General features: G+C 37.2%; 1 long non-coding RNA gene across 1 annotated transcript; it reads right to left on the reverse strand.

Annotated features, from left to right (window-relative positions):
• Positions 1–1502: 1502 nt before the first annotated feature.
• On the reverse strand, positions 1503–41525 carry LOC310901646. The gene is made up of 8 exons (XR_014585973.1): positions 40110–41525; positions 39275–39494; positions 33392–33676; positions 23565–23719; positions 20056–22774; positions 13462–13561; positions 11997–12079; positions 1503–2103 (listed from the first exon to the last, which is right to left on the reverse strand). It is a non-coding gene; the product is annotated as an uncharacterized lncRNA (long non-coding RNA).
• Between the last annotated feature and the right edge of the window lie 30564 nt (positions 41526–72089).

A 72089-nucleotide genomic window follows, 5' to 3' on the forward strand; every position in this document is an offset into this window, starting at 1 on the left:
AGGTCTCTTCCAACCTAGAAATCTGTGATACTGTGATACTGTGATACTGTGATATTTCAGCTCCCTTCTTCCTTTCACCTTGAGCAGGACTTTTATCAAGATTCTTTACTGCTGGATTTGACAGATTCCTATAGGTAGTCAAGTATATGTGTTTCAATACATTTTAAAGGAAGAACATAGGTTTCTTGCTTTACTGTGGCAAATAAAAGAAACTAGCTATGTTTTGCCAAAACAGGTATTTATGCTTTTAGAATATTTCTTCCTCTTTCGTACAGTCTACAACAATTTTGTACCTAACCAAGGCATTCAATGTGCGTCAAATATCCAAGCTGAATTTATATATCCCCTTAAACTTGCAGAAACTTATTCTTTCTCCCCCCACACTTAAAAAGTTCTACTTTTTTGCAGTCTAGTCCTTGGTTGAATACAACATAGCTTAAAATATTACATTTTGAGGGTAGAGAAAGAGAATATAATCAAGAGGCACTGCTGAACAACTAAACTCTTGGTGGCATTGGGACTTTATGAATGAACACTGAGATTAGATTAGAGATTAAAGTATTAATGCTTACTTATTGTATTCTGCCAGCATGATCTTTCCATTCCAAATCTTTACATTTACTAGTTTTACAGTAGTTTAGAGAAAATCAGTACTAACAGAAATATTTTACTTCGTGCCTGTGAGATGTATTTGGATATCCACATAAGGTATCTGTCTCTTCATCCTGATTCACCTTTTCCTTGTTCTAGCACAATTACACTCTATTTTACTCAAGGTGATGTATTTTCCTCCCTATTCATGGCAGAACTTTATTCTATAGCTAATTTTAATACTGACTAGATGATCATAGCAGACACTTTAACAAGCGTTCTAATACACAATGAAAAGCCAAAAATTTCCTTTTAGACAACTTTATTTGGCTGAATGCCCACTTCCATTCTCATCTACATTCTATCACTGCTAACTTTGATGATGTAATTGATTTGGCCCTAGTTTGGGAAGGACTAAGGCTTTTATGTATGAATATAGAAACTGTGCGAACAGAAAAGCAAATATGTGAACCGTTCGCATTAAAAACAGGATGAAAATTATATTAAGGCTTCTAGCTATTAGTATCATGAATCTCTAGAACAAAAATTTTCTTTATGGTAAGTTATACCATAGCAGGAAAAAAAAATCTACCGGGAGTTTCAGGTTAAACTTGTTACAGTTAAGAATCATGATGTGCTTGCCTGTCATAGCACAAGACTCAACACACTGGCTCAAAAATTCAATTTTACAACCCCACCCATCTTTGCTATTGTAGAATAAAGGACTGGTGAATTTGTTTTCCTATATATCTATGGGTTTCCTTTGCATTCAAAATTTTGACAATTCTGCATCTTCAGATATGCTCTCTATTGCATGCACTGTGTCTCACATGGGAAAATTCTCTGTCAGTTCCTGATCTTATGCAGTTTATAAGTATATATAATATAGAAAAACAATAAAGGACACTGTGCAGTGGATGCTTTTAATTATGCAAGAGAATAGCCACCATATTTCAGCACTTCTACTATAAAATATATAATAGTTTTTTAAAGGAACATACATGGCCTATACAAGACATTTTATATAAGGCTCAAGAACTATTAAATGTTATTTCCTCTGTTAAAAAATGCAGTTCAGTTAGATTGCAAGGGTGATTTCAATTAGATCACAAGCGTGAGCTCATGTGTAGATCTTGAGTCCACAAAAAATCAATAAATATTTTCAATACATACTACTCAGCACAGCATATTGTAGGATTACATTATGATTGTACCACAATATTACATAATGCTAGGATAAAACACTTTCACTGAAATTAAAAATCATTTCATGTGAAAAACGTCACTGGGCAATGTAGTACAAATAGAAAACTACTCTTACAAACTGTTAAGAAATTGTCATCTGGTATTTATCAGTAAAGATGCAGCTTTACAATCACTCCTAATCATGTAGCCATCTTTCTTCCTCGTGAACTTGATCCATACTGAATGTTGTAGAGTTATGGTCTCTCAGAACTTTCACTGATTGCCATTACCATGAGCATTAATGTTCATTCTTGTTAACAATATAAGCTAAAAACAGGAAGAAAATCAAGAATGAAGATTAATCTGAGGGAAGTCAGCAGACATCAGTTTGCAGAGCTGTACAGTTCCTAGACACCAAGGTACTTAGGTACCTTTAAACATGTAAGTACTCAGCATGCCTAAAACTAATGACATGATTAAATACATTACTAAACTGTGATTTTCAAATTTATCGTAATCAAATAATTAAGTTTTCAATTCAGTTATTTTTTGAAGACTAGGAAACATCATTTTCATTTATGTCTTAGTAATTCACATTTGGTTTTGCTCTAATAATAGGAGTGATATTTTAATCCACTTCAATATACAATAAGATCTGTTATTAAAAATTAAAATGTATGTGAACATGAGACTGAACACTTAGAATTAAAAAGTAAGTATGTAAGGAACTATGCATAAAAAAAGGCAGAAAAAAATCTTATTTAAATAAAAATTGTTCTTTTGTAATTATTTCTTTTAATTGGATATTTCATATTCATTGAACATCATCATACACTTTTGTTTCATCTCTCACACAGATTGACTCAATAATTATTTTTAGTTGTCCTAAGCCTTATTTATGAACCATCACCTCTTTATTACAGATGCTTTACAATTACAGAACAAAAAGACAGCATTTAGGGGCAGTCAAAATCTAAATAATTAAAATTAATTTCAAGAGGTTGAAAGGATAATTAGGTAATACTATTGTTTTGCATGGGTTGTTAGGGTAGATTCTTCTCCAGTTTCCACCAACATGAAATTATAATGAGTTTACCTATTTCAGAGCTAATATGCACTAATACAAGTAGGAACAGAATCTGTGTGACGATGTTATATATTTCTGTAATTGCCATATTAAATTTTGCTTTTCCTAACAACTTCATCCCAATTTGTTTCTTTTTTGTTGTTGTTAAAAGCTTTCATAACATTTGCACTGATAATTCCTTTTAGCCCATATCCACAACACAGAAATTCATTCAGAAGCAGACAGAGACTAATTCACTTTATACCTGCAGAACCATTTAGTGTGTGACACTCCTTTATGTACAGCTACACTAGAAACTGAAAGTGTTAGAAATTTAATTCAGTACACTTTATTTCCTTTTCAGTACATATAAGCTTTTTGAAAATTACTACATATCTATATAGTAGTAAGTATGCACACTATAGCTATTTTTAAAACCCTATTACCACATTGGTTACCACAAACTAAATGTTCCCTGTTGCAACATCAAACAGAACTTTTTTCTTGGAAGCCATCTGCAGTGATTTTAAATTTGCTCTCAAGGCAGCAGATATTAATGCCAGGCAGTATCCTATAAATAAATGGTCCTATTTTTATTTGTGGAGCCCATTTAGGTAGCTCCACAAATATAACTTATATTAGATCATGTTTCCCCTAACTTAGCACTCCCAGCTTCAACCAATAGAAAATAATTATGGCTTCGGTATTTTAAAATCCTCATTGAGTTAAAAATAGCCCAATAATAAACATCTAACTGAAGTCTATATAGGCAGCAATCTGAATTTAGCAAAAGTATTGTCCACAACACAAATCAGAGTGTCAACCTACTCCAAAACCATCATTCCTATGACACTATCACTGCAAGTTTGGGGATTTGTTTTCCATTACATCCATCAGAAATTAAAATTAGCTCCATTGCTTAATCTCATCATAAAATAGGGGGTTTTGATATGTAGGTTGTAAAGGGTTTCATATTAAACTTAAACTCTATCCCACCACACCACAGGGAGAAGTAGAATTTCATTTAAGGAGGTAAAAAATTTCATTATAGTCATGTCAAGTATGACATTGTTAAGTGTTCAACTTTGGTGAGCAGGTTGGAGTTTTTGTTTGTTACATGCTCAACTGATAACTCCAAGAGATACAAGATGCCCAAAAGTCATCGGCAAATTAACTGTCCTCTGGAAAAAGATTTTAAAACAATGTCTTCATCAAGTATCAAGTTTAGAACTTACACAAAACCCTTCAAAGGGAATCCAGATCTAAATAGGTAGAAAATGAGAATGTAACAAGAACCTTACCCTTGATGAGTATCTATTTCAGAGAAGGGAAGTGTGAGTTCAATGTTTAAGAAAGGACTAGTTGCCAGCTGACACACTTGTCAAAGCATCCTGTCAGCTTTTTAATTGAGTGAAACAGTCAAAAAGTCATCTGGTGCTATTAAAAATAGTTATCATGCATAGATGTCATATATCTCAATCTGAATGCAGCATTAAAAATGATTTCAGGGATAGCTGCCTCAAGTCACAATCACTGCATTCTCAAGAGAGGCCAGTCCTGAGGGTGCTCAGCTACTTATGCAGGCCCCAGCACCCCAGTGTGAGGTGTTCAGAGTGTGAGTAGCTAGTGATCTGCAAGGGCTGCTCTGGGAGCTGGTATTGCAGGAAATGGTTTGGAAAACATCCACTCCTGCCTAGGGGATGACATATAATAGGATAGTAAGAACAGTGCCTGATCTCCAGGAATTCAAATTATAATTACTTTATACTTTCTTACTATCACAGAATTTCATTTACTCAATAGTGCAAAACATTTTGCTGCTTGATGCTTATTGCCATATCTCCGTTACCCATAAAACAAGGGACTGAAAGAGGACAGCTGCAGTCATTTATGTGTTTTTCTACACATGCTTGATCCAGCAGTAAATGCAAACTCATTTGTTAATGGTCACCCTCTCCAACATGTTTTGCTCTGCAGTGTGGTGGCAAGCATTTCTGAGACCAGCAGGACTTCTCAGAACATGCTCCATTACCTTACATTCTGTGCTGCCTCACTGATGAGGCTAAACAAGTAAAGATCAAACAATACCACATTTTGTGTTTATTTTTACAGTACAACATTCTATGCTTATTTTTACTTTTACTGATAACAAAGTACATGGCTGCAGTAAAAATAAGGGGCAGGAGGAGGAGAGGAGGAGGGTCAGGAAGAGACACAGAGAAGAAAAAATATTTTGATATATCAGCATAAATGAGCTCCAGTCCTGAAAGCTCTTAACTGCATCCAGATTCATTCAATGTGACAGTTCATGCATACTAAGGGATTGTAGAAAATAAAGTAATACTTAAATGGAGGCCCTTGTTCCAACCATTACCTTTCTATCCAAATGTATAAAGAGCAACATAGCCTTTCAAGGGGTAAATAAGCTATTAACCAACCGTGAAGAATATTTGCCCTGATTTTCTTTCTTGACCTTAGAAATGATCAGCTGGAAAATAAGACATCTTCAGAGTGCTTCAACCTATTTTGTTACAATTCACTTTTGGTCAAGCCAGCTGCCTCTTGGAAAATCTTCAAGGCTATATGGTTTGCTGGATAGGTCTCATATAGTTTAGAAGTAACTTTTGCGCTCTGTAATGATCCATTTCTTTCTGCTACTTAATTTTAAAGTGTATATGAATATCTTACTCTTGCAACTAGACTTCACCATCACAGAGCTCTAACAATTTCAGTTCATTTAGAAGATGAATTTATGTAACATAGACTCATAATGCAAGCAGCTGGTGTTTTCTCAATTGTTCATCAGTTTTCTTTAAACAATGCTGTGGAAAGTAGAAATGCATGCTATACATATTAGCAAATGTTAAGAGCCAGTAAAGCAATGGTAGTTTTAGATTACATGAAGCTGTTCAAGCAAGGAATGAAAGACAGAGACAAACTGACTAGTTAAATTTAGTATCAACTTGTCTTCACAACCACTATAAACATTTAGTTAATATGCATGAATTACATGTTGAAATATAAATGTTACTTTAAAAAATAAAGCCATGGTTCCCAGCATCTTCTCCCCATAACCTCTATCTTTCAGTCTATGGTGACCTTTAAAAAAAATTCATCACTATTATGTGATATTAAGCAAGTTACCACTTCTTACATGAAGTGCAAATAAGCACAGACAACTTGCAGACAGATATTCAACTATGCCTCCATTATACTTCTCCTTATTTCACAAGTAGATTTGCTGCACTGTAGAAGTGTGATTTGTATTAATGCATTTGCAACCTAAATATACCTTCTTATTTCTCTAGCAGCACCTAATCCATCCAGCAGGAGTTCTTTGTCAATTACTAATTGCAATTCAAATAGGAGTAGCAGAGCTCTTGAAGGAAAAAAAAGGAGACCAGTTCATTCTTTAAGGATGTGCAATTTCAAAAGAATAAAGAAATAACTAAAAAATAAAAGCATTTAGAATTCTAGAGTGTTTGGGTTTGTTTGTTTGCTTGCTTGCTTGCTTGTTTTTTTTATTAATGTACATAATTTAGAATATCAACAAGAGAAAATTCTCACACACAAAATGGGGGGCCAATGCTGCCTACACAGTAAAGCGTTAAAGTGCTCAAACACACATTTTAGGCATTCTGACCACACTGTATTTCCAAATCATTTTATGTATTCTCCATACAGCCCAGTTTCATAATACAAATATCTTATTACATATCAGAAGTTAGTCATTGTGAATATGCTTCTCAGCAACCAGATCTAAGTTTGCCACTTTTCAAAATAAAATAAGCATACATCAGAGAATGTTATGATTGATCTTACAATAAGTCAGGCTTACAATTACCTTTTGAGCTAACACTTAATTATTATGGCAAGCATTGATGACAGACAGGTTTCTCCACCATAACTCAGCTAGTCTAATGAGAAATGTTGTTGGCTTTTTTTGTGTGTTTTGGTTCTGTTTTGGTTTTGGTTTTCCCCCTTTTGATTTATCATGGTTCTTTTTGAGAAGACTCTGATTATTTCATAGATATTTGGGTCTCAGCTTCTTGTAAAGGCATGCATACTTCACAGAATCACACAGAATCATCTAGTTGGAAGAGACCTCCAAGATCACTGAGTCCAACCTCTGACCTTACACTAACAAGTCCTCTACTAAACCATATCACTAAGCTCTACACCTAAACTTGATTTGCATCTTGTTCCCAAACCCATTTTTGATTTACATAAAAAGTCAAGATACACATAACAGCTAGGAAAAGGTATCAAGCATGTCATAAAGCAGTGGTGACATTTTTTCAAGACCCAGGTGCAAGTCTACAGAGCTCTAACTTCAGTATGGAATTTGCCTTTGTAAGTTCTGCAGAGGCTCCGCTTGTGGCAATATGTATGAGGTGAATTCAAAACCAGTTGCATCCAGTCCAGATGTTTTCTTACTCAAGGTGATTATTGAGTTAAAGTTCAAACTTCTAAAGACTGGAAATAAAGTATAATAGGAGGGCATAAATTTAAGTACCATATTAAAAATTCATACAGAAAAACTGTTTTGCAAATAAGAGCCTAACATCCTCAGTCTGAGAGAACTGCACATAACTCATCAAGTTTCGTTGGACTCTAGGGAATAAGAGATCCTTATAAAGGTCAATGGCATAATTTTGCCCTAAATAAAAGGATCTTTGATACAATGAAGTGAACATATAGATAATGGGAACACCATGATTCTTCCACAGCTAAAATTAACAGGAATAGCTGAGATGGTACAGCTATCTTCTGATATTAATTATATGTTGCATTTAGAAATGATAGACTATTAGCAAATTCTATGGAGCCATTATGTTATCATCACTCAAATTATACCTGACTGTTACTATGGGATCATTATTTGATTGGTTAGATGGTTTACTTTGTTCTAAAGATACTGTTCAGAATTAAAAAGCCTCTTTGGTTACTTTGAAGCACAAATGTAAATGGCTTTTAATAATAATCAGTGTTCCTCCAAAATTATTTTGATGACAGTAAGGTAATAGAACCAGGCTATTTCATCAGTCTTTCTTCCACATCTGAGTCCATAACATGGATTAATTAGCATGTATGGAAACCTACAAAAACATCTTTTCAAAAAGTAACACATATGCTACTGGTCCACACATAATATTTTATCTTGTGAAAGAATGAAAAATAGTATAGAAACACCCTTATTTTCATCAAAATTCAACACCTATAGTTTTTCTTCAAATCACTTAAAAACAATTTAAAATTTTAAAAAATAAAATAAAATAAAACAGGATCTTCTGTTTTATGACAACAGACTGATTAAAAATGTCAGCTTCACCACCTGAAAAAAAAGATGGAAGAGAACTGAGGATATGGTACAATGGGGGAAGATCACTTTCTCATCTGGCTGCCTGTTCTGCAAAAGTGGTCTAGAGATTGCTTTTTTTCTAGATGAGGAGAGCCACAACGGGACCCTTTTTATAGTACAGATGTATTTCATTACTGGACTGTTAAGATTCTGGTCTGAGCTGCCAGATTTGTTCCCAGACAACTTCACATTGATTTTTCATCGTCATTAAGACTGATAAGCACTCTTTGCCTAAGTACAAAAAGGTGATGGACGAAGTACTATGATTCAGTTCCCAGATTTTAGAAAGATTATTTTTGAGCACATTATGAAAATTTGAGACAACAGTTTTACAATATTAAAACTTCCAGAGTGTGGGCAGAATGTAGCACAGTATCAGAAATGCCCTCTGTGAACCTCTGCCTCACTCCTTTCTCCTTCTAAAAAGATAGGATTGAGTAATTCCAGCAATTTTGTTTGAAAATTCAGCTGCTGTGAAAGTCCCATGTACTAATGCTGTATGGCAGAGTCAGGAAATAATTGCCTGAAATATACAGCCTCTGTGCTTATAAATTAATTCAAGATTTTCTGCATATTATGTACTTTAATAATTACACAGAAAAAGAGGATTCCACATTATATCTAGTCTTCTGAAGTGATATCGAATAGCTTCTGTCACACCTCCAAAATAGGGTATTATACTTCAAAGTCACTACAGTGTGTCATGTGTGAGATAGACATAGACTCTTGTCTAGGCAAAAATCATAAAAGTATAATCCATGGTACAACAAGTCCACTAGTACAACAAGCATGCAATTTTTATTAAACAATATAATCATATTGCTATCATAATGATCACCATAAGCAGAACTAATTTACAAGTGGTGATTTAAAAAAAAAAAAACTCACGGTGATTAAGTGTCACCTACAGAATTAAGGCTGTCATTTCTCACCTCACCCTAGAAATCCACCACATCTAGTTAAAGCACCTGGCAAACTAGAATCTCTTTCATTTGCTTCATCTGGCACGTTCATTACAGTATTATACAGATTCTGATCTTTTCCTATTTCATTACTGAATGCTCCCCTGTGTTTTATATGCATCACACACTATAAATCAACTGGGGTAAATGTACATAAAGACTGGGTGCATCCAAGTTTTCTTCTCTCCCCCCAGGCACTCAGCAGCTTACTCCTTGATGAAGCATAGCAGAACATCTGTGGTGGCCTTCGCCTAGATTTACTTTGCCAGATTTTCATTAAAACAGTGACTCAATAAAAATGTTGCTTATCCTAATAAAGCTCTTTCGAGCTTTGCAAATTTGCATTTAATACTCTTTAATGTCATTACAGCATTAATAATCTGTGCCTAAAGAGCAATAAAACTTTACATTTTCTGGTTTATGAAAGAAGCTTCATAAACCCATGATTTTCTTGCAACTCAGCTTTAATACACCATAAATAGAGACGCAAGCAGGAAAGCTCTACGACACTGCTGATTTGTATAAATTTATGGCTTAGTCCTCTGTTAGGTATTTTTTGTTTCAGAGATTGTATATAAAAAATAATAAAACTGAGTTGTGGATAAGCATATCAGGAATAAATGGGACCAAGCTTTAGAAAATGAGCTAGCTTTTATTACACGAAGGATTTCTGCTCCCCTTGGCAGTCTAACTTTTTTTTTTGCCTTGGTGAAAAAATAAATAAATAAACAATGCCTGGAAACAAACCAAAAGAAAGCCTCAACTGAATTCTCCACTAATATAATACATGTACTGCATTCTCTTCAAATACTGTCTTAGAAAATGCCTGTCATTTTAGGCTACCTATGGGTTTAAAGGAGGTAACACCATTCTGAAACACCAGTAACACCATTCTGAAACAAGAGGATCATTACTAGAATTGCAGTAATGTCAGTTTAAAGTCAGTGTATGTGGAAACAGCCATGGAACTGAGATCCCATTTAGTCCTTCAGAGCAATCAAACTCCTGACGGATTAAACAAGCTGGTTCTAAGCAACATCAAGTTTTGACCTAGCCATAAAGATCAAAGTTCAAACTCTGCTTGTGTCAGTAGTCAAACTGATTGGAATATCTGGACAATGAAACTGAAGCTGACAGATCAATACTATGAACCAGTGAAAAAGCAGAAAATGCAATAGCAGTACATTTTTAACAGACATTGTGCCTTTATTATGAATTTATGAGATTCATTTGCATAAGAAGTCATGCAAATATATGAAAATACTAGCAAATACTGGTTGAAGTCTAATTATTTTATGAAATCATTCTTCCCCAAAGCATTTAGGAAAATAATTTTTCACTTTTTTTTTTTTTGATTCATCCCTCACAACCTTACAAAAGGGAAATAAAGATCAGTTGGTATTGCTACTGTGGTAAACACATACAATACAACCCTGATCCTTCAGTGAACTCAAAGTAAAAGAAACAAGAACCAAACTCCAGATGCACACGTTACAGGATTTTCGAGTTAGTGCTTACTAATGATATGGAACCCCATCTGTTCTGCTAAAGAGTATAGGCAAAACTTTATAGATGCTTCAGGGTAACTACTGTTATTCAAAACTGGTGCTTCTGAAAATATTATTTCTTGACCACTCAGCTTGAGACTTCTTAAAAAAGGAGCAATTTTGAAGAAGTGCTGCATGTATTCCTTCTATAAAATACATATACTCAAAATACCTAAAAATATTTTGAATTCTACTTCCAAGATAAGCAGCCATTTCTAATAGTGTTGACCTAACACTTCATAAATATACGCATGATTTTTCAGGCATTCAGATGAAAGTAATTGACTTATTTATGATTACTTAGTAACAGAAATTTATGATCAACATCAGTAAATGTACTGGAAATAGAACTGGTCTTTCTGTGATCATTTAATTGTTTAATTGGAACCATCAAACTCCATTTTCTTTTCACCTTTCATCCACAAGATGTCCATGGTTTGGGAATGGGTCCATTTACCTTCTCTTTACTCAGTTCTCAATTTCTAAACGATCTTCCTACAGTCAGTTTTGTACACTGTTTCTTTTAATAAACTCAGTTATACAGGAAGATTACAAAGGATCTCAAAGTAGGTGGGGAAATAGGTGCATTGAAGTTTCATGAAGAAAGTAAGAGAGTAATGAGGTGGGCTAAAAAGAATCTTTCCTACCCACCTTCCTTGCTTCCCTCAGTCTGGCTGAGGTTTTATAGAGGGAAATTAAGGTGACCACTAGTTTAGGACTGCAAGATTAGCTTTTCAGAATAGAGGGACCAAGAAAGGCTCTATGGAAACAAGCTCTGCAATATTGGTTGCACAACCATTTGTAAAACTCATATGAAATTGTCAATGGACAATATGTTAAGAAAAATCTGTTACAGTCTTGGCAACAAAGCAGGCTTCTTTTTGTTCTGTTAGACTAAAATAGGAAGCTTAATTAATTTACAGCCTGAATTTACATTTGGTGTGTGGTGACACGTCATCCCAGCTGGCATAATTTGGTACACATTTTTGAACATGGAAGCACATCATATTTGAAAACCATCAAGTCCCACAGTAGTGAATTCACCTTACTTTCTGATCTGAGCAGTGATGTGTTGCAGTTAATATTCATCAGTTTGTCACTTTATCTTTCAACATGATCACACCTGAAATATCAAGGTCAACATGGACTGTGGAAAAGCATCAGCAAGAAAACCTTCACAGTAGCAGCAATATATCCCTGACCTCAGCTCATTTAGTACCGGACGCTGAAGAACTCCATTTAAATGCTTCTCCATTTAAAATACAAGCATCTTGTAGACTTACATATTACTTGAGTAAATGTCCATTTCTTTTTCCTCCCCTCAGGGCTTTCTACCAGTACGTCACAATTCTCTATCCTGTAGAGTCTGGGTCAAACACAAAATAGACAAGAAGCTTGACTTCACCATCCCTATCTTTCTTTCTTTAAAAAAATTACCATCCAGATTACTATGGACAAATTAAAAGTGAAGATATTACAGGATGCTAAAACATTAAGAGTCAAACTTCACAGGAAATGCAATTGAGTTTGATATCCCTGTTACATCATGCTTCTTCCATATCCTGAAAATATTCTGGGCTGAACTGATTAAGATCTTAAAGTTGTAGTTTGGAGGACAATTCTGTACTGAAGAAGCATTTAAGATTTTTGACATTTGTGTTCATTCTACGTAATAGTAAAAAAAAAAAAAAAAAAAAAAAAAAAGCTGCATTGGAATTATTCACAAAAATGAAATTTTGGTGAGTTTTCCATTTTCTGTCTGACTGAAAAATGAGTCTGTAATGCTAAAAGCACTGGACTGTACACCCTGACACTAGGCTGGCAAACACTGCTCTGCATATGGAAAAACATTGACAAAGGTAGACTTAATTCTAGCCAGAAACATAAATACCTAACTCAACAGATATTTTAGGTTATTACAAATTAAGAACTATTCTTGCTGAAAGAGAACTTAAAATGATTAGGAGTAATAACTCCTAACTGTTACTTCTGTGAAAGTTCATTTATTTATTAGTCATTGTGTAAGCAAAATGAAGAATCAAATTGGTGGGGAAATGACCAATTTTCTATGAAGTTTTTGTTCTGTTAGACTAAAATAAGAAGCTTAATTAATGTACAGTTAATCATAAAAAGCTAATTCATAAAAAGATATGTATGTAAAATCCAAGTGTCCTATATGTTACAAAATAGGGATAAGAGCTATAGCAGACTCTTCCAGTAGAATATAAGGATCTGTGATAGCAAAGCTACCAAACCCAGAACTCCTAAGGCTTTGTCTCGTGTTTGGGTCATTTCCATGCAAAACACACAAGGTCTGTCACTGGAGCTTTTCACATGATTGAGGACCATTAACCATTATTTTCTGGTACTTATTGTTGTAGTTGCCACGTACCAGTTTAGGTTTTTCTCCTTCACTCAGTACATTATTCTCATAGCAACATAATAACATTTGAACTTTCACCTGTCAAGTTTGCTTCCAAGAAACCAGTTCAAAAACAGTTTATGCTAAAAGAAGAAGGCAGTGTCATTCATATAAATCTAAATGTGGATAAAATTCATGCAGGAGTGTTAGTCTCTAGCCAGCTTTCAGGACAGAAACAGAAGAAAAAAAAAAAAACAGTTACTCATGTGATGAATTTCTGATTATTGTTTACTTTGTATATGGTAAGAAAGGTGATACCCAACATCTGCCTTTCCATTATCAAAAAATATCATTCCAGATGACAAAAAAATATATATACTACTTACACTATTCTTCTCAAAATTCAGACACAACACTCTGGGAAGGTGAAAGAAGAGCATCAGCCCTGTAAAGGGACACATCAGCCAATCATCAGGGTAAGGAAAGCTACACAAAAAAAAGCATCACAGCTTAAGACCAAATGACTGTGCAGACATACTAAAACACTTCAAACACAGGTCTACTCTGTTCTTTTGAAATTATGACCAGGCCTCTCTGCCTTGCAGGGCTAGTGAGGGCACTGTGGCCCAACCCCCTCCTCTAGTCCTCTGTGGATATTCTTTCCCTCCAGCCTATTTTAAACATAACATTTTTCACATTCATAGCATATCATGTTCACAATCTGAAAATAAATTTTAAAAAGACCAGATGAATCTTAAAGCAAACTTTTTTAGTTCTGTTATTTTTGAGGAAAGAAAGAAAGGTTATTACTGAAAGAAAAAACTGCTTGGTAGACAACTTTCCTAATGCAGTTTTAACATACACACACAATTTTACATGTTCTGTGGTAGGTCACAGAGTCATCACATGAATCTTCATAAATCTAATCCTAATTAATGCTGTGAGACTGCAAGGTAGATAGGGGTCTTTCATCAGAACTTATTGTAAAATGAGTTGCCATCTCTTTTCTTTTGGAAACAGAAGAAAATACAAAATAAAACCCTCTAATCTGTTGAAAGTAGGTTCTCAACAGTATGTATTGGAAAATGAACTCATTTTAGCTGATTAAATGTAGCTGAACAGATCATTTGCTTTTATTAGCAACAATAAACAAATGTTATAATTCTCAAAACATGTATAATATAAGGGGACATTATTCTTCTAGACATCAGGCCCTTCAGCTTAAAACCTCCTTCTCATACGTTGTGATAGTTAAAGCAAAAATAATGAAAGCATTGTTACCAGAAAGGAGATAGTTCCCTTGTGGTGTTTGCAGCTTTGAGTTGGAAGACATTTTATAGTGACAGTAAAAGATAAATATATTTGCCATTCAAGTGAAGCACTCAAAGAAACTAGTGATAGAGTGGCAGTTTTCATTTAAATAATACACAAGCATTGCTGTTACAATTGCTAGCTCATCTCAATTTAACATCCAGATTCCTGTTCATAAAAAGCCAGATAACTGAATATGTATTTGGATTCTAAGAATAAGCAGCAATACCACCCTTGGTTTCACCATTATATTCTCACTAGAGAAGAACACAGTATATTAAGATACTTTTCTACAAGATCCTTTGGAGCTCTGATTTTCTGCTGTTGAACTCTATTGCTCTTTTTTACTGTAAACAGCAACCAGGCTGTGTGTTAGACCTTGTTGAGCAACAAAACTTAACAGTGCTCAACCTTCGGCTGAAATGGCTTGAATACTTGTTTTTGTTAAGATAATTAAAGATACTTTTGTACTGTATATCCAAGAGACGCCTTGCAAGGAAGAAGTAAAATTTCCTGCAAAAGAGGTGAAACCTCTCTCTCACTTTCACACATCCACTCACATTCCATAAGATTTTACTTTTGCACCTTATTTTCTTATTAGTTTTACAAACAACCAGTGCTAAACAAAAACCTCTTTGTTTTGATATCCTCAAGCAGTTGTTAGTGTTTTAGTAATATGTTCACCGAAACAAGCTCACCAAGTCTGACAGTAAGACAGAAAAGGGAGTAAAACCAGATAACATGCTATGTTCTTATGTCTTATGCTAAAGAAACTCTATTGAATTTAATACACAATACAGATGTAAAAACTGGGGAACATACAAGAGAATTAGGTCCAGTAGTTTTAATTTAAAAGCACAAATAAACAGAAGTAAGACTCCACATTTGCTTTCAATATTTATCCAAGGATGAAAAGCTCTGTCTTGCAAAACATCACAGAAATTGGTTTTGAGGTCTACCTTTATCGGATTATACAAAATCTTTTTTTTCTAAGCTCTGCGGCAATGGTAATAATTTAACTCTGCACACTTTCTGGAAGGGGTATTTTCTGAAGGAAAGACTACTAACTAAGCCTAGCATGCAGAGAATGAGCTCTGTGCCTCAAGAAACTACTACCACCAGTGAGGAAAGAATACAGTTCTGAAATATTTATGAGAAAAGTTAAGCCAGAGGTGTTTCTCTTACATATTATTAGTTTAAGATGGAAACCCTTTCAATATTTATTGCAGAAACATCCAGCAAATCCCCATTTTTTATTCTTCAAAACACACTCTCTTTAACACAGAAATGGAAGTTGGTAAGCTCAGCAGGTCATTTCATCCATCGTATAATTGTAGCATTCAGAATTCCAGTCCTCACAACTGTCCTTCTCATAAAAGTAGACAATCCAGAAAGCGCATACTACCAAAATGCTTTAGGTCCGTTTGTTTTTTCTATATGCCAGAAATCACAAACTTAGACAGAATTGCACTGTTTCACCACAATTCAAACAGTATTTTTCATTATAGATATACTGCAGTCCAACACCCTATATTAAATAGCTCTCGCCATTATGGACTGTCTTCATTTAACCATCTCTTTATTTATTTTAAATGCACTGCATTAGCAGGATCCCAGATGTTTACATTCAACCAATAGCTACTAATCAGAACAGGATAATGCAAATTTTCATTGCCTATTTCTGTTCATAGTTCATCTGTGAAACAAAGCCAAGCTTATTTGAACTGTCATAGCCCTTTTTTCCCTGAAATAAGTTTGATATAAATGTCCGTTTCATCCCATAGACCTCAATCCTGCAATTCAGTATTAGTGAGCATGCTATGAACATAAGCATCTAAAGTCAGTGGGACTCGGGGGTTTTATTAGCCCACACAAGTACCCTGATTGCAGGACCAAGCCTGGAGGTTGCAAGCTACTAATCAGAGATAGCAGCCTGATTTCATTTCTGCATTTCACTACATCTGAACATTTTGACTCATGGGTCAATTGTTTCTGCTTCCTAAATGACTTCAAGGAATGACCAAGTATCCATGCAGGTGGTTTCTGCATTAGCACTCACATGAACCTGCAAGGAGGCTTGAGAGATTTTTATGTCTCACATTTTCATTCACATCTTCTCACGTCTCACATTTACATCTTCAGGGACTGAATTCATCTGAATGAATTTATATTCATTTGTGGAAGTGAATATAAAATAAGGGTGAATATCACTGAACACAGTTCAGCACTTAACTGATTGAATATTTGTGAATAGTTTTTAAAAAGTACTTTTTACTACCCCTTCTGCATGAAAATGCAGTATTCGTAGAGAGACTTTCATAACAGTGAATTACATTCTCTCTAGAGGTCACATTAGAATGAAATACAGGTGGTACACTCCTCACCTTCTCTCTGGTTCATTCCAATATGTTCGTTTATTCTAACAAAATAGCATATAATAAAGAAAAATATGTTTAACACCTAAACTTTCAGAAATTACCTTTCAGAATTAATATCCTCTTAGTTAAAGGTAGCATTTCATACCTCTTGAAGGTACCAGTTCAGCCTGTCTGCAGATTTGCTGACAGCAACTCATATTTTGAAGCAAGCTTTTGTCTACAGACTGGTTATTTCTCTCTGACTCCTTTTTTTAATAAAAGCTTGTGCTCTACAAAACCTTTAAGGTTAGTAGTAATATGCCCATACAACATACTGCTCCACTCACAGTTTTGTTGGCAACACTATATAAATCTGAAGTCATGGTAGTCATGTTTTTTCAGGAAAGAAAAAAGAAAGGAATATTATTAGAATAAAACAATTTATGGCAGTTACTAAACTGTAGAAAGATTTTCTACAATTTTCATCCACACAATGTTAAAAAGATGTGAAAATATTTTGGAAAATTTATCGACTTGGCTCATCATATATCAATTGTCTCTGGAGAAAATCTTCAATGAAGATGAAGATGAATAGTATAGTGGGTTTTGCGTTTTCAAAGAAAAGTATTGCTTACTAATAAAAGTAGACAGGTAAAAGTTGACACACACTGGTGTGGCACCAATCAATACAACTGCAATAAAATAGATATTTGTTTCATCATAATACAAAATTAACAGGAGCACTGTATCTGTGGCATATTAAAATATTGCAATTTGACTAACAAAGCAGGGATATTTCTAGAAAAATGCAGCATTATGGAAGCCATAGTGTTATTTTGAAGTGAAGCATACAGTGTTTGAAATACAGCTTTTTTTTTTTTTTGCCTTTTTTTTTTTTTATGTCAAAGTTTATACAGTTTCTACTAGTGCAATTGCCAGAGGTTCATTTCCAGCTTCAAATATTTAACCAGAAGGTTTTAAAGCTGGGAACTTCAGCCAAATAAGTTATTTTTTTCATCCTTCTTTCCCCACATAAGAATTTCCTGAAGAACTATTGTTCTGTTGTGATGGCATATTTTACAGTTTTGTTAGGTGTTCACAGTGTCTGCCTACCACACTTGTGAATGTAGAGACTATCATCTCAAAAACCTCAGAGCATTGCTCCCTCTGAGTTCAGATTTAATCAAGGATAACTTCTGTTCTTCTACTTCTTCCTCTGGTAATGGATGTAATGCAGCTAACATATGATGATATTAATCAATATTTTAGTCACAAGAATCAAAAAATACATGTGTTTTTTCTTCTTCCAATCAGTGTTCTTGGCTAAAAAGAGCCCTCTCAACAACTGCAATGTGAAGTTCAGTAAATCTTATGGAGATAACCTGAGCCAGAAGGCTACACATTATATAAATCCATATTAACTCATTTCCAAGAGATAAATCACAGCTGTTTAGAAATTACTCGTAATTTATGAAATATACAGGAGAATACAAGCTTTTCTTATATCTGAATACTAATTCTATTTCTTCTTTCCTAAACACACACTTTTGTTGATTTTCCTAAGTTACACTTTCAGATTTCTATTCTCTTTCGAATATTGCTACCACAAATGTAAGTAAAATGAGTATTAAGAAAAACTGCATTTAGTTAGGTAATGCACAAACATTTTACCACAAGTACAGGTGATGTTACTTTTTCTATCATTCTCTATTCTGAGAATTCTCTTTCTTAATTAAAACGTTTTTTTGTATATTTTTAATTTCACGATATCCTACTGATATAGAGGCAGTTATATATATATATATATAGTATATAGAATGATTCTGTATATATTCTAGATTAGTTCTAAGACAAGCAGAGGTGAAAAAGATGCTTATTTCAATCACCATAATGTCGCACAACACAGAATGAGGTTTCATATGTTATCTTTAGAGGCAATCATTCTTGCCTAGGGGGAAAAAAAAAAAAAAAAAGCGCCAGATAAAAATGAGAAGCCATACCCATGGACTGCTGGGTTCTCTAGTCTCATTCACTTTCTCTGTAAAGGCACAAATTACACCTATCTGGACCAAAGAGAAGAGATGGACTCTGGAGCATTGATAGAAAGCCACATCTGGTAAAGTATCTCCTGAATGATCTTCTAGGAGCTACCCGAAATGAACCCTGCATAGACCATTATTTGTCTACAAGGCATTTTCCTGCAAAACAAGAAAATCCAGGTGCAAAAATCCCCAAGAAATCATGAAATACCTGTATTTAGTTTGCTTGTTCAAGTGCTGACAACATTATTGACATTGATGCAAGCCAGCCACACTGAACATGCACCATTTGCATTCTGTGTAATGCCCAGCACTGGAGGAAAAGCTGTGAATGTAGCAGTTTGTACCAGTGGCAACACTACAGAAAGGCAGTCAGGTGAAACTCAATAATAATTTTTTACAATGACAATTTTGTATGTGTGAGTAATATTCTAACCAGAAACATTAAATATTTGTAACTGGTGAGTGGAACTGAAATATGGTTAGGTCACAGCAACATACAGCACCTTGTCCTCTGAAAGCTAGATGCTCTTAAAAGTAACTATCCAAATAATGCAGCGTTAAAATTACTAATCATTTCAGAAGTGTATTAAAGTTCTGATTTACCAACAAGTCTCTGAAACTCAAATCCTATTGACTTTTAAGCCTTATTACTCTGATGTTTTTAATATAACAAATTACTGTTGTCAACACTCTAGCAATGAAATAGGCCCATACAAGAATCAAGCAAGTGATTCCATTAATTGCTAGCTCTACACTTTTTGCATTTCTCTAATTTTATGCTCTTTATGCACTAAGCTTTCTGTCTCCCTGCCTGTAAGCTCAGAACACGGTCAGGGTCATTTGCCCTAAAACCTACTGAAAGAAAACAGATGTTTCAACTGTATGTAACTCCAGGCATGACTGGCCAGACTGATACAGCCAAAGAATACATCACAGCTCAGATCCCTGCCTTCCCCTCATAAAGAACACAAATTTGGGTCTCTCATCTATTCAGCTACTCATTTTCATCAAGAAGGTAGAAAAGTAATTATCTATGATACCTTCCCCACCCCCTTTCAAACTGGCCAATAGATTCAGAAGCTATTGAGGGGGAGAGAAAGCAGACATGAAGATAGCAATTTAGTATGCCTCATTTCCTTCACTGCCAAGAAAAACAGAAGATAAACAAGATAACAGAATGTGTATAAAGATTCCCAAACCTGATCTTGCAAGCATACGATTGGCATCTTTTCACTAAATTGGAACTAGTAACATGAAGAAAGTGACATACCTGAAGGACTGAAAGGAATGGATGCATCCAGCATTTTAGGATATATTGCCATTAGAGAAATGGCATTGGCTTAAACTCTTCAACCATATATCCCATGAGCTAAGAAAAAAAAGCATGACAGAAATACTAACATATAGAAACTACGTGAATTGCCAGAAATCCTGTTCCTGCAATCCTAAATAAACTACTGCTAATGCAACATTTTTGTATCCCAGTGAAAACATGACTGTAGAAACAGTGACCATCCCCCATGAATTTCTATTCTCAAATGGTTATTTTATATATACTTTATTTTAACACAAAATTTCCGTCTACATCAAGTTATATCAATTACCTAATGCTTTAAAATCTGGTTACCAATAATAATGAAATGAGTATATTCTATAGAAACATTTGATGGCCTGAAATCTATTTTATTTCATTTGGAAGCTTTTTATATTAATGGTAACCAAGGTAATAGACCAAATTCTGAGTGTCCAAGCTGTTACAGTCTGAACTTGTCCTTGAAGGAATGAGTTACTTAAGTTTGAACAACACATATAACATATACTATTGATGAAGACAGTAGCTACCTGTGATAATACCTTGTAATCTGTCTGTGCAACTTCAGAAACATTTATCAATGTGAAACTTCAGACAGACTCTTCAGTTCCTCTGTGTTAAAGTACAAATGCTATCTTCATAATATATATTTAAATGGTTGGCTTTATTTGACCCTTATGTGGGTCAGGTATAAGCTTAATATAATTAAGCTTATAATAAGATAAATAGCAATATAATCTCCTTAGACATTCATCACACAATACAAGAGACAATTCTAAAGAAGAAAGCAAAGATTAGTCACCCTTGCCTATCTGAAATGGAAAAAAAATAATGAAATAAAGAGAAAATGTGCATTAGAATACAAATCCAACATTAAGTATTTCCATTATTTCCATTAAGTATTAAGTATTTCTTTTTAAGAGTGCTGCTGGCCTCAGCTTTACATAAGAACCTGGGAGTGCATTACTTCCACGAGACATAAGACTCTCAAGCTTTCAAAAATCAGTAAAGATTGCTTTCTGCTGAACATGTCCAAAGGACTGGCATATTTGATTTATCATTGATTTATGACATTGTCAAGATCTAAACTTAAGCATGAAAACCGCATCAGTTCCAAACTCTGTTGAAGCTAGAAGAAATTTCCCTGCCTGCATATAAACCCCAAGTTTTTAACAGTTGACCAGGATACAGTAGAGTTCAGCTATACTCTGTGGGTAATTTCTCAAAAACTATATTACAAGCAAAAGACCTATCTGAGATGGCATAGGATCTTTTGAGAGAAAAGCAACAACAATTTGTAGTAACTTTTCAAAGGTTCTAGTTCCGTTACGGCAAGAAAAACATGCACAAATTCAAAACATTCTGGTCATAGTTCAACACTTCCCTTTAATCTTCCTGCCCTGCAAAAAGAACAACAACAAAAGAAAAAAAAAACTGTATAGGTAGATATCTACATAGTTTTATTTTTACTTTCCAGCTAGCTATTTTATTGATATTTTCACATCTGTCTCCCACCAAACAGGAGAGAGTTTCCTATCAAAAACAAACTGCAGTGGAAAGAAATGCCCACCTCTCTTTTTTTTTTTTTTTTTTAATCTTATAATGTACACAGGCAGCTGAAAGGTTGTATGTATATTTCCAAAAGTTTAAATTGCATAAGTTTTCCTCCATTGAATCTTTGAAACTTGTCAGATTCTGCTCCTCTGGTATGTTACAAACAAGCTGACTTAAAGGTTGTGAGAGGTCTGCATAATGTTGTATATTATCCAGAATAGCTACCCTTGTTCCACTGCACAGCTATCTCAAGACAAACTGAACCGAGACAGCACCAGAAGAGCTCTCCACTATCCTCTATAGCACCCTCAGAGCTGTGTTCAGAACCAGAACTCCAGGGCCTCCCAGGCCTGCCTTCTCCTGTCCATAGTTTACCTATAAAGATCATCTCTCATGTGTAAATCCATACTGAGTATGATACCAAAATGTTTCATTTGTTTGTTCAGAAATATTCAAATAGTTTGAGCTCCAGCAGTTCCATATGTTTTCAGGAACATCTTCAGTGGACCAAGGTAATTCGCTCCTGACTGCATTACATCCTGTCCCTCAGGGTCATTCTTTTGGAAACATGAAACAGGTTTTATGAATGATGTCAGCCAAGCATCATTTTATTTATGCATTGCAATATGAAGACAAGGTTGCCAGGGAAGGGACAGGAAAGGCAGTCTCTTGTCTTCATTAGATATTATTTTGTCACTAAGTAAAAATTGCTCTTTTTTCTCCTTGCATGCTCACATAGCCTTGCTGTGGCCAGCACTGCAGATAGATTGGGAAGGTATGATTTGTGTTGGCAAGCGGATGGCCAAGCTGACAGAAACTACAGTTAATGTGCGTAGCAGCTGCTGAAGGACAACATGGCATCTGCTGTGCGTATTAGGTCTGCACCGCACCATCTCCGTGACTGGTGGTGGCCTCCCAGGCTCAAAGCAGATGGTTGCTAAGCAGATTCAGGACATCCATCAACCCCTGGTCTTGGAGCACAGCCAGAAGCATCCGAACAGGAATCCTAGGTAGGCAAGCAGCCTTTCTATAACAGGTGTTAAGCAAGAGGCTTGCAGATACAGTAGTGGATTTCTCCTTTCCACCATGGGGGTGCAAATGTTTTACATCTTCTATTCCAATACTGGAATGAAAGACAAGGTGAGTTACAACAGATAGGCACTTTAAAAAACTGTTTTTGCATGTTTCAGCCTGTTTTTTCCATGTCCTAAGATCAGAGGAAAAGTAAACCGAGTTTTTCTCCTCTCTAAAAATCAGCACTGAGACTGACCTTTCCTTGGCTGATCTTGGAGCTGATGATAAAAAAGGAAGGGGGAGGGAAGGGCAGGTTCACTGTTACACCAACTCAGAGGGTCAGCTGCCTGTGATCCAGGGTCCAGCTCTGACAAAGCCCAGCTGTGAGACCTTGGCCCAAACTTCTAAATAAATTGTCTAAGCTGTGAGAAAATCTCTAAGTGGAGCCATGCAAGATAAGAAAGCTAAAATTGCAGAGGTAAGATTGCTGAGACGGGGATAAGTAGTATCTCAAGCATTCAAGGCGAAAGACATCAACATGAGAAGTATGCAATCCTAAAGGGAAAAACAGGGAACTGACAGCAGCTCAGTAACCTCGCGGATCATCATCTTGTCCCAGGGAGCAGAAGGCTAACCCTCCCCACCTGACTAACTGCCTGATCAGCAGGGACTCTTCAGGTGCCTAATCACGAGTAGTGAGCATATTAATGCTTAGCAGAGTAGCTCATTGGTTCAGACTATTTACTATATATTTTTTTTAAATAAATAAATAAATAAATAAAGTGTTTTAAGATGTATTTATCTTACTTGCAGAATCTATGCATGCAGTAAAAGTCATCCAGACTGGAAGTAAAATAACTACATAGAAAACTCTGTCCTTTATTTGTTTGCAAGTTTACCTGTATTTGTACTGTCTCTTCTTTGGTTGCAAAGGGCTGAGATCAGTCAGGAGCAGGTAATGGGTTGATAACTCAATATTCTGCATCAATGCCAGGTGATCAGATAAGATCTCTGTGACTGAGGATGTAACAGCAGCAAGTATAAGCTAAATAAACTGAGGTACAAAGTTCACAGATTAGGATTTAGGAAACAGTATGAACATATTAAGGAAAAAAGAAATTTAAAAAATAAAATAAAATAGAAAAGAATAGCCAGACAGGGAGAAATTCTTAACAATGGCTGCTACTGACAGACTATAGTCTCCACCTCTTACTCACCTATCAGAGTTCATTTAACTATCACTTTTTGTCCCAGCACATAATCACAATGGAGTACTACAGAGGTCTATCCTGGAACCTATCCTGTATAAAATCTTTATTAAATGGTCTGGAAGAGGCAATGGAGTACGCTTATATCAAATTTGCAGATGATGCCAAACTGGGGGGGTTGAAACATTTAAAGGAAGACTTCCATTCAAATCAAAAGGGCTTGGAGGAATTGGCCAACAAGAACTTCATGAAAGTAAACAAGGGCAAATGAGAAGTCCTTCATCTGGGCAGGAAAAAACCCTGGCAGTGGTACAGGCTGGGAACAGACTGAGTGTGGAGCAGCTGTGCAGAAAAGGCCCTGTAAAGCTGGACTGACAGCAAGCTGAACATGAGCCAGCAGCATGCCCTGGCTCCAAAGATTGTCAACTGCCATGAACCCTGTTGGGGCTGGAGCTCTTGCCCTGCAAGGAGAGCCTGAGGGGCCAGGACTTATTCAGCCTGGAGAAGACGCTGTTTCAGGGGGACCTAACAGTGGCCTATCCATACCTATAGGCAGGTCATTGAGATGGTGGAGCTGGGATCTTCACAACCGTGCATGGTAGGAGAACAAGAGGTAATGGGCCTAAGACTAAAGAAAGAGAGGTTCAGACTGGGTATAAGGAAAAACTTTTTCCTAAGAAGAATATGTTGCCCAGCAAGATTGTGCAATCTTCATATTTAGAGGGTTTTAAGACTCATCTGAAGATAGCCTGGAGCAGGCCCATCTGATCCTAGAGCTGGCCTGCTTTGACAGTAGGTTGAACTAGTGACCTCCTGAGGTCCCTTTCTACCTGAATGCCATTCTGTGCTGCTCTGCAGACTCTGGTCAGAGCAAATGGGCCCTCTGCTGACCTAGCTCTCCTAAGGAAATCCTTTTTCTCCTTTCCCCATCCTATCACCCCATTAGTTTGAACGAAACCATCAATGAGTTCAGTTTAAAGAAGGAAAAAAAAAATAAAAAAAAATAAAAAAGAATTGAGCTGGCTTTTGTTCAAAAACAGTTTAGGTCTGTAACACGAGGCCCTAATGCTTCTAGGTAATGTGTTAAAATATCAGCATTTAATTTTAAATAATCATTATGATTGTTTTTAACAAACTTACACTCTTTGAAAAATATTTGACATTATGATGAATTACTATATTTTTTGCAGGGAAGTAAAAGGGATTATTACAGACAACAATAAAGTTACAGAGCTTTATACACCTCCTAGAGAAATATCTACAAGCCAAGTATGGTAGAAGCAATGTCTATATTGCATAGGCAGACATCCTGCAGTCTACTTAACATACAGCATGAAAGTCATTTTGCATATTATCACATGGAATCACAATACCTCTGTTAATAGGATCTTTTGAAATCAGCTTCTGTATTTACTTTTATAACAGTTATTTCAACATATGATAAAGGCAATATACAAAGGAGTGCTGAACAGGGTGTTGCAGAAATTTTATATTTGGGTTAAGAGAAAACTGTGCTTCAAGAGGCTTGTTGGTAGGAGGAAAAGAGATTTATATCACTGACTTCAAGGTAATGGTTTCACTGATTTTTTTGCTCCTTGCTTATGTATGGTATATATGTTCAGTAGAAATAAGTTTTATGTTTGAATCTATCTCTGTAAGAGAGTATTTGGTTTTAAAAGGCTACTAAATCAATGTGTACACACACCCACACACAAGAGATACACACACACACTGTGTGAGGTTTCACTGTAATAACTTTTACATGTGTTGATAGTGATAGGACAAGGGGGAATGGTCTTAAACTAACACAGGGGAGATTTAGGTTAGATATTAGGAGGAAGTTTTTCACTCAAAGGGTGGTGAGGCACTGGAACAGGTTGCCCAGAGAGGTTGTGGATGCCCCATCCCTCGAAGTGTTCAAGGCCAGGCTGGATGTGGCTCTGGGCAGCCTGCTCTAGTAGTTGGGAACCCTGCCCAGAGCAGGGAGGTTGAACCTAGATGATCTTTAAGGTCCTTTTCAACCCAGGCCATTCTGTGATGACATAACCAGATAACTAAAATTTTTAATTCCACTAATGCTAAGTGTACTTGTCACACAACCACCTTAATAAGATTGCTTATCACCAAAGTGAGCACAAGAGTACACGATGATGACTGATAGATCATTTCCTGCTGCCCCTTCCAAGATCTTATGGTGCTGAAACTAAATCACCCTGCAGTATTTAAAGCTACAAATTTGAGTTTTGCTTGATTCTTTTTGTGTTCAAGACCAAGCTGAGCAGTAACCAAATGAAAGAAGGTGATTAACAAAACACATACGCTGCTTGTCTTTAAATCCTTGGAGCATTATATGATTAATGGATAGGTAGTACTGTAGCCTTCTACTAGCTTACAAAGCTGAAGTCAGTGCTACTGTGGGAAGAAGCAGAGGAAGAGCTCTATTTCTGCTACCATCCATTCTGTTGGAGAGCAGAACAGACTCATTCTTGGGTGTTTCATAGTTGTTATAGTCACCATTTAGGAACCAAAAAAACAAAAGCCTATGCATACATACCAACTAATGAACTGCTTTATACTAAATTAGGAACTACTAAAGAAAACTTGCAGTAGAGGTTTAACTAGACTCTTGGCAAACCTACATTTCGGTGCCCTAAAATTTTCTAGTAATCTAGAGTATTGCAAAAATTTCACCCACACAAATGCATACAGTTAGTGATCATACTTGGATGATTTTGTAATAAAAGAACAGCTAGCCTAAAGTATTGTCATGTGTATATAGAGTGGATGTATATGTATTGTGGTATATGTACATATATATATGTATATATAAATACATATTTCCAAATTGAAAATCAGAAGTTTTCTAGTTAAACAAAACCAGGAAACTTTAGGAGAAACCTTATTACAAAATCCTATCCATGCCCGTAGCTGTTAAAGATGAACAACATTTGCATAGTATTCGCACAAAACTCCAGACAGAGTATTTGTAATTCAGATTTGGCTTACAATGTATTCATTTACATTTTATAATGACTTTAGCAGGAAAAAAAAAATGAATGAAATAGTTTTTTTCCCCAGTTACCAGAACGTAAAAAAGATATATTCAATGCACTGGTAGTAAGAGCACAACTTCAATTTTGAACTTCACCATCAACAATAAGAAATAGCACCAGACAGATTAAGTACTTATTTTGCCCTGGGCACTTTATGAAACGTAGGCCCCCTGAGTACCACCCTCCTCTTAAAAATTGGCATCTGAAATTCTAATGAAATCTCAGCTGAATAAGGGACTGGTCCTCTTTTCTCTAAACACAGTAACTCCATATTCATCCCTTTGTGCATGGACCTAAAACCCCATTAAAGATAATGGGAGTTATATGCACACCTAAGGGGGAATGGCTCCATAAATATTCTTAAAGGGCATGTAGAGTGTAAAAGAAAAGCCTTCACCAGAAGATTCTTTTTTTTATGATGTAAAAATGTTGCAATTTGGGAATAAGTTTTAAACAGGAAGAAGGAGCAATGGGAGAAATTTCCCACCTGGCTTTAAATTACAATTGCAGGAAATCAGGATGCTTCTTTCAAAATCGGAGATAATAGCAAGTCAGGAGAGTAGTTATATTTCTCTGCTATTGAGAATAACTTAAGCAAACTTCTTCAAAGGCAGTGCTGCATACATAGAGATTGATGAGCTTGACTAACCCTTTAAATCCCTACTTTAAATATATTTTCTTTCAGTTTTCCAGAAAACAGGACAGCGCATTTAAAATAAAAGCTTAAAGTGTCCTGAGCACGTTTTCAGTGTTAACTGCAGTTTAGGTAAATGGTCATTGCATGTGTAATGAAATCAAAAACCAAGAAGAGGCAGATAGAGCTGTCTCCCTACATTTGCTGTCATATGTTGTGTCCCAAAGATATATGTAAATCCATCACTGAGGAAGACAGGAATGACATTGTGTTTTTCACAGAATTGTGGAAACAATTACAATGAATAATAAACTTATAAATTTAGTAATACTTCACTAAATCTGGGGTTATATTACCTCTGTGTTGGGGAAAATCAAGTATAAGATCTTATTAGTGCACAGGACTAGGAAACAGCACTTATATTCAGCATGCTGGTTGAAGAGACTACTCAGCATGACACAACAATGACGGTACCCTCTTACGTACATTGCCAGTATGAGTGCTTCAAAAATCTCAGCTTGTTCCTGCAAGAGGGGAGAGAAATCACATGGGAACAGAGTGGGCAAATCTCTCCCATAGTCAACAAACAAACCACTCTTCACAGTCCAAACAAAATCAACAATGATGTCTGTAGGGCTCGCACACGCGCGCACACACACACACTACATTGTCCTGCCCAACACAACACATCCTCTCCTCTCACCTATTTCTCACCTTCCCAATCTATGAACTAATCATACTGCCATGTACACAGACCTTCTGCAGTTATTTCACATCCCAAAATTGTCTGTACTTGAATTCATTTTTCCCCTCTTTATATTTGCATATAAATTCCAGTGCATTTACCTGCCTTGCATACACTAGTATCTAGAAAACATGGACAAACTGGTATTTTTCCAAAGCTCTGCATTCTTCAAATTATGACAGTTTTTTGAAAAAGTAGAAAAAGTCACAACTTTGTCATAAAAGCAGCCTACATCCAAAAAGTTCCATCTTTGCCTTAGACCAACTTCCCAACTAAAGGGCTCTAAAAATGCTGGCAAGAAATATGTTTTTCCCCTAATTTCATTCCTCTGAAATGGTTGAGCCATTTTTGCTAAAATTGTTCCAAAATATTCTGCCTAATTGGATACCCAATGTGGAAAAATGTCCACATGGATAGGCAAAGTAAGGCAGCAGAAAATAAGAAGTTACAGCAGAATCTGTCTGGCAACCTTGGTCTTTTGGCAGCACTGCCAACCAAGTGCTGAAAGTGCGATAATTATCAGGTGGTCTTTCCGCACCACGCCTCCTATTTTACACTCAATTTAGTGCTTATATTCCTTCTCGATTCTTTTGTTTTCAGCTTTTCTGCTGACAAAATCCTTGCAACCTTCAGGCGCATCTATTGCTGACCCAACTTCCACACAAATCTGGATGAATCTGATTGGGACGCTGGGGCAGTAGCAAAATAAAAAAGTATTACAAAGTCAGCTAGTGAACAGTCATGCCTAGGTATTTGCTACTAATGGTGGTTAACTGCAGAATAACTTACTTACTCATGCTTCTTCTTTTACTACAAGGTATATTGGCAGCAATACAGAGTACCTGACACCCTCAGAAAGTATTGAGGCTACATTTCTTACAAAAATATTTTACCCAAAGCAATAGCAGAAATCCCCGTCATAAGCTGGACCCTAAGCTTTCTGAAGTCATCAGTCCTTCATTTTGTTTCACAGGCTTTGGAGCAATCCCCTTATGTATCAAAAATACAGTATCTGGCCACAGCTGAAAACAAGTGTTGTTGAGAAGGAAAAGGATGCACAGCAGATCTGGGAAAGGAATAAATTGTTTCTGAGTCCCTACTTTCTCACCCCAGAAACAACTTTCTTCCTAATGCTTTTTGGAAGTATATAGTTCAAAGGAGCAATTGAGTCATAGTAATGATCTGACCTTTCCCAAATGTTATCTTACATGAAACACAATTGCTTTAAGACAAAGCATGCATAATTATTCAAATTGGGGAGGTATTTTTCTGCTAATGGAAAGCAAACTGCCGTTTCCCACACTGAGCAGCACCATTTCAGAGCTGTTGAGCCCTGGAGCTTTCACTAAGCCTTCAGTATCAAAAGCTCTGCTACAGCACTTCTCCAAATCACTGAGTTCTGATAACTGAGAGGTATTTAACTGAAGCCTAAATCTATTAAATACAAATTGCATTGAAGTAACATTAAGGATTTGATTAAAACCTAGAATACCAAGGGGAGAGGGGAGAGGGAGAAAGATATAAGCAGAGGGGAAAGTCAGAATTGAAAAGCTCCCAAGATGCAGACAAGGAGTCTGTAGTCATGTCTCGGCTGTGATTTTTGCCATTATATAACTCAGATAATAACACGAAAAACACAGTATGTTGATCATTTTGGCTAAGAGAACTTGCCTACAGACCAATATCTTGTGTGATTTTTTAAGACTGATTCTCTCTGAAACATCGGACAATGAACTAGTATAGAAATTACTTAAACCTTTAACTATAGAAAAATCAGCATCTGCTACTTTCGTTTCCAGTACAGCTTTGTGAAGTGTTTTTAAAACACTGCATGTCTCTCCTTCATCAGCTTCCTAATTTTAATTTTTCTTTTCATTAAAAGGAAGGAGACCAAAGTAACAAAGAAAGGGAAATCATACACATCGCAAACAGACTCAAAAATTATATGTGAAATAAAATCTGATGTGTTTGCTGTTTGTTTTAATAATATCCCGGTGAGCTATTATAAATGTAGACTTCAAAACAAAAAGACACTCAGGCTTTAGGAAAGGAGAGAAGACATTTTATTTTTGATGGAGTCTTCTTTCTGTTTTTTTTTTTTTGGTTGGTTGGTTGTTTTTTGTTTGTTTATTGGTTTGTTTGTTTTTGTTTGTTTGTTTTTTGTTTTGATTTTTTTTGTATTATTATTTTGTTTTGAATTTTTTGTTCACCTCATGCTTTGTTTTAGAAATGTAGGACCTTACATAATATTCCATGAACAATGGAGAATCACAGCAATGACATGGGAAATAAGAATGCTCACACTAAGAATTAATGGGGACTTCTGCTACTATCCACAAAAGAAATGCTGGCCATATACCGGTTGCCATTGCAGTTTGAGCTAGTAGGCTTTCCCACACTCCAAAGTGCATGTGAAATTTCCACATGCGTGAATACTAAGCTGGCTGTGAGGACATATCCAATGATCTGCTAATACCAATCCACAGTTCCCCATAAATTCCTGATACTTTTTTCACAAGCAAATAATCAAACAGCAATGCTTTTTTTTTCAATTCAACAAAGAAAACCCATAAAAACATATAAGCACACATTAGAGAAAAGGTGAAAACTAATAATCTAAGGAATCAAAATGGATAAACATCCAAAATAACTCTAATCAAAACTGACTTTAGGACAAGGCAAGCTGAACAATTGTGAAGACAAAAATTTTAGCAAGGTGAGAAGGAAAAAAATTGGTTGTGAGAGAAGTCTGTGGGGAGTGTGTGGCTGTGTTTATTCTCATTTTAACTAACCTGCTTACACCAATAAATAGCATTGTCAAAAAAAAAAAAAAAAGAAAGAATTGCTCCTTAATTACAGCTTTAATCAAGAGAGGGACTAGATAATTCAAAAAACTAACAAAGAAATCAGAGAATGGTAGATCTTATTTCCCAAGTATTTCTAAGATCATAAGCTCAGAAAGTTTATGCAATAGCTATAGAACAAAATGTTCTGCTATAGCTAAAAAAAAAAAAAAAAAAAAAAGACCTCACAAAAGACCTGCAGACCTCACAAAATCTGCAGAGCTAAAGAAAGCCATCACCTTAGCTGCTGCGTAAAATGGCCCACTTGTCATGTTAACACTGCTGCATAAAATGGCAATGGTAAAATGGCCCACTTGTCCAACAGCCAGACCAGAATGGCCGGTCTGTTTGTTTGTGCAGCAGTTTGCTGATGTGCAACTCTACACAGGAATGCTGAGTTCCCTTAATTCCCACTGAAGTTCAGAAGGAGGAAGACAGACCAGCATTGGTTATGAATAGGTCAGTTATTTTTAAAAAGATACAGCAAAAGAGATATTATTGCCAGGTTTGTTTTTTCCATAATCATTTCACTCAGACTTCCAAGAACCTTTTTTTTTTCAGCTATTTTCCCCTAAGTTGTTTTTTTTTTTTCAGAAAAAAAATCTTTTTTGTTGTTTGTTTGGCGGAAGCCTGCTTTTCTTTTTCTAAATCATCCTACTCCAGCAGAGAGGGGGGAAAAAACAACACACAGTAACATGGAGAATAATGAACACTTGAGGACTGAAAAGTAATAGAATACCTGTTTCATTCTGCCCACTGATACAAAACGCAATATTTTAAATAGAGACAGACAAAAAAAAAACCTTCCTCCATTAACACATCCATTAAAATTTTCAATAGTACAAAAAAAATGTGAATATATAATTTTCACAGGAAGGCCAAACTACAGGCCTTATGCATAAAGCTCAATTGTTGTGTTTTTAAAAGTACTTTCTTATTTAGTGTTATTCAAAACCAGTAAGTTTTTCACTCAGCTTTTACCAATTTCAGTTCAGAAAAAAACTGGATGACACTATGGCATCAGCAAAGCTGTGAATTATGACCTCATTAAGATTGAGAAAAGAACTTGTGGAAGGGGTAAAGAAGTAAAAATGTACTAGCAGACCCCTAAATGAACATCTTTTTTGCATGTCTCATCCAGTTCTACCCCAAAAATACCAGACTGTTCCGAAGTCAGATTATTAAAGCAATAGGTCTATTTTTGGTTACTGAACATCTAGAAAATATTGAAGGATGTACACTATGTTGTATTCTTCAGCATTATGTGTGTGACCATCACATGGTTTTCTGGAGCAAGCTGGACCTCACTGAATTAAAAAAGACTACTCGTATGTCTCAAGAGAAGTGATTTTTTATTTTTCTTTTCCCTGGGAAAACATTGAATAGCTCTGCACATGGGAGAACTACACTGTTAAGTGTAGCACATGCAGACCAGCTGGGTGCTGATCATGCTCTACTGCAGAAACATTGCCATCACATCACCATACACATCATTTCACACTAGCAGGAACATATGTGAGATGGAAAGCACAGGGTACCCGGGAAAGGTTGTGTGTCTCTGACATACTGCAGCCTTGTGCTGTGCAGATTTGCCTTTAGAGCTCTCTAGCCTGCCTGCGGCTTGGGGCACTGTCTTCACTGTCAGTCCCTGTCTGCCCCACAAGGTGTCCTGCTTTTGCTGAAATACCCTCCGTGTGCTGATTCCTGATCCACGACCCACACTGATCCAAAAGCAGGCACCTTCCCCAACTTCACTGGCTCCCACTCCTCCCTCCTCTCCTCCTTCTAGGGTCAAGGTGGGCTCAGCATCCCACTTTCTCATGTCCTCCTTGTGGTCACACAGATAAACCCAAAGATTGCCATATGCTGTGCACATTCTGTGCATTCGCAGAATTCTCATGCTGACTTAATAGCTGAGATATTAGTCTGTATGGGTGAGGAGGAAGATATATGTCCTTCAAGGTGCTGGACCTATTTGGACAGTTTCTCCACAGCCAAGACACAGACCTGTAATGGGAAAAAGATTTTCTTCCTATTGTCAGAGTTGGCCAGACATAAAATTCATTGTTGGTTCCACTCCATTGCTCCAGTTCACCTCTGCCAACATACAATGATGGTGTGCTCTGTACAAATATCTGCCATGTAGACTGCTTGCACCAGATTTCATCTGGACCTATAAGCCAACTCGAGCGCAGCTAATTCCCTCAGGTACCGGAGACCTTTCTCCATGGTGTTCCACTTGCCTGGTCGATATACAGTATCTTCCTTGAGGGGTTACAGTTCCTTCACACCTGACAAGAGTCGCCTCCAGAGGCTTGTGAGTGATAAGGGATGTGATACACCCAGTCAATGCTGTGCCTCTTGGCCCAGGAGGTTACAAGGGAGAGGCACAGTCACTTAGCTCTCTCATTGCTGACGGTGGGGGCCTTCTTCATGGATGAAACAGCTCAAGTCTAAGGTGAGCACTACCAATAAACCTCTGCCGCAGCAGCAGTAGGACTGCTCCTCCAGGCTCTCCTCTGCTGACCCTGAGGTAGAAAAGAGAAAGGGTGAGTTTCCAGCACAGATCCAGACTGCCACCCAGCCGCCTTCTCATCACCCCTACCCCAGCAGGACATGGGGTGGGAGACTGGGAAAAATCAGAACAGGAGTGAGGAAGCACATGGATTGAGATAAAGACAGGGAGAGTGCTTAATGGTTACTGATGTGGGTAGAACAGACTTGACTTGGAGGATTCCATTTCATTTATTATCAACCGGAAAGAATACTTGAGTACTGCTTCAGATACTGAGATACAAAAATAAAATAATAAAATAAAATAAAAATTAAATTAAATTAAATTAAATTAAATTAAATTAAAATATTAATATTTACACACACAGGGAAAACACCTTTCCTTCAGTTTTTCCTATACTTAATTGCACTCCTTCACTACTCCTTCTCCTCCCTTCCTCCTTCTTCTCCTTCTCCTTCTCCTTCTCCTCTTCCTCTTATTTCTCTCTGATCTTGGTGTTCCCAGTGCTGTTTCTCGTTCTCTTCTCCCTTTATCTCTGATGGGTGTTTTCTGCCCTTTCTTACACAGGATTTTCCTAAGGCAATCACAGGGTGGCAGTGGGGCTGGCCGTGCCCTGCGGTTGGGCTGTTGGAGCCAGCTGGAACCAGCTGTGTCCGGCATGGGGCAGCCCCCACATCAACTCACAGGACCCAGGACCCGCCTCTGCATCCCTCCACTAACAAAGCCTTGTCACCTACACCCAGTATGCTAGCTTATGTACACCCTAAGGCTTTCTTCCTCCACAATGTGTAATGCTGCATTCCCACAGGTTCTGCTTAGGCACAGAGAACTGGGAGGTGGGAGAGCCTTGTCATCAAGGTCTTGTCATCAAGCAAAAAAGCATTGGGTGCCTCAGTCTTCTTTACACCCTTCGTTCTTACAGTAGTCTGCCTTGTTGCCCTTCGCATCCTTCAATGGTTTCAACACCAGCTGAGCTCTGACTTTCTTAAGTCCATCCCAATACACTTGAACATTCCTCTTTCCACCTTCTCTGTACTTTCTTTTTATATTTGATCTCAGTCAGTCATCTCAGTCAGCTACTTATCCATTTTTTTATCTATCTTCTGCTTTAGAGTTCTCCAAATGGCAGAAGCCCCCCACAATGCAAGGCTATACTTGTTTTCTATTATTATTCTCCAACCTATGCCTGGTAAATATTAAGCTTCAATCTGAAGTTTGTAATGTAAACTCATCACCTGCTGTCAAATCTTCTGCTAGGCTTTTGTGCACCATGCCTAGCTTGAAAATTGCTTGGTAGGACTGTATTACTGCCATTTGTCATTAATATGAGTCACAGCACCATCAGCCCCAAACCTCAAAACCATTTCTGGTTAACCCTGGGAAATCTATCAAAATTATATTAATATACATTTGGCATTCTCAGTATTGCAGATTTTGCAGCACTCGCCCTCACAATCAAATACTCACCGGCAATTTCTATGAGATGCTGAGCTCCTAGACAGTATACTTATCAAAGCATCAAAACCAAGCAAGAAAACACACCATGGTTTGGCATCTGGTTGTGTATGTCAGGATAGACAGGAGAGTCAAAGCTAAGAGTTAACTGACACTGCTTGTGTTGGCAGGATTTAGATCTGGAAGCAATTTCTCAATCCACTCGTTCTAGTCCTTTGACATTACAGAGGTCATGCTATTGGAGTTCCGTCCATAAATGCATCAGGTACAAAGGTACTAAGTTTAATTCAGCCTTCTTCTCCCAAGACAGACAGGCTATTTCAAAACAGAATTCCTCTGAGAGTTATAAACTTTCATCTAGTTCCAAATGTGAGTTTTAATCATGGCCAGTTTTCACCCAGCTCTCCTTGCAATAGCATTGATCTTTAGTTTAAATAACTTCTCCTCAGCAATCTTCACTTACCCTCATGTACCTTTAAAAGTTAAACATCTCCTTTCAGCATTATTTTGCCAAACTTATACAGTGCCCTCATGCTGAACAGGGTCTCTCTTTCCCAAGTCATCCTCATACCCATTATTTGCATTCATAGTTTGAGTACATTATTCTTGAACATGGATGAACAGAATTGTCTGCAGCATTCTAGATAAATCTAGAGGCACCTCTTACAACAGAATTACTGTTTTCCCTGTTTCAGCCATAAATATTTTGCATTTATCATTCTGTTCTGCACTTGTGTTTTTTGCATATCTTTTTTTCCAAGTCACATCCCACTGGTGACTTAGAGTTAGCTTGTAACATGTTAAATAAACCCTCATCTTTAAAATTTCTTCAGTAAGCACCTGGTTTGTACAGAAACTCTTGCTACTAATCCTTATTATAAAGCTGTAGCCATGTCATCAGGATCATCCATTTCTATCCATATCATTTAATGTCTTCCAACCATGTATTATCAGCACATTCCTATTTCAGTATCCATCCTGTGGCAATAGAAGAATTAGTTGCGATGTTCTGAGCTGTATCATTCAAAAAACATTTTTCACAGTGTTTGCCTAACATGGTTTAGAATAAATTCTTTTAGAAAAATCCCAAGCCACTTGCATTTGACTACTAAATGCTGAGTAGCATGTAGCCTGCATGAGTGGAGATTCCTCTGTGAACTCATTTTATATGCCAGCTCTAGCCATGGAAATTATGTTGGCTTACTGAAGTGCTAAAGGTACAGTTTCAGTTGGAGTTTGGCAGAAAAATAGAGGGATAAAAAAAAAATAAAAAGCACACCATGCAGTGTACTGGGCAAATAATGCTCATAAATTAAATTTAGCTAAATATTGAGTATATTTAACTAGCTGACAGTATTTTCAGAGAACTTTAGAGGATGATCATGTTTTATACTTCATATAGTACTTTATTCTGAGCACATAGAACCCATCCATATAACGTGCTAGGTTGCCCTTAAAAGTAGTGAATTTTGTGGCTCAGAACTATGTGGAAATATCTTTGGATAGTTTCGATGCTCAACATGAGATTTCATACTAGCAGGGGAGGATTCTTAACTTACATTCTGTCCAAACATGCTGACTTCCAAACAAAGTTAGAAGACTTTGCCTCAGCTCTCTGTTACAGGGCTAATTTTGACTTAGATTCCTTACATTATCGTGTTGTTGTTGTTGTTGTTGTTGTTGTTGTTTTTAAATATATATATATTTTTAAAGTCCTATCCTAGACTAGTCCTGTCCAGTTTCATGCCAGTGATTGTATTTTAAATAAAAGAATATAAGTGTCAGAATTGAAAAGCTATCAAGGAAACAATCTGTATGTCTTCATGTCAGTTTATCAGAATGTAAATACTTTTATCCATGTAAATTCTGCGTTTGTTCAAACATTCAGCGTTCTGCTTTAAGAAATGCATATATTAGTAAAAATAAAACTAGCAATTACTAGAAGGAGAAGTCATTGTATTTAAAAGTTAAGCAAGTTCCCTGGCTGACTAGAGGCAAGGTCTAAATTGGCAAAAAATAGTATTAAAATTTTCCATGTCAGTTTTTATAAGCACAAAGTGTGTTTTGCCTGTGGAAGATTTGCGAACTATTTAGTTAGTAATTCAGATTTCTTTGGCTATATCTCATATGAAGTCAATATGCATTTTTTTAGTCTCTGACAAGATGTATATAACCAACAACTTTTCGCTTTCCACTAACACTGCTGATGTTGCAAAATCTTTAGAAAGTATCTTCAGGAAATCAGGATATAGCATTATAATTCTGTACTTTTTATTGTATTGTTCAAAATGCATATAGATGATACACAATAGGCAGATATGTGAAGACTGAAAGTAGTTTCCAATCAGTAAAAAAATATTCCTTTCTGTACCAAATTAACATCTAAACCATGGACTCTGCATAACCGCTAGTTTATAAAGCCCATGCAGTTTACTTTCCCATGTACTAATTTCTAGGACAGCACACTGTTTAAACCCACTCAGACTCTCATAGTATTCCAGACATCAGAGGAAGCAGAATAAGACAATTCATTTCCAATGAATTTATAGCATCATACTGTCATCCAGAGTGAAACAATGGGCTTCCTGTTGTATGAGAGTCATGGGACAGTAGGGGAGGCTGACCTGACTCTTCTTTGGTCTCCATGTAGTTTCTCCTTCTCTTGAGACCAAACCAGGCTTTCTGCTACTCATTGCTGAGAACACATCTGGGAAAGATACAGGAGGTGGTTTGGAGAAATCTGAGCTGTGCTCTTCTTTCATGTATAACTCACAGAATTTCTGAAATAAAATCCAGCTATTGATGAGCACCATCCACTACTGGGTTTCAAAATGCTTTAGAAAAGGTGGTAAATCAAGAATCTACCCAGAATCATCAGCAAAGGAAAGAACAGAACTAAAATCCCTGAGTTTCCATCTTGCAATTGGGCCTCATGAAGTCATAGTTAATCCTACTGTTTCTTCCACTATGAATACAGTCAGACTGTGGTAGTGGGAGCTTTGGGCTAGTCTACATAGCTAAAGGGATTCCCCAGATGAGCTCCTAAAAAAGTAGCACATTTACAGAGTCCAGTGTGATTGTCATGTAAAGAGCATTTTAACAAACATCCCAGAAACAGTATACCCATAATAATGTAGTACTACATGTTAGCTTTTAGCAAGTCTAGTTGTCTAGGATATGGTATCATGTGGAAACATATAAATGGCTTGCAGTTCTGAGGCTAGTTTAGGCATACGTTACTTTTGGCATATCCCTTCATTCATAGCAACATTTATGTGATATCTACACAGGAAAGAAACTAAGCAGGGTTGCCCCATAAAAACCTCAGGCCAAAGTTTAAGTATATTAAGTGTCTGAAAATATTCCAAACTATTCCAAAATTTCGTTTCAAAATAGAAATGATTTCTTGCATATAAATAGCAGATACGTAAGGGAGTGGATGATAGTCTGGAGTGAGCGTGGATGTATTTCAGATGTATTTTCACTGGGAGAAAAAAAATGAGCTTTATTTCTTTCCAATTAAAAAAAATGAAGGTAAGATTGTGTGTGCATGTGTGTATGTGTGTTTGCACAATATCTGTTTCAGATGGAGGTGGAAGGACTCATTTTTTGGCATCCCTTTAAATTACATAGTTACAACACAGTTATTTGGTAATTACAAGTGCAATTACAGGGTAGTAACAGTTTTAGTTACTACTAGTTACCACTAATTCCCTGGTTGTATTGCTGTGAATCTAATTATGGTGTAATTACGACAGAGTTAATTTGTAACACTAATAAACATACTAAGAGTATTACAATGAGAGAAGACAATGAATAATTCAGTCATGCAGTGAATTACCCGGTAATGTTAATTAGTCCTAGTTAGGTATTGAAAAGAAACTTGCAGAGAATTCTGCTCTAACTGCACTGCAATGAAAGTACCTCTATTATAAAACAAAAGACGGTTTCATCAAGGCTTGCATGTATTCCATTAAAAACGAATAATGCTCATAAACTCCAAAAAAGCATGTGGAGTAGCATACATGAAATTCTGCATGATGCCAATGCAGCTCCACAAAAGAAACAAACAAACAAACAAACCACAGATGAAAGTTCCAGATATTCTTGTTGGGCAGGTTATAATATACTCTGGACCAGATTTTAACTTTCCTACCTTATGTTAGAAGAGTGTCCAGTTATTTAAGGAAGTGAAATCAAGGCATTCTCAAAGGACTGAAGCTTCATGAAGATCCATGCTGACAACATCCCAAGCTTCCCTAACAGACCCATGAAGCCCTCTCTTGAAACGTTCATGCCTCCACCCAATATTGCAAAATATTGCAACAGCTTGGGAAAGGACATAGAAAGCCTTCACAGTCAACCAGTCCAGACTGCTGAGAGAGAAACAAACAAAAAAAAATAAGGAATCAACACACAGAAAAGTCATGATAAATTGCAGCATTTCAGACCTGATACAAAATTCAAGCTGAATATTACATCAAAATTAACTATGGCAAAACTGAATGACTAGAGGTAGTTTTATACATGTATCAGATGAAAAAGCTTGTGAGTTGAGATAAAGACAGGGAGACTGTTTACAATTATCGTCATGGGCAAAGCAGACTTGGGGAAAATTAATTTATTGTCAATTAAAATAAGTTTGAGTAATAAGATGCAAAGGAAAACATTAAAACCACTATCTTTCCCTTTCCTTCCCTTTTTCTCAGGCCTAGGTTAAAGATTGGACTAGATGATCTTAGAGGTCTGTTGTGGTTTAACCCAGCCAGCAGCTAAACACCACACAGCCGTTCGCTCACCCTCCCGCCTCCCTCTCTCGGATGGGGGAGAGAAATGGGGGAGAGAAACGGGAAAGTGAAGCCTGTGAGTTGAGATAAAGACAGTTTATTAAGACAGGAAAATAATAATAACAATAATAATAATGATGATGATAATAGTATTACTGATAATAATGTGTAAGAAAACAAGTGATGCACAATGCAGTTGCTCACCACCCGCTGACCAATGTCCAGCCTATCCCCGAGCAGCCGGCCCCCCACCCCGGCCAGCCACCCCTATATATTGTTTAGCATGACGTCAGATGGTATGGAATACCCCTTTGGCCAGTTTGGGTCAGCTGTCCTGGGTCTGTCCCCTCCCAGCTCCTGCTGCACCCCCAGCCTGCTCGCTGGCAGGACAGAGCAAGAAGCCGAAAAGTCCTTGGCCTGGTGTAAACACTGCTCTGCAACAATTGAAACATCAGCATGTTATCAGCGCTCTTCTCATCCTAATCCAAAACACAGCACCCTACCAGCTACTAGGAGGAAAATTAACTCTGTCCTAACTGAAACCAGGACAAGGTCTTTTCCAACATAAATGATGCTATGATTCTACAACTTCACTCCCAGCTCCTCTACCTCTCCCAACACTGAATGGCACAGAGAGCAGGAAACAGGGTCTGTGGTTTTAAGAGTTCCTCTCTGCTGCTCCTTCCTCTGCACAATCTTCCCTGGCTCCAGTGTGGGTCCTTGCAATGGGCTTCAGTACTTCAGGGTATATGCTTCTATTTCACCACAGTCTTCTACAGGGCTGCAGGGCCATCTCTGGTGCCTGGAGCACCTCCTGCCTCCCTCCTGCTCTCCCCTTGCTGTCTGTGCAGGGCCGCTCCTCCCACCGCTCCCCTCACCGTCCCCTGCTGTGCGGTGTTTGCCCTCCCTTCCCCAGGCTGCCCCCGAGGCGCCGCCTTCATGGTGCCCTGCTGTGGGGCCATCGGAGCAGGCTGGGAGAGGCTGGGGTCAGCACCGGGCAGCCCTGGCATCACCTCACCGAGGCCACCACTTCAGCCCCCACCCCCTGCTTCCAGCACCTCAGCAACTGCACCGAGAACAAATGCAGGCACCAAACGAATACCTTTCCTCTTAAATCTTATCTTTGTATTCATATAAGTATGAGCTGTCAATGACAAGACTCACTTGGTATTGGCACAAAAAGCATGTTATCCTTGGGACATATTCTGTACATCAGTGACAGCAAAGGAGACCATAAATTTTAGATATTAAGGGCACTTTGTCTTTACAGAACAGATTGTGTGCAGTACCACAGAATCACAGAATAATGGTTTGGGTTGGAGGGGACCCTTAAGGATCACATAGTTCCAGCCCCCCAGGGTTGCTCAAAGCCCTATCCAATGTTCTTGCTGTCTTTTTTTAATTTGCTTTTGTAGTAGAACAACAACACCAAAAAGAGCATGAATTAATTCTGTGAGGAGTTACACTAAATTCAAGGTAATTGGCACTCAGAGCAACCTGATAGCCTTCTTTCTTGAGATGCAGTGCAATGTTGCCTTATCTCCCTGTATCTCATTCAGCATGTAACAGCTGATAGAACAGGCCCTTAGGTCGGCTTTAGATCCAAAACTTTTTAAGCTTAGGGTATTTATCTTCTATGTTGACTATAGCATGACTACCCTATAGCAATGACAGAGGAAAACTTTCATAGAGGTTTTCTGGCTATGCTTTCAAACATCACTACAATATTCATATTTGTGTCTTTGCATAATTCATAACAAAACTGGTTTTAGGATTAAAAGACTAAAATTAACACATTTATTATATGCCTTTAATTCAAATATATATATCTTCCTGCACTATTTAAAACTTTTTAATAGCAACTGAAAAAGCATCACAGATAAGAATGAAACCAGAAGACCTTCCAAAAAGAAAATTGTGCCCAATATACTAACTCGGAAAGAGTTTCAGTAGGTACCAAGTTTTATGGGGTTCAAGAAGGTGTTTGTATTCAGGCATAGGCACTTTTTCTTTCCCAAAAAAGGGCCTGCTACGGACAGAATCAACATACAGTCTAATCTCTCTTTTAAATGTTACATTTATCTTGGATTCCTTCCCTTTTCCTCCAGCTGTTTTTTCTTGGTTTATTCTGTTATATATGTCTTCTTGGTCAGTTTTCCTACTAACAGAACACTGCAAACCATAATAATGAAATAACAGTGATTTTCTGGTTTGTTTGTTTGTTTGTTTTTGTTTTTTTTTCTGCATGTTTACTAAGATGGACAATGCCAATTGCATGGGATGGAAAAGGTGAAACTGTCTGCAATCATATCAAATAATATGGGAGAAATCAGAACTCTTGAGTGAATCTGCAGAGGAGAGAGAAGGAAGAGGAGGTTCCCCTGATTAATCTGTTCCTGACTGCTTATAGCTCTGTGCCTAACATACCTGGACACAGAATACATAGAACAAAGATGTTCTCTTTAGTAAGATGCCTAAAGTAGAATTCCTGGTCTTCCAGCTGTGTGGAAATTTTCCCTGAACTTCCTTTATATCAAGGTCCTAAAGTAGCAAAGCACTCCAAAAGAAGCACCAAATTTCAAGTTAAATGTTTTAAAGCGCTTAAGTTTCTTCCTGAAGTGTTTGGATTATTCATAAGATCACTCCATATTTGAGATAGAATCTTTCCTGCTGCATGTATTTACAAAGTGGAGTCTTAGTCAAAAATTTGGGAAGAAAGATCAGATCAATATAATGCTTTTAGTATTTTCTTAGCCCATTAGAACAGGGGTGCAAAAAGATGGGGGTGAGAAGTCAGAGTAAGTTCAAAGTCATCTAAGAAATTCTAAAGGCAGCTTGAAAATAAATGTTCAGGCTCATGTATCTGTTTGATCTAATAAACTACATGGTGCAGTTATAGAGTACTCTTTAGCAGCACCCTGTAAACTCACAGTACTACCAGGCTCTCCTAGTTACCTTTGTACTTGGTGAAAGAAACTAAGCTTACTTGCATACTGTGGTTAAGTTGATCTGTTCAGTGACTTGTTATTCAAAATAACCTACTCATTTCTCTACATCTATGACTCCCTTGAGCATCTCCAATTTCAGGCAGAGATGGGTACAAACAAGACTTTAGACAAAAATTATTCCCCTAAAACCCCATTCATCTAACAAATGGTTTCAGATTCATCTTGGTGACTCACACATACAAAATTTCAGTGCTGAGACATTCAGTGTTGCAAAAACTAATCAGCAGTTTAGGTGTCGCTCTGCTTCTCTCTGTGTAAAATTTCCCATTTCTGAAAGACAGGTATGGAATATATTTGTTAATGGAACTGGGATTCTCAAAAACATGTACCAAAGGAGAGGCTGGGGAAAAAAAAAAAAAAAAAAGCGAGAAACAAACTATTTTTATTTTCTGACTGATTAGAAAATGACTGTTTACTTTCTTAACTAGACTGCAATAGTCATTTGGGTATACTGGATTGATCAATTGCCTAGGATTACCTTTTTCATGTTTCTCACAGAAATATCCCAAGTATCCATACTAAACTGCATCATCAGTGTTTTTTTTGTCAGCCTCAGTCAGAATCCTATTTTACATATCAAACACATGACAATAAGATGCTTTGATATAAAAATGTGGCCATGGAAAATGAGGTGAAAGACACTGTATATTGGTAATCCCATCCTTCTGACTAAAAATCTTCAGATTCTGACTGTAAATGTAATATATTCTTCTCCATTATACTGTCTAAAAAGAATGTGCACTGAAACCCAACACTATTTCAGCAAAAGCAAGTGCATTTATTAAACTCTTAGACAAAAAAAGCTGATTAAACTCTTTTGACTTCCTTAATAGCTGTTTTACCAGATGTTATTTTTTCTACAGTGTTTGCTAACATGTTTTAATAGCTAGATAGTGTATTGCAATTTGTTTTCACTATGATCTTCAAATTAGGATAAATTTCAGGAGGGTTTCATTAAAAAAAAAAAAAGTTTCTTCTTCAGTCCAGAGCACTGATTTAAGATCTGCAGTTGAAATCTCTCCAGTTTTGTATGCCAGAGACAAGTTGTCTTTCCACTTATTACTGTATATACTTTATTCTTAATGGACCTATTACCAATTTAGAAAGGTGCAAGAGAAAGAGAGAGCTTTTAGACTGCTGATCCCTTGTGGAGTTCTCATCAACGTTAATTTTTCACAAAGAACAACTAAACGGAAAGTGTAAATATTTTTTTTAAAAATCTCTTCAGATGCATCAACATTCATTTTGCAAAAATATATTTTTAGATTTATCTACAATTAAGTTTATTTATAACATTTTTCACACCGAGAATCTAAATACAAGACCTACATATTTCAAAGAGAAAGCTATGTTTGAAAAACAGGGTATTGAAAATTAATGATTTTTGAAATAAATGTTAATAACCAATCAACAAAATCCAAATGATGGTAAAAAATGATTATGAAAGTGGACTTTGCCTGTATTTTTAAATTATTGTTTCTCAGTCTTCATCTCAGTCTGTCTGTAAGTGGCATAGTGTTGCTGATCTGCTGTCATGCAGCTGCCCTGCATGGTACAGCTTGGGACCCTTAAGCTCGTCTATTGTCAAGTGGATGAGCCTGAAAGCAAGCAAGGCCACTGGATCATTTGTGCTGAGATCAGCAGCCCTCGGGCAGCTTTTAAAACTGTGCAGAACATATTGCAATACTTCTCCTCTCCATACATCATCCATCCCCTGCAGTCAAGTTCTCATTTTACATATTGTAAAGGATTTGGATGGGAGAACCCATATTGTTGTTTCTGACTGTTTTTCTATGAGATTTTCTTCAAATTGATATTTTCTCAAAGTTCCTGGTGCTGCATAGAAACATGAAAAAACATAGTTTTGTCAGGTTTTAATGTTCATTTCTAGACTTAAGATAGAAACCAGTATAGGAAATGTTTTTTAAAAGGACAAACTATTTGTATATTTATATATTGTATATGAAGTGTCCATATGTACATATATATGTGTCCTTATTTATTTTTATATATAATCTGTCCACATGCATATGGAGTTTATAATTTTTTTTCTTTTTCTCTCCCTTTAAGGTTTTAGATTAATTATACTGAAGTTAATCAAAACTTCATCATTTTCCAACTATGTATTTAGATAAACTGTTATTTCTTCTTTAATGGTCTTCAGTGTTATCTCTGTTATTCTCCATGTGTCCTAAAATGCTTCAGAAATATTTAGTATATGAAAAAGGAAAAAAAAAAAAAAAGCTCCATTAATGTTGATGTACCAGCTAATAAAAGCAAAGTCCAAGTTTGCTTTACTGTTAAGGTTTAGTTCTCTTAACATTAGCAAGTGACATTACCTAAATAAATGCCTGTGCCTACAATGCAGAATTTTCAGACAATATCTGTGAATCTAAATCACTATAAAATTTACAGATTCAGAATCATTAGTTTGAACACTACCAAATAAGTTTTTGGAATTTAAACTGCTCTAGAGTAATATATTGAGAGAAAGATGAGCACCTCATGATGCTAGAAGTTCCATTAAAATAACAGAGCAGAGAGGATCAACTATTCTTTAGTTGCACTCCCTAGAGAAAGAGGTAGCTAAATAAAAAATAAATAAATAAATAAAATTTAAATTAAAAGAAGGTGATCCAGAGCTGATATGAATACAAACTGTAGAAAGATGGAACAAAAAGGCTACTATACTGTTGCCATAGTAACATCCTATTTCAGCTACATGAAACATCCTATTTCAGTACATGAATTGCAGAGCTAATGTTTTTTAAGGGGATCATACCTGAAAGCTGAGTAAAGGTGGTTACAAAAAAAAATAAAAAAATAGCATGAGCAGAAACTATAACACCTCAATTCAAGCAGGAGGAAAACCAGAAAAGTTGGAAGATCAGCAAGTGTTCTACATAAGCAAAACAAGTGTGCAAAACAAGTGTGCTAAGTGTGTTTTTGTATTAATGATGGACTCAGAGCAGTCAATGTATAAATAAAATAACCCATTGAAATTACAGAAGATTTTTCTTTATCCAGGATTACACAGTTAGACCCTTTATCTTATTAATATCAAGAAAGTAAATTACAGGAAAACAGCAGCACAGACAAACAGGTTGGGTACAAAATGGAGACCTAGAAACTTCAAGAACTTGACATTTTGTCATTAAAATTTGTTATTTTTTCATCCATTTAATGCATGTCATCTATTTTACACCACCTGAAAATCTGACCTTCATTCTTAAAAGTGTTGGGTTTAATTTCACACGCTGGAAATGTTTCAGAAATTAAAACTACAAGGTGGGAAGAAAAGAAGTGATCAAATGACCAAGGACTGTTCAGAGCCATCTAAGTCCTCAATAGCTGATTAATGTTAAGGGGCTTTAAAGATTAAAATATATTGCATCTGATGATAAGAGAGAGAGAAGCCAAAGACTTCCCATTTTTAGCTTAAAAATGAAAATCAAGCAGCTTACTTTTACACACACCCACACACCACACAGGTCAGTTTATTTCACTATCTGACATTGATTAAAAGGAATAAAGCTTAGTTCTGATCAAGCCAGTAGACAACCTGAAGGCCATAAGTAACCCCAACTGCTACAGGTACACATAGTGTATAGACCACCTGTAAGGACTGGAGTTGATTCAATTTCTGTCAATAGAATGGGTGTGTATTATGCGAAGTACATATTTAAGTTTTTTTGCTGAATGGGGGACTAGTTAAGATATGCTGAAGTGCAATAATGGCAATCAAATATGTTAGGTAAAGTTTCACTCATTCTGGGTTCTCTTATTTTACAGTCGTTGCATCTATTAAAATCTTATATGATTTTACTTCATGAAATGAAGATAATCTGTAATGGTGCAAAGGAATGTATATTCAGTGCTCAGTAAAGATACAAAACCAGAAAAATGCGGGGTTACTATTTTCAGAGAAATGTCCTACTTCTGATTTTTTTGCATTAAGATGGAAAAGATTTTTATTATATGATTGCAGAATGTTAAGTAACAATGTTAGATTATTTGACCTTTATTGTAACATGTCACAGACTCTGTATAATGGAAAGGTTCACTACTGAAAGAATTAAATAATTAGTTTTTGTTACTGTCAAACAGTAAGATCTCCTGATTATTATACCACACTTTTTGAAGTCATAGTTAGCAAACCTACCTAAAATGAAACTAAAGAAATCTATTATAACATAAGCATAGAAAGCAAATGATGCAAACACAAATACTTGGGGAAGGTTGTTGTTGGTTTTTTTTCTTACGACTTGCTATGAAAACCTTCCCTTTTGAGTTGTTCTGAGACTTATTTGGTGTATTCCTGAGACAGAAGAGAGAAAACAGAACTCTAGAGATGTTGCAATTTCCATCGTGGCTATTTTTTTTATTTTTTTTTAAGTACATACAACTGTAACAGACAGTTTTGCCTTCTCAAAAATGTAATGAAAGTTTGCAGTTACTGTGTCCAGAGGTCGTCTTTCAGTTCAGATGGTTCATCCCTTACTTACAAACCTCAGAATGTGAATGTGAAATAAACAACACTATTATGAGTGAATGGAATGAAAGTTGAGTTAATTTTTGATTGAGTTGTGGTTGCTTCTTGAGTATTAACAACATGTAACTCACAATGGAAAAGACAGACTATTATAGAATATACGTATATATTAAAATTCATATATTTTAGGTGTTTGTCTTAGGTCTGAAAGAATGAATTATCATTAATATGATGAGATAAAACCCTAGTTATCAGGATATGGAACTCGCACAAATGAAATTTGAATTATACAATTTAAAATAAATATTACAAGTGTTATATAAGGTATGAGATATTTATAACATTAAAGAATACTGCTGAGTGTGGTTTATATTCTGAACCAGAGCCAGTTACTGTTAATTTCAGACTACAACACTGTTACCTAGAAAGCAAAAACACTGCAGCATTTTTAGGCAGAAACAAGTGCTGTGAAGGCAGGCTACATCAACGTGGAGTGGATATATATGATTATTTGTTCTGACTGCATACACTTACAGGAGTAACCTATTGCCAATCATCAAATGGCACACTAAAAAAAAAAAAAAAAAAGTAAAAACTGTATCCATGACCTTGGTACAGTTGTAGCTAATATTTTGTGGTTTGGGATCACTGTGCTTTGCGATCCAGAACACTTCAGCTCAGAGGCTGGCCTCTGCCCTGCAGCTCTGCTTTGCTCTTGATTCTCTGCCTGTATGCTCTGAAACTCTTGCGGAGTGATGCTGTCTGGCAGGTGACATAAGCCTGTAACAACCTTGTAGGGCTGATCCAGTAACAAAATGTACTGGTGGAAGAGTTATATGCCAAGAGAATGGATTAGGTGGCTGCATTTTAGAATTTGAAGTGGTAGCACAAATATCTCTGGTCAGAATCAAGTGTCCATGCCCTGTCACCACAGTCCAAATCTACCTGCTGACAAAGTCTTCTTGAACCAGATAATGACTTTTTGACAGTGGAATCCAGATAGTGCTTATTTGTGATTGCAGCACTAAGCACATTCTGGGGTTCAATGATTAGAAAGTATGACTCCTACCCACTTCTTCACAAACAGAAAGTGGCTAGTTTCCAAAAACTGAAGAGTCTAAAATAGGGAAGAGCCAGATACAAAAATAACCCAATATGTTTTTCTCCCTTCTTGCAGAACCACTAATATTATTTGAGTCCTGTATAGAAAACTTCAACCATATTTCTGCTAGTTTTCAGAATGAATTTTGGTTGCTACAGTATCTGGCAGAGTCATCATATTTACATTAAAAAAAAAAAAAAAGTTGTTTGCATTGGAAAGTTTGAAGCTGCAATAAAGGATCTGAATGTGAAAAACCATCTGAATGTACATAACCAGTGGGAAATCTGAGACACAAAGAATTACAGCCATGCAATCCTTAATAATAAATGAAAGTTTAGCATGAAATATACCCACAGAAAATCTTAAATATTCAGTTTGCTATCTCAAAAGACAATATTCATATGATCTTTGAAAAGACATAGTCTTTAATGTGAGTTTAGCATTTGTAAATTCAGATTAATTTGTACACACCTCCAGCATAATTATTTGCTCCATTAGGTCTCAACTGTGTAGAATTCTGAATTCTAATTGGATGGCATTAATTACCCTCTGCTAGGAATACACACTATTCTAAAGGTTTACCCAATCATTTAGTGTACTTCCTAATCTAATTCTCAGACCAGCAATCAAAGCATTAGTATTACCAAGTATCCTGGCATTTCATTAGTTAAGATTTACTTCAGAGTTTTCTATATAACTGTCAATAAAGATGAGCTAACACTGAACTCCTTGGTTGCAGCTGCAACAGGAGAAGACAAAAGGGAAGTGTCCAGGACAAAGGAGTATGGGCCTACTTCATGTCTGCTGACAGTGAGTGAAATGTTTCAGTTTAATCAAGACCAGGGACCAAAATGAACCCAGGAGCAAAATATTTAAGGGAATGTATAAGGGAACAAGAGACTGAAAGGTAAAATCTCCTAAGGTAACGACTTGTAAATTAAGAGAATGAGAGTGTATCATGCAGAGTTGCAAAGCATAGCGGGGAAACAGAAGGAGACACTGATCTCTAGGCACGGGTAATTCACTCAGTCCTGTGAATTAGGTGACGCATACTTAGCATTTTTACTAAGGCAACACTCAAACCTACAGCAATAGAATCTGGACCAGTTATTATATCACTTAAACACCCTTGCCATTAGAAAGTTTGTTGCAATGTCTAATCCAAGCTCAGCACTTATCACATTGTTGCAGAAAAAGCAGTTTCAGATAAGTCAATTTTACTTAACTATTTTATTGCCAATTAATATAAACTTAGTTACTGATTCGGATATTGAGGAAAAGGGAGAAAGAAGAAGAAGAAGAAGACGAAGAAGAAGAAGAAGATGAAGAAGAAGAAGACGAAGACGAAGAAGAAGAAGAAGAAGTAGACAAATAAAACTGTCTTTAGCGAAACACCTGTCCTTCCCATTTCCCCAGACTCAGCTTCAGTCCTTCAGTCAAACTCTTTGTCTCACTTCCTGGCTTCAACTTCTCCTGTCAATGCCATACATTACATTCAGTTACACACCCAAGCCCTGTGGTGAGGTCTATGTATAAGGTTATCTTTCTGCCACTCATTGCTTCTAACTCATTTTCCTATGTGGTTCCATGTTTCTCACTTCTCTTCTGCTCCAGCAGGGGGCTACAGTTACTCGATGGTTTTACCGAGAGACGTCTGGGTAGCGTCCGTGCCCTGGCATTGGTCCTCTAGGGATGACAGTCTTTCAAGGATGTCTTTTAAAGAAAGGTTGGTTTTAGAACTTAGGAACATGGCTTAGTGGGTAATATTGGTGGCAGGGGGATAGCTGGACCAGATGATCTTGGAGGTCTTTTCCAACCTTCGTGATTCTGTGATTCCACCTACAAAACAAAGCCTCTAATTCAATGAATATTTTTCGTACTGATAACATCTTTCATAGACCATAGACCTATACAGAAAAAAGTAATCAATATAATTGTAAATAAAGGTTCCATAGAACCCTTACTGTATTACAACATGGTTCATTAGAAAACCCACTGGCTAAAATCTAAATTAGGAAGAGCAAGAAAATCGGTAAATCATCTTTCCACATCCTTTTGTTTTGGAGAACATACTTTTTCTGTTGCTACATTCAGGTTCCCTGCCAACCAAGGGGCTATTCTGAGATGGGATGTTTCTTTTTGTCTCTCTCAGATATGCGCACAAACACACACTCATTCACTCATTTCAGATCCTGAACCAAAGACACCTTTTGAATCATTCTTGCCTGAGTTCAATAGTTTCCAGAAATGCTTCTATTTTGGCATGTTTAAAATATTTTTAAAAACACTTCAAGAGAAAAAACAGTGTATGAAACTGTATTTAAGCCTTGTGAACTTTTCCCCTCACTTGTTGTTTCTCACAGTTATATCTATATTTTAGTGCAATTCCCTAGGTCATTCACAATGTATATCATATGCTTGAAGAAATAGCTTCCATTTTTAAGTGCTCATCATGTTTTATTAAATAAGAGCTTATAGGACACAAATTGTATGGGACTTCCAAGCAGAATGAAGATTTTAAATGGCATATTAAAGATTTTACAACAAATAAAGATTTTAAAATGGCATGTTTTCATGTTGTTATCAGCATATCCTTTCCAGCTGTTAGACCTTCATTCATGTCTGCTAATGTAATAAAAATGATGCTATAATTCCACTCACTTAAGTTTTCATTAAGGATGGTATGATTTCTTAGGTATGCTGTTGTCCTTTTAAAGGAAAAAAATTCTTTCCCCATGGACGCTAGCAAATGAGCAAGACAGACTTCTTTTTTCCTACACTAGAAATCTCTTTCTTTTCTGCTTCCTTTCAACCCACCCACAGTTAGAGTGAAAAGAGAACTAGCTGATGGACAGCTGACAGGCAGGCTACACACTGTCTTAATTGCAGCTCCTCTATAGGGTTATGCTCATTTTTACACTCCCATATACAAGATCTGATCAAGATTTTTCTTGTTTATATAAACAATACAATCTTTTTCAAGTTTGAGTCTTTACAGCAAGCCATATAAAACTTGACAGAGAGGAAAAGGGAAGCTTCTAGTTCCTGCTAAAAGTCATGCACTCAAAAAGCAACAGAACAACATTACTGAAAATATTTGCCCTGTCTTCTCTACACACCGTTCATTTTTATGATACTCTCTTTATTTTCTCCTGCATTATACTTTGTTTATTACCTCAGTCAACCCACACAATAACAAGGCTACTTTCTGTGCAGACTGCAGATTTGCTGATTTTAACTCCAGACTGAGTTATAGGCCACTGGGAAGTGATAGCAAGCACATTGGAAAAATATTGCTTGCTACTACTTCCACTGAGTCAAGGGAAAGGCAATTGCTTCCCATTGTCAATTCACTTATTCTGCATGCTGAAAGAAGGAAATATTGTCTTCCTGCACTTCATAAAATAGAAGATGTGAAAATAAAACTCTAGGAAATCCCAAGGAAATGGAAGAAACAAGTACTGGCAATATTAAAAATGAAGAAAAAATTAAAAATTGCATTAAACAAGAGGTGCTGAGGTGAACTGTGAAGAAGAATTCCCATTGCAGGCTGAAATGCCACTCCACCATCTGTGGTGCTTGCCTCATTTCAAACAGAAGAGGTCACCTGAAACTCCAGGAGTTGCAGGCAGTTAATTGAAGCTGAACTTCAGCGAATATTGTGTCAAAATATGATTACTTGGGCTTTTTGCTGGGTTATAGAAGTTTTGCCCAGTTTTACCTTCAACATTCTGAAAACCTAACTTCAAAGCAATATACAAACACATTTCTATGATGTATCAACCTTTGTAAAATACTATCATATCTACTAACAGTAGCAAAAAGCTTTTTGTAAAGAATTGCTTTGTCCATGTTGGCGAACATTCATTTCCTTCCTCACTGTGAGCTTTTGATTTGAATTCACCCCTAACCTCAAAGGTATTTCTCTCTTTGATCCAAGTACAAAGTTGTCATGCTCAAAGGCTTACTGTAGATTCTAATTGACTTTGCTACAATATATATCAATGGTGAGGAGCAAAGTCAAAGCTTAGTGAGGTTTAAAGGTTTAAATTTTATCATTAAAATGGTTATATGTAGAGATTATCTGCTATGAATTGAGAATACAATCAACGAGTTAATCTAAAATGCATTAAATTGTTTCTAATAATTAGTCTTTCATCTGACTTTTTACTTTAAATGATAGTTGTAGAAGTATCCCTATTCCTTCTCCCATATGTTAAAAGACAGGCTTACACAGGACCTTGTTTCAATTGCTTTTATTTTTTCATTGCTTTCCCCACCTATGCCAGCCTTGAAGAGTGTGCCCATTATAACTTGTTTCTACCAAAACGATTGTTTTCTTTTGCTTTCTCATTTATCTGCATACATCTATCTGCTATCCTCCAAGCATCCAGCTATCATCTAAGGAACTTTGCTGTTTAGTTTCTCCAGGTAAGCAACATAAATTTTTAGGCAAGTACTGCCTTTCTGGACTATGCCACTGCTGAACAGGATTTGGATCCATGACCAAGACTGCAAGGTACTATAAAATAATTCTAATATCTTATGGTCTTAATCTATTTGAATGCCACTTTTGCCCCAACGACAACTTGTATTCTTTTGAATTTATTTATATGGAGCCACAAAGATTACAAAGTTTGCATTCCAGGAGTTGCTTTTAATATGCAAAGTTTGACCCCAGAAATGATTTACTAACTGGAAAATTCAAATGTCTTCTCTTAAAAAATGTTTTGTTTTGTTTTGTTTTGTTTTCCTTGGAAGACAGCAAGAAAAATGATCATTTAAATCAGGACAAAACACATGAACAAATTGATGAGATTCCTGGGGGGGGAGCGGGGGGAAATGATTTTTTAGCTATCCTCTTAAAAGGAAAATAAGGCTTAAAAACCTCAAATCTATTTCAATAAAGACAAAATAAAGTTAAGAAGACACACACAGGTTCAGGTACCATTTCACCACCCCCACCAAAAATTGAGATTTTTTCCTGAAAAAAAAATAAAAAACTTAGCTAATACTAGAGGCATTTTGTTGTAAGGAAACAAAAAATCCTCTCTAATTAAAGTAGCATGTTTTTGATGCTGCAAATCCTGATATCAATTCTAAAACTTATCAGAAATCTTACTGAAGTTCAGTCTCTTATGTCATGCTTGTAAGCAAGCTAAAGGAAGGTGGATAACAGTCTTAAGATAGATGATACCAGGTACTATTGAGATCTTTTTTTTTTATTTTAGGTTCCACTTTCATGCAAGTTATTACACCAAAGTATCGCATCACCGTGGTATTATAAAGAGCAGCATGGCCTGCCAATCTCATCAGACTAGAAAGTTGAATGTAATCAATAACCAAATTAATTACATCTGCTTAGGAGTGCAGTGGGAATGCAAGGACCAGTTTTGGGCAGAACACTTTGAAGAACACCATGGGCCAAATTAGGTGAAATGCAAAAGAGAACAACTAATATGGCCTGAGACCTAAAAGAGATGAATTGGATTTCAAGAGTGATTCATAACAGTTGCTTTAAAGATGAGAAGATTTAGGAGACATAACAACGAAGTGCAAGAAAAGCTGCTGCCAAACACAGAAGAACATTGTGTTCATGTCAATGGTAAACAGATAAATGAATGAACTTAGATCACAACAAAAAAGATTTGGCTTATACAACAGAGAAACTTCTTAGCAATATAAATAGAGGTAGACTGAAATAAATAGAGTAGAAGGCTGCAAACTCTCCCTCACTAGAGAATTTTAACAACAGGCTAGATAAATATCTGCCAGGGATAACACAGTTACAGGTGGTAGTGGCCACAGTATGGGGATGGCCTAGACATCTTCCTAAGATCCATTCCAGCCTGGCAGGTCCTCAAGGCCAATAGTCAGCAGAAAAAAAGGAGGTTTCCAATTAATTCTCAGAAATCATGCTGCTCTTATTTTTCAGGCCTGGAACCTCTCATGATTGAAAGGAGGAGCCACTTGATTTGACAGGCTCTTGTGTTGCTTCAGTGCCTCTCATGGCACTTACTAGCTCATCAGCCTGACTTGCCTTTCCTGGGTTTGACAGCAACAAGTCTCAAGTGAGAGAGAGGGGAAGTACTAGAAAAGTTATTATCCTATTTACAGATATTACCAGACCAGTACAAAATGAAATATCACCAACCGTCCATGCTCATTTATTTCTAATAAATAGATAGCATAAAATCATTAGCAGCCATGACTTATTTTTCTCTAAACTGCAGAGAAGGATGCACAATTTTTCATAGCCTGAGCACTGCACAAAACATCAATAAAGACAAATTTTTTAAGAGTGCAGAATTAGGCCAATAATGTAGAGTCTATTACACAGTCCAGCACACATCTTAGCTTGAAAATATTTCTTAGCAAGCAGTTTGCAGTTTAAAATCTTTACATTAGAAAAATTGATTGGTTATCATTTTATTAGATTGAAAAATCTTTAAAGCTATAGGAATCCTAATATATTACAATAAAAAAGCAGATAGTTACCTACACTGAGGATGGACAATAGGTTGCTCATAGAAGGGTAAGAGAGACAGTAAGTACATTTCAAATGTGAGAAATGAGTTATTTTAGAAATGAGTTATTTTAAGATGCAGAGCACAAAGAAATCAAATATAACCACCGTTTTAGAGAACAGATGAAGCCTATAAGACCAACTTATTTCTGAACACAAGATAAAGGAGAGGACAAGCCTAGCACACTATCTAACTTTTCACCTATGACAGATCCTTGAATTAATATCTTTCCTCATGCTGCCAATAATTGTAGTCCCAACACATTGGAGTCAGTACGACCTTTGCCAGTTACCTGTATGAAAACAGAATCAAAGCCAATTACAGATTCACAGATTCACAGATTTCTCTAGGTTGGAAGAGACCTCAAGATCATCGAGTCCAACCTCCGACCTAACACTAAGTACTCCACTAAACCATATCCCTAAGCTCTACATCTAAACGTCTTTTAAAGACCTCCAGGGATGGTGACTCCACCACCTCCCTGGGCAGCCCGTTCCAATGCTTAATAACCCGTTCGGTAAAGAAGTACTTCCTAACATCCAACCTAAAACTCCCCTGTCGCAACTTTAGCCCATTCCCCCTCGTCCTGTCACTAGGCACGTGGGAGAACAGACCAACCCCCACCTCTCTACAGCCTCCTTTCAGGTAACTGTAGAGAGCGATGAGGTCGCCCCTGAGCCTCCTCTTCTCCAGGCTGAACAAGCCCAGCTCCCCCAGCCGCTCCTCGTAAGACTTGTTCTCCAGACCCCTCACCAGCTTGGTCGCCCTTCTCTGGACTCGCTCGAGCACGTCCATGTCCTTCCTGTAGCGAGGGGCCCAAAACTGAACACAGTACTCGAGGTGCGGCCTCACCAGAGCCGAGTACAGGGGCACAATCACTTCCCTCGACCTGCTGGCCACACTGCTTCTTATACAGGCCAGGATGCCGTTGGCCTTCTTGGCCACCTGAGCACACTGCTGGCTCATATTCAGCCGACTATCCACCAATACTCCCAGGTCCTTCTCGGCCAGGCAGCTTTCCAGCCACTCATCTCCCAGCCTGTAGCTCTGCTTGGGGTTGTTGCAGCCCAGGTGCAGGACCCGGCACTTGGCCTTGTTGAACTTCATGCAGTTGACCTCAGCCCATCGCTCCAGCCTATCCAGATCCTCCTGCAGAGCCTTCCTTCCCTCGAGCAGATCGACACACGCACTTAGCTTGGTGTCATCTGCAAACTTACTGAGGGTGCACTGGACGCCCTCATCCAGATCATCGATAAAGATATTAAAGAGGACGGGCCCCAGTACCGAGCCCTGGGGGACTCCACTAGTGACCGGCCTCCAACCAGATTTGACTCCATTCACCACAACTCTCTGGGCCCGGCCATCCAGCCAGTTTCTAACCCAGCGAAGCGTACGCCAGTCCAAGCTCCGAGCAGCCAGTTTCTTGAGGAGAATATTGTGGGGAACGGTGTCAAAAGCCTTACTGAGGTCAAGGTAGACCACGTCCACAGCCTTCCCCTCATCCACCAAGCGCGTCACTTGGTCATAGAAGGAGATCAGGTTCGTCAAGCAGGACCTGCCTTTCATAAACCCATGCTGACTGGGCCTGATCGCCTGCTTGCCCTGCAAGAGCCGCGTGATGACCCTCAAGATAATCTGCTCCATGAGCTTCCCCGGCACTGAGGTCAAACTGACAGGCCTATAGTTCCCCGGGTCTGCCCTCCGGCCCTTCTTATAGATGGGCGTCACATTGGCTAGCCGCCAGTCAACCGGGACCTCCCCCGATAGCCAGGACTGCCGATAAATGATGGAAAGCGGCTCGGCCAGCTCCTCCGCCAGTTCTCTCAGTACCCTTGGGTGGATCCCATCCGGCCCCATCGACTTGCGCACATCCAAGCTCCGTAGCAGGTCGCCAACCATTTCCTCATGGATAGCGAAGGCCACATCCTGCTCCCCATCCCCTTCCACCAGCTCAGGGCACTGGGTGTCCGGAGAACAACCGGTATTGCCGCTAAAGACTGAGGCAAAGGCGGCATTAAGCACCTCAGCCTTTTCCTCATCCTTAGTAACTAGGTTTCCCCTCGCATCCAGTAAAGGATGGAGATTCTCCCTAGTCCTCCGTTTCGCGTTGATGTATTTGTAAAAGGATTTTTTGTTGTCTTTAACGGCAGTAGCCAGATTAAGCTCCAGATGAGCTTTGGCCTTTCTAATTTTCTCCCTGCACAGCCTCGCTACATCCTTGTAGTCCTCCTCAGTGGCCCGCCCTTTTTTCCAAAGATTATAAACCCTCTTTTTTCTGCTAAGCTCCAGCCGCAACTCTCTGTTGAGCCAGGCCAGTCTTCTTCTACGCCGGCTCATCTTTGGGCACGTGGGGACGGACCGCTCCTGTGCCATCACGATTTCCTTCTTGAGGAGCGCCCAGCCTTCCTGGACTCCTCTGCCCTTCAGAACCGCCTCCCAAGGGACTCGGCCAACCAGCGTCCTGAGCAGCTCAAAGTCAGCCCTCCGGAAGTCCAATACAGCAGTTTTGCTGGTCCCCTTCCTGGCCTCGCCAAGAATAGAGAACTCTACCATTTCGTGGTCACTCTGCCCCAGACAGCTTCCGACCACCACATCTCCCACCAGTCCTTCTCTGTTTGTGAAGAGAAGGTCTAGCGGGGCACCACCCCTGGTAGGTTCACTGACCAGCTGCGTCAGGAAGCTATCTCCCACGCTCTCCAGAAACCTCCTAGACTGCTTTCTCTGTGCCGTGTTGTGTTTCCAGGATATGTCCGGGAAGTTGAAGTCCCCCACGAGGACAAGCGCCGACGATTTTGCAGCTTCTGTCAGTTGCCTATAAAACTCCTCATCCGTCTCCTCATCCTGGTTCGGCGGTCTATAGCAGACCCCCACCAGGATGCTAGCCTTGCCGGCCTTCCCGCGGATCCTAACCCACAGGGATTCAACCTTATCATTCCCAGCCTGGAGTTCCACAACATCAAAAGATTCTCTAATGTAGAGAGCCACGCCACCACCCCTTCTGTGCTGCCTGTCCCTCCTGAAGAGCCGATAGCCAGGCATTGCAGCACTCCAGTCGTGGGAGCGGTCCCACCACGTCTCCGTGATGGCAACCAAGTCGTAGCCTGCCTGCTGCACAATGGCTTCCAGCTCCTCCTGTTTGTTACCCATGCTGCGTGCATTAGTGTAGATGCACTTCAGCTGGGCCATCGCCTTCTTCCCCGGCCTAGCCATTGTTTCCCCCGGCACAGCTCCAACAAGCCTTGTTTGAGCCCCGTCCCCCTTCTTACCTAGTTTAAAGCTCTCTCTATGAGCCCCGCCAGCTCCTGGCCTAGGATCCGTTTTCCCCTTGGAGATAGAGACCCATCTGGGGCCATCAGGCCGGGTGCCGAGTAAAGCTCCCCATGGTGAAAAAACCCAAAATTTCTATGCTGGCACCAGCTTCTGAGCCACCTATTAACCACATGAGCTTTCCGTGTCCTCTCCGTGCCTCTCCCTTCCCCCGTAGGGATAGACAAAAATTAGGGTAATATATACTTCTTCTAGGCTTGTCATAGCATTACATATATTTATTTATGTACTCAATAACTTACGCTGTGAGAGATGTGGTTCCTCTCAGATTACTTTGCCAAGACATCCACTGTTTCAGTTTACATTCCTACTGTAACAAGCACCTAATTAGCCCCTCAGTCGCCTACCTGCCATAGGCAGCACAAGATCATCTTGTTTTATGTTTCCATAACTCCTCCAGAAACTGCCTTTCACAACTCTCAATGCATAGGAATAAAATAAGAAGGAAACAGATAATTCTACTCAAAGAGGTTTGCAATATATATGTATATATATATATGAACCTGGTAAGATTAATATTTTTTGAGATTATGAACCTAAGGAAGTTAGAACCTAACGATATGGAAGAATTTGATGTGCCATAATTTTACAAGTTCTTTTCTGCCCTTTCTTATGAGTTCACAGAAAAAGAAAGAAAAAAAATGCACTCAGAGTATAACAAGGAAAAACATAGTATGTTGTAGAAAAATTTTTTACATCTCCTAAGACTATGCACACAAATAGCTTTAAATATGGGGTTATTATCTATCTATATCAGGGTAATGAAAAATATTTAGATGCTTTAGCTGTTTATTAACTTTAACGTATTTGATATATTTTAAGTGTATCTGAACTGTCTGAATTTATAAAATTTAGCCTGGAGATAAAGTTTAAATGTTTTATTTGTTTGCTTTGTTTTAAAGCACAAAATTATTAACAGGCACTCTCAAATGTAAGTTCACCTTGACAGAGGTCATTCTTGTAATTATACAGAATGTTCAACAGACCATCATGTCTGGCTAAGTTGTGGCCACTTTTTAGAGATATTCAAAGCATAAAAATGCATTTCAATAATAGAAGTCAATAAAAAATTTTAAAGTCATTTTTATCACTCTAACAAAATTCTCAGTTACTACCTGGTTAACACTGCATTTTAACTGATGGAAAATAGGACAGGACAACAAATCAAGAAACCTAGGTTATTCTGAGGTATGTATTAGGTGAATCATGAAGATTGCCATGTTCCTCAATTTCAGCATTGCAAGGTGAAGACACTATCAGAGGGCATATTGAAATCCTGTGATAAAAGATATGACTGAGAGTTATTCTGTTAATTATATTTGAAACTGAAAAGATTATTGTAGCATCTTTGAGCCCAAATTATTCTGTATTTTCTTGTTTGTAGATATAAGCATAACTTTACTAGGTTAACCATATATGAAACACCATCTGATTGAGTTTGAAAGTATATAACTTAGCAATAAGACACAGAAGACAAGCAAAAAGATTAAGAAAGACAAAAATATTGGTGGGGGAGGGGAGAGGGGCAGGATGGTATGACAAGACAAATCCATACATTGTGTCCTGTTACAAGACTTTATTTTCTCAGATAAAAGAAGTATACCAGTGCCCTTCAGTTCATCCTGAATGTCTCATGACTGAGTTTTTTTTGCTATCTTTGCTGCTTTTTGGTTAATAAAATAGGATATATCACTTTCATTAAGTGCAATGAGCTTAAAATGTAATGGTATAACACAAAACTCAGGAACATTGGATAAAAGCCTCATATCTACTGTAGCTTTATAACACTGCTTTATTATACAATATATTCCAGGTACTGTAGTTATAAAGAGCTCCTAACCATCTCTACATAATCCCATTAATTATCATGTAACACCATGCAAGGCAAAGATAATTGGCTTTAAAGTGATCTTGAATGAACTGCAGTGAGACAAACTGCCCTTGTGAAGAGGATTCAAAGAGCTGCAGGTGTGTGTTGGGCAGCAATTTCCTCCTTAGCTACAAAAGGAAGAGGCAGCATATAGGATCACCAGTCCATGGGAGGAGCCAGGTTACCAGGACTGGACAGAAGGATAGGAAGGCAGTTAATGGTATATGCTAGAGGCAAAAGCAAAAAAAGATATTCCATATATAAATACATATTCCACTATCACATGTATGGTCAACTTTTACATATGCAGGTAGTGAAAGCTACCAATAATTTATTTTTGTAAGGTTTATTTTAAAGTAAAAAGTGTGAGACCAACATATATGTTCTGCTTTACTACTACTATAATTTATGCCACTAAATAACTAACAATAGGAGTCTGAATGTGAATAATTTGCTGCTAAATTACCTTTAGGATGACATAAAAGCTTTGATTCTTGAAAGATATGCTTTAGATGTCACTCCATCTGTCATGTTTTTGCTATTCATGGTGAAGTGTTGGTTACAATGGCTTTCAACGTAGAGCAGTCTGTGGGACAAAACTGGATTTTGTTGACATATTTTTCTCATTCTCTTGCATACCAAAGGATCAGACCAAGGGACACTACCTTTTCAAATGACCTGAGCAAGGACTGAAAGGAGTAAAGCTCCCTGTGTTACACTTGCCAGATAACTAATCAGAGGTTAGTTGCAAGAGGTCAATTTTATTTCCTCTAATATGCAAAAACCAATCTTTTGTAAAAGAAGTTGTGTTGTATAGATTCTATAGATACCCAGTATTTACTGGGTATTCCACATTTCTAAGTTATTGATTTCATGACTCACTAAGTGCCATTTTAAGACTAAAGAAATATTTTTCTTTGACCTCTATGAAAAGATGGACCAGTTGTTTCACAGTCGAAAGTCATGTTTGTGATTCATCAGGCAGCCACAAACATGGAGACGGCATAAATTGTTGTGTGATTAAGTCATACACAACTGGTATTTAAATGTATAGTGATAGGATCTCTGACTGCAAGTGAGAGTCTGCCCACAGAATACACCATATAGGCAAGGAATGAAGCCCAGTTTGCTGGAGCCCCATCTGAGTAAAAATGACATTACTATCTGCCCTGGTGAGATGCACAGCTTCTTAACTTGCATGAGATACTTAGAATCCCTCCAATGAATAGGCTCACAAGCCCTTTTTTCCAAGACAAACATTGCAGTTAAAAAAAAAAAAAAAAGATGCATAAACAATGTTAGCTTTGAATGGCTTCATTCTTCTTACAGTTATTCAAATGATACAGCTTCACTGATTTATAACATTTACTTCGGTTTGGCATAGCGAGATTGTACTCAGATCAATTCTTTCAACAGACCAATTATACTGAAATGTACTTCTTGGTCCACAGCCAGCATACTCTATAATACATTTATTCTTTACTTTCACATTATTTACTTCTGTGGATAGCCTTGCTCATCTGTAACTATTTTACTGTGATACAGAATTTTATTTTGTTTTGTTCTTAAAATAAACTGGTTTATTTTCAATGGGCTCACAGTTGCTTCAGCAGCATTTCACTTTCAAGCATCGTGTTGCACTCAGTGGGCAGTCAGAGACAAATCTGTATTGTGCCAGTCCTGACACACAGATAACAGTAAAATTATTTAATACCATGCTGGGCATCTTTTACCAGGGGATTTGTTTTTCTAAGTAAGGCTTTATAAATAGAAGGTTTTACACCAAGTACTTGTATTTTATCTACAAGAAAATGCTGCAAGTAATCTGTAGTTTTTTGAAAGGCACTCTTTTTTTTGCTTTTTGGAAATGGGTGGCCACTCAGAAATATGATAACCGAAGCATAGCTAATTTGTTATTTTCAGCTGTAGGTTGGAAGTGCCTATCTAAGTTGGCAACGTCTACCAAATGGTTAGTTGTTTCTTTTCATGTAGTTGCAGTTTGGACTAAGGGAAACCTGATTGAGATATTTCATGCTTTAAACTGTGCAATGCAGCCTTTCATGGAGGGGACCAGCCTGATACATGGTTTCACTCTGCAGATCCTTTAGTCTTGGTCTGCCTGGCCTTACCCTGGAAACGTCCTCTGAGACACTCATTTACCTGTCCTAGCTTCCAGCAGTTTCTGGACCAGGTCTTCCATACTGCTTAAGCCCCTCCAAGAGCCAGAGCCAGCCTTTAGAAAACTACGGACACTGGGATCTCTCCCAACCTGCAAATATTTGAATGTGCATTCAAACAATCAACATATTGTTTATTGTAGTACTATCACCCTTTCATGCTTTCATACTTTGGGTGCATTACATAAACGTTCAGTTCAGCAGAATGTCTGTCATTTGGCTGTAAGGAAGACAATAAAAAAACAGCTGTTTGATTTTATTTGTAACAAAATCTTCTGGGGAGTATGAAATAAATGCCACCCTTTCCTGAACGTTAGTTAGCACAGTTCAATAACACAAGAAAAAAAAATCATGGAAGTAGTGCTAATTAATAGTCATCATAAATAATTATGTCTGCATAGACATGGCCTAGCAGAGCTCCTGTAGATAAATTTCAAGAAGTGATCTTTGCAGGGTTTACTCATCTATAACTGGCTGTTCCAGGTACTCGGCTAATGGAATATTTGATAGAGGGGGATGGTGCCATAGGATTGCAGTGAGAACAACACTGTTGCAGATCTAATGCATAAAAGGAAAACGTTGTTGAGCAGTAGTCTGGCTTTTTAAACAGCAGTATCATGTCTATTTCTCCCTTTCAAAGTATTGCTGTTTAGTGTTGGAATATGCTTCATGGTCTGCAAAGGGTAAATTTGCATTTTGCTGTGTTTTCCCAGAACAGAAAAGGAAGTGGACATGGAAGAATCAAAGTAAAGGGAACAGCCATGCACTGAAAGTGCAATCTTCCATTTTACTCAATTTTTGCACAGGCATCTCTAGCCTTCCCTTCTGTATAGAGGAGGCATGAGGCACACAGTAACAGGAATTTCAGAACAGTCTCCTGCAGCACATCTTTTCAAGGCCTGCAAAAATAGTAATTCTTTCTCAATCTTTACGCTTTGCAAAGGATGTGGGCTGGTAGTTGACAGAAGCGTAGCTAACTGTATATTGAAAGCAATAAGAATCATGGTAACGGACTGTGGGAGAGGGAGGCCAGCCAGATGTTTTCTCAGTCTTGACTGCATACAAAAGACAATGCAACAAAGCTTTTAAAAATCATTCAGCTACAGGTGTCAGGACATCTCTTCCAAGTGCTTTTATATATAGATGACCTTTGCTAATCTTTAAAGTATTTTAACAATAAAAGCATCTTGTGGAGAACTATAGAATCCCCACATGTTTTCCATTTAAAGATACAGTCAGAAGTTATGTTCTTTTGACCTCTCTTGGATAAGCTGACCTTTGTCAGAAAACTAACATTTTGACTGATATGGTCAATAGCCAGTGTGCAGAGTGGCACAGAAGAAATGTAGGTAACAAAAAAGAAACACACATTGCAGCATTATCTGGCAAATTCTTCAAACATTTTGATGTTCTTATGTTCCTCTGTTCCCCTGACATGTAAAGTTCAAGAACTTGCATTAAAATCTGCAGTCCCAGGTTTCATTTAAACACAGTAAGAGACCAAAAGCCAGTTCTAAAAGTAAACACTGAAAAAATATGATCCCTCAAAGTCTCCTGATAATATAAAAAACAGAACTGAAATGGCAAAAAAGATTGTCAGTGTAGTCATAATTTGCCATGTTGGTACCACACTTTTTTACTTTGAGATGGAAACCTAAGAAACCTAAATTTGGAAGACAGCTAAATCTCCAAAGGTTTCAGTCATAGCCTACTGCACAATTAAAACATTATATGGAAGATGCAGTGAGTTGATTTCTTAATTTATTTTTTTTTCTGTATATTTGTTGAGGATCTTCCTGATGCTATTGATGGATGAACGGGTGGATTTGAATATCACTTGCATACAGCTTAGGACTCATAAAGATCAAGCAGGAGTACAGCTCTTCTTAGAGAAAAATATTTATTATGCTAATTCATGGAAGGCATCATATTTCTGCTATAGGAGAGCCATCTGCAAATGATACAGATCCTGAATTGCATCTTGAGTGAATTATATAACAGCAGGAAGAACCATTAAGTGGAACAAGAGAAAGGCAGCTAGTCTTGAACTTAAAGCTAAATCTAATTTTAATTGTTTTGCTGAATCAGACCCTAAGGTCTATTGCACAGTCTTCACCTGAAGCATAGACATAGCTTCTATTTCAAAGACTCATCAGTTTTATTTAAACTGAATCTTTAGTATTCCTAAAGATTTCAGGAATGACTCACATCTCAAGTTAAATATTCTCATGTAAAATGAAGATAACGTTCTCATGCCATTAATGACATTAAAATGATAGCATACAAATGTCTTGTACATCTGAACCAAAAACATGTATCGTAGAGGAAGTTCAAGAAGAGGTGAGATAATGTGAGAGCAGTCAAATAAGTATAAAAACAATTTCATTTTCCAAAAACAGTCAATGCAAAACATAGAAATGTTTCTCAATTTTATTTACATTTCAACTAGTGTCCTATACAGTAATGTTACACACAGTATTTGCATCTCACTGGAAGTTACAGAAAGCCAAATATAGGTGATTAAAAGCCTACTTTTTTTTTTTTAACTGTGACAGATCTTTCACGGCTCTACCATTTCTTAAATCATTGATTTCAGTATGAACATACAAGGAAAATTTAAAAAGTTTGGACAGCACAATTACATGGGATGCAGAAAAAATAGGACCAAAAATGAAAGATATTACAATGTCAAGAAGGATTAAGGCATACACAATATGTGTATAAAAAATATAAAGCTTAAGTCACCTGCTCTTTTGAAAACATAAAGCCCATATATATGGAAGAAAAAAATGTATTTCAAGGCCTTCATTACAGGTGCTGCATTTTGTCGTACCTTTAAATGCTCAAGACTGATAAAGTGATATTCCTACAGTTGCTCTTAATACAACCAAAATGAAAAATCCAACAAAAAGTTAGGAAATTATTTGGGGAATAATATAAACTTTTGCTAAACCACTGAAAAAATTGCATTCGGAGAGTATCTTTATATTACTAAATAATATTGTGGTAATTATTTCCATTATATATGATCTGCCATCATATCCTATTCCCACAAAACAGAGAATTCAGAGTGAAGAGAAAAAAAATATATAGATATGTGAATTACACAAAACAGCTGCTAAAAAGAAAGATTGTTTTTGTTGAGCAATATTTCAACTTTTTAAGAAATGCTATTTTCTACTTTTCCCTTTCTTATTTAAAGGAGCACTGTCAACATAAAGCTAAAAAAATATTTCCCCACCTCAGTTACTATAACAACAAGTATATGATATTAAATAGAATAACAATATGAGAAACCTCTTTTTGCATATTCTTATGTTTTCAGCTAAGGGCAGAACAAGAGTAAAGCAGGTTCTTTCAGTTCCTTTGGTTTAATTAAAATTCAGTTTTTATGTGCCAGGACCCAGCCAAGAAACCAAGGAAGAAGAGTCCAATTCCAGGCAGTGTTAAAAACCCTCAAATCCCATTAATGTCTGAGGACAAAATCCTAGCTATGTAGAAGCAAATTGGCAAAAATCCCCTGGGCAGAAATTTACCCATTGTCATTGTTTAGTTACACAATGCCACAGATAATGTTTGAGCCATGATTAGGGGAGGGGATCTACTCAAAAATACACAGTAATCCAGATTCCTAGGAGAAAAATACTCCTACACAGATTCTTTGAAAATTTAAGTTCTCTGCCTTCTGGGACCTGTCTTGGCTTCACTTGGAAAATGAAACTTCAAAATCAAAAGTTTGTTTTTTTGGTTTTGTTTTTGTTTTTTTAATTATTCTGAAAAGCTACTAACAGGCATAAGACATCTTGAGAAGGTTTATTTTATGAATGAAGAAAGGCCAGCTGAAATGCAAATAATATTTTGTTACCAGTAAAAATGCAGCTGCAGTAGGCTTTAGCAGTAGCACATAGTGATACGGATTATCAGTGTTGTGATGTTGTTAAGGAAAAATGTCTTATTTCCTTTTTCTTTTTTTTTCCTCCTGTTACTGAGAGTGGAGAACCAGGAGTCATACCATGGTATAAATGCATATGGGAAAAAATATAAATTCTTACAAGGCTTCTTAGATAAAAAAGCAACATACAAGACTAACAGAAGTAAAGGAATTACCCTTATGCCACCTGGCCACCATTACACCACTACATTACATCCTTCTCTCTCCCCTGGTAAATTAGCACCTGGACTCTTAAATGACCTGGTTGCACCAATATTAAGAGAATACAAGGCTAAATGACACAAGAATGTCATCCTATGCCTGTTATGTTATATTAATAACCAGCAATATCTTTTCAGAAAGCCCGATAAGACTAAAATTCTCTGTATGTTGTATTTGCATTTGCATTTTCAAATTTGCATATGAAGAACATATTTCTCTGTAATGTAGGCTGGAGACACCTGGTATTAATTATTGCTGTTATACATCATCTGCCATCATATCCTGTTCCCACAAAGCAGTGAATTCCGGGTCTATCAATACTCCAAATAGAAATCTGTTACGAGTTTCTTTGCCAATACCTAAGCTACCCTTGAACCAAAAAGTGTATTAAAAATTATGTGCTACTCTGACATGTTATGGGCCCTGCAATACCCAGAAGTTAAAGAAGAGTTCTTAGAAACTACAGATGAGGGATCCCAACACCTCTGTTTTATTTATGCTTTGCAACATCAAGGTATATCCAAAATCTTGATTTATAGTGTTCCTTATCTTCTGCAATTGCCCGAATCTGTACTTCATACTAGAACATATCACAAGGAGAGAAAGGTAAACATTTTAAGCACTAACTCAGCAACTGACCTGAGCAGTCTTACAAAAAAAAAAAAAAAAGAGGGAGGATTTTTTTCACATACAATTTCATTTTTAAGAAATGCACAGTTGCTACTAATACAGAGATACAATGGGAGAAGTATAATTATACCTACAGATGATGAAAGATAGGTCTTTTTTCTGAACTATTCTCAGGAGGAGTCTTCTCTGTCCAACAGTTTAATGAAAACTGTCTCCTTATTTAGCTAACATAGGAACTAATAGTTAAACAACAAGGATATCAGCTTCTGGTACCTTTCTATTTTGCATACAAGCATGGATGAATGTGGAAATGGCCATGATAGTGTGAGTGGGTTCTCATATCACTTCTAAAGGGATGGTGATCAGGAATTTAGGAAATAGTGAATCAACGGAGCTGTAGGATAGGTAAAAATCCAGCACTTGAACCATCCCAGTTTGTGACACATCTGATCAAGCAGTAATAGCTGAGCTTAAGGCATTTTTGAGGGACTGCTGACAAGCTGAGAAAAGTAGTCAGGTTCAAGGGTGGCCTGAGGATTATTAACCCACAACCATTTATTTGCTCCAGGAAATGCCCAGGGGCGAGACTGTCCTCATAGTGACAGCTTGAAAAGTTCTAAACAAACTTTTAAAGTATTTACAAAACTCTGTGACTGAAATATTTTCTCATGACAGTGTTTTTTTCAGTACTGAGAAAAAAAGCTCTAGCTTTCTCAAGCTTTAGTATCATTGCTAGATAAAAAATAAATGCTTTCTCACTTTAAGCACTAGGATTGATTCTGAAGGAACGGTAACTGACTTGTTTTCTTGTGTTTTGTTTCCAGGTGCAGCTAGCAAAAGTTCTAGTTAGTCTGTGAAGGAATAGATGGTGAAAGGATGTCAGAATATACACAGATACAGCTTTGATTGCACATGATGAGCTTTCAAATTTGCTTAATCAGAGTAGAACCTGAGACTGAGCATTCCATTAAAACAACAGTTCATAGACATCCTCTTCGCAATTCTTTTATTTGATATCCCTGCAAGTATATTGGAAAAAAGAAGTGGGAAGCTACATGCAACTCTGCCATTATCTTCTATCATCTCCATGCTGTTTACACTTTATATCTAAAACAAACACAGGTAATATGTCTTATGAAATCTGATCTTGTTTTCTTCTGGTTGTACCTATGATTTCAAGGGAGTTAATGGTCAATATGGCAAGTAGCCCATCACGTTTAACATTGAAGAATTTATTCAGATTGTCAGACTTACAATTATGTTTGGTGTAGACCACAAGTAAGCATTTTCATTATTTCTAAAGCTGCTGAAGTAGATTGGCTCTGCAAAGCTCCTCTTTTGTTCCTGCACCTTATTGCTTGGCCATCATTTGCACTAAATATGCTTTTTGCTTCATTTTAATACAGTCTTTTGCAGAAGGTCATTTATTAGGTAATCACTTGTCTATGGAAAAGCCTAATTACTCCATGTTTGTCAGAAAGAGGAAATGGTACTACATTTGAATACTGAATGGGCTGCAAACTAGTCTCCAGATGAGGAATATAGAAATATTCAAAGGCTTTACTTATTGCCAGTTAAATGAAAATAACCAAATGAACCTATACATTTGGGGTTAAAACAGACAAACACTGTGATGTACAGAGGTTGAAAAAACATACAGCTTACAGCATTTTCAACTTTAATACTAAAGTAAATGCACAAAACAATTTATGACTACTGCAATATGTCTTTCTATATGGAATAATAATGCCCTCTACTGGTGCTTCAACAGCATTTTCTGAATATTTGTGTTAAAAGCTGCTCAGTAACCATTTTCTGTTACATTCCAAAGAAAGAAAAATTATTTAGTCACTACCAGGGTTTTCTATGGTTCACACCCATCAAACACATATCTGGAGAAAAAGAGCTTTTGTCCGGGATTTTTATCTCCAAGATACATTCCGCAAGTGCTCTTTGCTTTTCCAAATTCACTGCTGCCATGGGAATTACTGACTACAAAGAACCCATGCGCTGATAACCTTTTTTAAAACCTTTGTCAGTATTAGAAAGGAAAGGCATTCAGATTTTCATGAAAAATGGCATGGCAACAAGAAGCAGGACAGTTACAAATAAAGAGTTGTTTATAACTAATGGTCTCATGAAGATTTTTATGACATCTGGTCTTAAACTGCCTTCGCCCAAGAGGCCACCACTATCAGTTTGTGTGACATTTGCCTTGATTTGTCCACACATTCTGAAAATTTACACTGTATACAACACAATTCTCTTGCCACTACATCTAATCTTTTTCTTGAGAGACAGTTTAATGCAAAATAAATGTAAAAAATATTTTCTATCCCGGCTTCCAAAGGAAAAGAAGCTTACACAATCACAGTTTGTCTACCATCAGATTTTATTTTCCCAGAGGCCTTTGAAGCTACTGATCAATTTTCAAACTGACACAGGGACAGAGAGCTCAAAGTCTCCAGTTTCTACAAAAATCGTAATTGGATAGCAGCCGGTGCTCAAAGAAAGGCAGCTATGTCTCACCTCTTCATACACTGAGAGGAATGGGAATCAGCTGGTAAATCAGCAACCACAAGCCATCTGGTCAGGCAGCTCCCCAGTGCCACTGAGACAACCACTTTCTCCTATTTGCCCAGCCAGCAGAAGCTGGCAGTGCTATGGGCCAGAGAGCTGAGCAGGACGTATATCACAGAACAACAGGAAACCATGCTTCTGTATTTCCACTCCTCAAAACACAAAGTCATTTAAGATTACCACAGATTGACTAGTTAAAATGATCATCTGACTATCTAGGTGTGTGTTTTCCTTGTCTACTTCTGCTTATGTATGAAACTATCTCCCCTCCGCATAATCAGTGCTTCTCTTCCAGGAGAAGTCTTTCTCTCTGATCTGGCAGCTGAGCTGCTCATGTGAGTGCTCCCTAGGCATTCTCATGTAAAATGGACAAGCAAAATTAAATACTTCACAATAGTAGGTCTTTGCTGATTTTGCTCAGTTTGTTTGAATTAAATTCCATCCAAAATGAACAAAACTCATTATGTTCCTGCCGGATGTGTTCTCAAACACTGAAGTCACTCATCATGTCTACCTGAGGCACCAGGAGAGCAGAATGTGAGATGCATCCAATCTGAGGGCAAATGTGTCAGAGCCTTGCTAACTGCTGACGCTGCAGTGGGAAATAAGCTCTGTGCAACACCAGAGAGCGAGAGCAATCAGAGCAGAGGGCAGGCACCGGCACCAAAATGTTTCAGTATGGGGTTCTGATGTTATGTGATGTAGCATAAGGATATCTGAACACCATTAAATGCTTGTAGACCATTTTGAACCATTTCACATCCACACACTTCCAATAACTGACCTAAATCAGGAATTTTCATAGTCCACTGTGGTGCACGGCCATGACCAATGGATGAATTCTCAGTGGCAATAAGACAAATTACTAGGCCCATGGTCTCCAAACCACATTAAGATATACAGCTCTATATAGGAATATGTTACAACTTTACAATAACTCATTTCAACTACCAGCCCAGTTTGACTAAGAACAGAAATAAGCCAGGAACTGAGCTGCATAAGACAATAGAAATAATTATTAACAACCAGATCAGCCTCCATACAGATAGCTTTTACAACAGAATATAGTAAAAAACAAAGACCCAGAGAACTATGCAGTTGCATTTTCTATAAAGATATGATTATGTGAATCTTTAAATGTGCCACTCCATTAGAAACAAATGTATCTTTTAGGAAGTATGAACTTCTGTAATAACTCCTGTAATATGAAAGTATCCTGTATTAACTTCTGTAATATGAAAGAGATAAGATACACAAATGATGGAACATAATCTTACAAATTGCAGGGATTGGATAAGTATGGATAACTATGGATACATCTGTCTCTTTAACAAGATTTCGTTTTGCAACCTGCAGGTAACCTGGCAGAAGAGGCATTTATCTACAGCGCTCAAAATGCCCTTTACAGGAACACATTTCTTTAGATAATTCTTTTTCTATGTAAAAGCCTAATTAATCAGTGGTTATTAGACAAGGAAAATGGAGTTACATTTAAATTTAGAACTGGAATTCAAGCCAAACTCCAAGGGAGGAAAAGAAACATTTTACAGATGGAGACTTGCAATGTAACTGCTGAGTTGGGTAATATAAATGTCCCAAAAGAGAGGAAAGCATGATGTTATGATTAAAGCCACCTGAATGAGAATTAAGAAATTTGAGTCTGTCTTCAGACAAGAGACAGATTTGTCACAGGTGTGGAAAGATCTTACATAGTTACATGCAAAAGAAGTATTGCTAAACTAACATATACCTATTTTGGTGTAACAAAAAATCATGCAAAATCTAAGCATTCAGAATGACATATAAAAATGAAGTGCCTAGTAGTAGAACTACCACTAATATTAATATAACTGGACAATTCTGGAAAAGCCAAATAAGGTGGTTGCAGATAAATTGGTAAATAAGCTTTGTGGATAACCCTTTCAAAAAATCTAATGCATTTTTTGAGCCAGATACTCATTTTCCAAGCTGGCTTGAAGTCAACATTTTCAAAACCACTTAAATGATCCATGTTGCAGGTAAGTGCCTGATAAGAATTTTACACTGGATAAACAGAGCAGATGCTTAATTCCCACTGATTTCAACACATGCTCTTCTATATGCTTAGATGCCCGAGTTTCAATGACAGTCATCAGATTCTAGCCTCTATAGGTACGTCTAGTACTTTTTGAGAACTGGATAGTTAGGTATTTTTGACACTTCTATTTTGGTTCTTTGACAGTCTCTCTTCTCTCTCATCTGTCATATAGTTCACCCCCACTGATGCTACTCTACTGCAGTAACAATGTATAATTTTTGTGATCTACTTTTGCTCTGCC

Source organism: Anser anser (assembly GCF_964211835.1).
Source record: "Anser anser genome assembly, chromosome: 1".
NCBI classification, from domain to species: Eukaryota; Metazoa; Chordata; class Aves; order Anseriformes; family Anatidae; genus Anser; species Anser anser.